The 72,089-nt window shown below is 34.6% G+C and overlaps 6 protein-coding genes across 7 annotated transcripts; 4 read left to right on the top strand and 2 right to left on the bottom strand.

Annotated features, from left to right (window-relative positions):
* Positions 1-17,254: 17,254 nt before the first annotated feature.
* Positions 17,255-18,046, top strand: LOC145591953 (putative mitochondrial protein AtMg00310). Its single transcript, XM_081648431.1, has one exon. It carries the CDS (start codon positions 17,255-17,257, stop codon positions 18,044-18,046), a length of 792 nt encoding a protein of 263 aa, XP_081504557.1.
* Positions 18,043-18,825, top strand: LOC145591952 (uncharacterized). The gene has a single exon (XM_081648429.1). It carries the CDS (start codon positions 18,043-18,045, stop codon positions 18,823-18,825), a length of 783 nt encoding a protein of 260 aa, XP_081504555.1.
* A 5,182-nt stretch (positions 18,826-24,007) lies between these two features.
* Positions 24,008-24,808, bottom strand: LOC145591951 (uncharacterized). The gene has a single exon (XM_081648428.1). The coding sequence runs from the start codon at positions 24,806-24,808 to the stop codon at positions 24,008-24,010; it is 801 nt and encodes a 266-aa protein (XP_081504554.1).
* A 2,196-nt stretch (positions 24,809-27,004) lies between these two features.
* On the bottom strand, positions 27,005-28,126 carry LOC145591949 (uncharacterized). Its single transcript, XM_081648427.1, has 3 exons — positions 27,796-28,126; positions 27,515-27,708; positions 27,005-27,397 (listed from the first exon to the last, which is right to left on the bottom strand). Exons 1-3 carry the CDS (start codon positions 28,124-28,126, stop codon positions 27,005-27,007), a joined length of 918 nt encoding a protein of 305 aa, XP_081504553.1.
* A 2,152-nt stretch (positions 28,127-30,278) lies between these two features.
* LOC145591594 (putative sulfate transporter 4.2) lies at positions 30,279-43,293 on the top strand. 2 transcript variants are annotated; one of them, XM_081648099.1, is made up of 17 exons: positions 30,279-30,902; positions 33,762-33,810; positions 34,710-34,911; positions 35,586-35,754; positions 37,173-37,238; positions 37,336-37,443; positions 38,236-38,343; positions 38,434-38,499; positions 38,748-38,808; positions 38,978-39,105; positions 39,262-39,303; positions 39,691-39,822; positions 40,323-40,374; positions 40,561-40,699; positions 40,829-40,917; positions 41,585-41,661; positions 42,693-43,293. In XM_081648099.1, the coding sequence occupies exons 1-17, from the start codon at positions 30,591-30,593 to the stop codon at positions 43,002-43,004; spliced, it is 2,112 nt and encodes a 703-aa protein (XP_081504225.1). In that variant the 5' UTR covers positions 30,279-30,590; the 3' UTR covers positions 43,005-43,293. The 2 variants fall into 2 exon arrangements, with proteins under 2 accessions (XP_081504225.1, XP_081504226.1); XM_081648100.1 differs by having other exon boundaries at positions 30,281-30,902; positions 39,706-39,822.
* Positions 43,294-47,951: 4,658 nt separating this feature from the next.
* LOC145591948 (uncharacterized) lies at positions 47,952-49,081 on the top strand. Its single transcript, XM_081648426.1, has 2 exons — positions 47,952-48,579; positions 48,642-49,081. The coding sequence occupies exons 1-2, from the start codon at positions 47,952-47,954 to the stop codon at positions 49,079-49,081; spliced, it is 1,068 nt and encodes a 355-aa protein (XP_081504552.1).
* Positions 49,082-72,089: the final 23,008 nt, after the last annotated feature.

Raw genomic sequence — 72,089 nt, 5'->3', positions numbered from 1 at the left:
CGATCTGCTCGCCCAGCAACCCCCTTAGCTCGGCTCCAAGGCCCTCGACATTCCAACAAAAAATAATAATAATAATAATAATAATAATAAAAATAAAAATAAAAATAATAAAATAGCCTAGTCTTAGCTAAGGTCTAAGAGCTAAGCCTGGCAGTAATTGCGGTATTACAAGCCCTCGGTAGGGCAAAGCCCTTGGATCTGGGCATCACTCACCCCCTCGGCCTCTTGGCCTTACAAACCCCTCAGCCACCCATGCCCTCGGCTGAGCATCTCGCACTAGCCAACCTAAAGGGCCGAGCGCCCAGCTTAGTTTCCCTTTTACTCGATCTACGAATCTCTCGGCCTCTCCTCACTTACCCCTTCGGCTTATGCCTAGAGCGTTGATCCTGGCGCAACTCTTCTCACCTCTCAAGACTCTCCACTCAGCTTTCCAACGTCTTCATACTCCCTCGGCTTAGAGGACAAATTTTCCCTTCTGCACACCTCCTACCCCCTTGGCAGTCTGGCGCATGTTGGGTTGTCGGCGCACTCACTCTCTCATTCTCATTGCTCCTCACCTCGCTCCCTCAGCCCAGCCTAGCAATAAAACTCAGTCATGCCTGGCAGATCCCTCAGCACCAGCTTACCCCTTTCGACCTGCACATGGGTCCTCGGTAACCTAACTCTCCCTCCTGCCTCAATCTTATCGGCATATCCGGGCTGCGCACTTAGATGGTGCTCTCCCATCATCCCTCCGCTAGGCCATGTATAAATCTCATATTTAACTAAGTACAATCACTTATCATGCCTAACACACAGATTTTCGGCCATATCCAAGCTAAGTTCAAACACAAAACTCAAAATTCAAATATGCCTACCCGAAATTCAAATTCAAAATTTTGAAATTTGCAAGTACATAAACACATAAACATGCTTTTGGGTCTCCAAAAACAAATCAGAAGTTGTAAATTTTTCACATACCTCTGGAAGATCTTGATGAACTTGGATGAAGCTGAGTGATGTTACTTGAACATTCAAACTCTCAAGAAATTTGGGAGAGGATTGGAGAAAATTTTTAGAATTTCTCTAAGGCAAATGAAAGAATGAAAGACAAATGAAGTGAGGTGGGAACTCTCATATTCAAAACCAAGGAGAAGTAGACACCTCAAAACCCTGGCTCAAATGGGCCAAAGTGATTCTTGAGCCCAGAAATGTCTCTAATGGAAGATTAAGCTTAATTGCAAGCTTAATTAGCATTCAACCGTCATCAGTTCACTCTTAATCCAAAGCTTAGCCGAAAATCAAGACAAGTCATGCCTTAAGCAATATACATGGGGCTCAATCTGAAGAAAATATTCTAAAAGGAGAAAAGCTCTCAGTTGTCTATAAGCCATCATCCATCATCCGGCTTAGCTCTCGGATAAATTCTCAAATACTGCTCAGTCGTGTCAACTAGAAAGTACTTATAATGCATTGCTTGGGCCTGGTTTTCACCCTTGCAAGTCGCTTAGGGCCCTTTTTAGCCCTCAGGTACACCTAAGGCTCGTTTTGTCCCTCGGGTGCGCCTCAAAATCTATTCCGGCTTACATGACAACTTCTCTCGTACTCATTCCGCGTGATATTCGAACTTCATGCGATCTCGTTCCCACATCACGCACGGGCCTAAATGTTTTGGCCAAGTCCATTGTCCTAAGCCCAATGACCTAAAATTATGAAAATAGCCCTCCATGATCCAGACCATCATTAATCATTGCAAAGTACAGATTTACCCTTAATCTGTTCCATTAAGTACAACTTCTGCCACCTGAAAGTACAGCTATAAATAGCTCTCCAATCATTAAAGATAGTAACTTTTTCCTAATTCTCTATCCTTCTCTCTCTACTTTCTCTCTCTAAAGTACACACTCTCTCTCTACTTTCTCTCTGTAGAAAGTGCGTTTGTTGACTTAAGCATCGGAGGGGCTTTCCCGGGTCACACCCTCGAGGTAGCTAACCTTCTCTCTTTTGCAGGCCGAGCTCTCGGACATCAAGGTAGAGCCCTCGGATATACCCTTGCTAGGCAGAGCCGAAGGACATTTGGACATTCATTGGATTTAGTCTCTAAGACATCTTGATATTATTACCCTAATACCCCGAGGAGAATTTTGTTTCCAGAAACACTATTGTATATTATAGCCATGTTAATGTATGAATGATGACATTTTTTAAATGATAAAGAATGTTACTCCGTATATACATACAACCCTGAATACTGTATATTTATAAGAAAATAAAAAATTGAAAGATAAAAAATAACTATGAATTAGGGTGAATTCTATTCACCTGATTTTTACTTATTTGAAATTATCTGATCTTATCTAAACTAATCTGAACTTATTTGAATTTATTAAAAATTATTAAAACTTTTTTGTTTTTGAAACATATTATAAATTATTTTAGTTGTCATTTGAACTTGGCAACCCTTATCAGAACTTATTTTTCCTAAACTAAACTTATTATCTAAACCTATTAAGTCTAAATAAGTGGAAATAAGGTGAAAATAACAAATCCTTAATTGTATAATTTCATACGTGTTTTATCATAAATTCTTGATATTTCTTTTTTTTTTTTTTTAAAAACATAAACAGAAGCATATATTACTTGGGCTAAAGCCCTAAATATATTACAACCTAAAAGCTAGCAACTTGCATAAGTCCAAAATGCAAGCTAAAGACTGATAATTAACATAAGCAGAGAAACAGGAAAGGTTAAAAAGTTCAAGCATTAAGGACTGATAATTAACCTAAAATTCTTGATATTTCTTATTGTACCAATTTAGAGAATGTATTAAGGACTACAAAGAAAACATCCTACCCCTAAAACAATTTCCTATACAATTTTTATACAATACTTGTTACGGATTATGTAATTAAATTTTTTTAAAAGATATGAGGAATGATCATCAATTCGATTCCAAAGTACATACTTGTTTTCTTACTTCATCTATGGTAGATTGGTAGTACTGGTACACAACATCCAGTCCATGAGAATAATATGAGATTACTTGAAATACTTTTTTTTAAGAAAAAAAAAATGTAATTATATTGATTGATTTAATTTTTTACAAAATTTCTATAATTATTTTGTGAAGAAATAGTACAAACTAAATTAGATTCTTGGGTTGCACAATTTAATTAATTTTTATTATTATGCATAAAATAAAGTTATATCATTTGTGTAAAAAAGAGTGGTCAATTTTTTGTTAGAAAAATATTTAGTGTTGGTTAAAAAAATAAAATAAAAGATGATATGACATCACACATAGAAAATGGAGGGAAAATTTTTTATGTTAGAATGACATGTACTCCCTCTGTCTCTTAGTTAGATTCCTACTTCTCTCTATTATGTGATGAATAAATGATAGAAGTAGAAATCTAATTAAGGGATGGAGAGAGTAGGATAATTTGAGAGTTGACGATGTCAGCAATATTTTATTATAGTAATAGTTAATAGATGATAATTAACATGTTCCAATATCATGTGAGCCTGATCTGATATTATACGATTTTCATAAATCCAAAGTCAATCGTTTTGGTGGAATGAAAAATTAAAATTGAAATGAAGACAAGAGGCATGTCCAGATTCAGCCAGCTATGGCCAATACTCAGATTAGGCGGAAATCTATGCATGGCTTATAAGACGTGCACATTTGGGGTGATAATGACATCCAAGATTTCCCTTTTCCCATATTTCCGTCCTAATTCATCTTTGTAAACCCTTACCTGCCTTTCTATTTTCGAAATTATTTATATATGATGACTTTGTAATAAACATTTATCTAAAGTAGTTTTTTGACTCATTCGATTCACGAGTTGTTTTTTAGTTTAGTTATTTTCATACGAGTATATAGGTATGCTTTTCAAAAGTTGAAATTTTGGATGTAATATGCGAAATAATTGTTTCATTGCTAAAACTTACAAGACAAAAAGAGTCAGAATAGAACTGTGAAAGAAGACGAATGAATTTGGTTAGGTATACCGTATATACATGAAGATTGTGGAATAAGAAATGATATATTAGTTTAAGTTATATTATAAGTCTACGAGATGAAAAAACAATTTTTATTATAATTCATATGTTTATGTAATGTGTACTAATTATGACGGAAATGAAACACTTTATTTTCTTAGTTGAATATGTAAGTTATAGAATACATAAAAACTTAAACACAAATATTAAGTGAGGTGACGTATGACATATGGTGTAATGAGTGACTTGTGATGACATGTGTCATGTGAAAAATTTGTGTTTTGTGTTTTTAAATACTAAGCATAGAAGTATAGATATAAACTAAGTATAGAAGTATAGATATAAATTAAGGCTTTGTATGTTTGGTTCTTCTAATTTACTTTGTATATTATTTCGTATTTAAACTTATCTGAAATTACTTTATATTACTCTATCCATCCCATAACATAGTTTATGTTTGTGTTTTTTCACGGTATTTAAGAAAAGGGATTAAAAAATGAATAAAGTACATTAAAAAGGTAAAAAGTACAATTATAGACAAAAGTTAAAGAGAGAAAGTGGAAAAAGTACAAAGATTTAAGGGTAATTTAGGAAGTACAATGAACAAAGTTAGAAAAAAATAAGGGTATAATGGTCTTTACATACTAGCCAAAAATAGAATCAGAAACAACATTTTGGATCTCCAAAATACAGTAAGAAAACAGGAACTATATTATGGGACGGAGGGATACTATACGTTTTCATAATTTATTTGAATTTATATCAGTTTGTTTGAATGTATAAAATAGGTAATACATGATCTGTACACCCGGTTGTACCATGCACACCCGATTATAAAAAGAACATCAAGATATGATGCAATGAACATGTATACATAGTACATCAAGATATATTGCAATGAACATGCTCACATAAAAGAACATCGGTAGTAATAGGAAGAACGCGAACTTCATTCCCTTAATTTTAGAAAAGATACTTAAAGAATAATCTTTACCCCGCATTAATTGTCAAATTTTTTTCAAAAGTTAGTTTTCCAAATATTTTTCTATATCTAAAATTATTTTTTCCAAAATTAATTCAAGATTTCATTTTTAAAATTCAAATTCAAAATGTTATTTTCATTTCAAAATATAAGTTACCAAGATATTTTATTTTAACTATTTTCTCTTTTAAAAAACCTCTACAAAAATCATTCATATTCTTTCAACAAAAAAATATCTTTATATTTACTTATAATATTCGTTTTAAGGATAGTCATATGTATTTCTTGTGATGTTCTTTATATGATTAACAATGTTCTTTATTTGAATACATAATATACTTTATACTCCGTATTTGTTTATAATGTACAATTAATTATTAACGCTATTATTATTCTATATGTTCAGTATTATATAATACAATGATAATTATTATGGAGTATATCTTTTTATAAACTATATTTAAATGTCCATCATGTTCTTTAATCGTAATAATAATGTACTTTTGTTGTCATATAATGTTCATTGCTTATTGTGTAATGTCCTTTGAATTTTATCTTTGAACCATGCTAGTTAAATTTAAGTGATGTTCATTACATAATATTATCTTGTTCTTTATTAATATCATGGATGTTTTTTTTGGATCTAAAAATCAAAAATCAATAGGGAGCTCCTAAAAGAATATGGTCATCAACCTTCATGATCCTGATTTAAAAAAAAAAAAACAATTATTAGATGATAATTAATATAAAAAAAATACATGAATAATAAATAATATTTAAGATGAATATCATAATATTTAAAAATGAAGTTTATAACTAATTTTAATCTGACATGTTTATAACAAAAATCTGCATCACTCAATGCCTCGTTGAACATAAGGATCAAAATCAAATAACATAATGATCGATCCTAAAAAACATACAAAATTAACAACAAGAACAAGAAATCAAATAACATAAGAGTTAAAATAAACAAAAATGAATATAAAAGAACATAATATTCAAGTAAAAAGAACATAATTCGTATTATTATTGAGATCCAAAGAACAATTTTAATTAGCAAAATTCAAAGAACATGAGTTGTAAAGTAAAGAACATATAGTTCATATTCAAAGTACATATTGTCATATCATATTTCATTCAAATCAAAAAAGTTAATATTTTATATTTTTATGTCCATTAATGAATAAATAAATCAACAAACAATTAAAATTTCAATATATTACAAAATGTTTCTTATAAAGTGACTACATCAGTGTTTCGCAACAAAAAGGTGACTACCTCAAAATTACGTTAAAAAGAACATGACTAATACAATCAAGAACATACTATATAAAAAAACACAACATTCATTTCAAAGCCAACAAAAAAAAAAGCAACGAACATAAGGGTCACATAAAAAGAACTTCATCATCAACCTTCAATCCAATGTAAATAAAAATCTAAAACATAAATACTTAAATATAAGGAATTAATACATACAATAAACATAAACATAGTCTGATTCAATTCAGATCTTAAAATAACAACAAAGAAATTAAGTTAACATAATAAGCAAAATTCTGAAATGAAAATCATATAAAATAATTAAATTACCTTTTAGGTTATAATAATGTCCTCAAATTCACCACTATTGTGGATATCATCACTATATTTAGCATCATTAACAAATCTAGTATATGATGGTGAAATCTAGAATAGTATGACATTATTTTGCTCTGTATTTCCTTTTCTATAAAATTCTCCATAAACTTCCCTCTAAATTCAAAAATGAAAAAATAGATAAATTTAATTTTGGAAGTTATGTAATACAGAGAATATCACGCATGAGTCCCATAAATTGTGGAAAAGATTGATTTTTTTTCTTTTTTTGACTTTTTTTTAAAAAATATTTGAAAAGCTAACATCATGCAACACATTGTTTAATTCAGGGTGTACCATGAGCATGGTACACCTTGGTGTACTATGTAATTTTCATAAAATAGGAAGTAAATTTATTTATTTATTTATTTTTATCTAGTAAAGAATTATGTGTTCGGTAGTACTTTTGTGTATCTTTTAGTGGTTTAACCAAGTCAAACTATGTACTACTTGATAAAAAAAAATATGAGTGTTTCATAATATAGTGGTTGGAGTAGTGGTGGATGTACTCCGTAGCTTTTATCAAAAGCTAGCTTTTAATGATAAGATGTAGCTGTTAAAAATTTAATTTATAATTTTAGGAAAATAAATATTAATTTTTATATGTAATACCAAGTCAAAAGCTATTTTATCGAACATGTATTCATACCTTAATTATCTAGTTTCACAGATAATAGCTTATATATTGACCGTTAACAGTTAGATAATTTCATAGCTAACACTTACTTTCACAGTTATAGTTTGCCAAACATGAATTTACAGTTATAGTTTGCCAAACATGAAGGCGTGAGGCCAGGTATTGGTGCATGCACCTTAACACCTAAAGTACCCTTAATTAACTTTTACTTACACTTTAAAAATGGTTAATGTATACGGAGTACAAATTTACTTTGTAATATAAAGCACTCGTGTGCTTGTAGATCTAATACTCATATAAGCCAACTCATAAGAAGTTTTATGTCAAATTACCATATCTAAAACACTCATTATGCTTCCTTTAATTAAAGTTTTATATCTTTTATGAAGCTTAATTTACATTAATATAATAATTCCTTAGCCTTCAAAAAAAAAAAAAAAAAAAAAAAAAAAAAAAAAAAAACCTAGTTTGACTTAATTAAAGTTACTTGAATTATTATTTGTATTCAGATTGCAGCTAATGAATTTTCCCAACCCTAGAAAGTTAGAAAGGAATAGGGTTGACATAAATTATGCATTCCAAACCATATGTACCATTCATTTGAATTTCACTATGGTCCTTTTGCCTGCATTTTCTGATTTTTGTAGTTTCTCACAGGAAGTTTAATTTCAGTTTTTACATACTAATATCAGTCGTTTTATCTGACTTTTATTTTTGAAAGCTTCCAAAATACGTACTCCGTAAACTTGTGGTGCAATATTTTTATACTATACTTCCTCCGTTCTATTAATATTGCAACAAAGATGAAATTATGCATCTTAAACCACATTTTATATCCTAAATATCTATAACTAGATGAAGCCCGTGCAACAAGCCCGTGCGATGCACGGTTTGTTTGATTATTTTTTTTATTTTTTTTTTGTATTTATTAGCTAAAATTTGTTATATATTTAGATAAAATTCCTAATATTAAAAGATAATATTTAATATATAATTATTTTAAACTTAAAATCTCATTTGCCAATTTTACTTACGTGGCATTTGAATTATTTAATTCTAAAAGAAATTAATAGTCTCTTATTTAATTGGTTAATACTAAGATTTATAATCCTACATGGCGCGCTAAGAAAATTAGATCCTACGTGGCTCTCTAAAAACTCGGGAAAAAACTCCCCTTTTTATATATATATATATATATATATATATATATATATATTGTGTAAAAGTAAAAATTATAACAAGTTAATATTGTGAAAGTATTTTATGAGACGAATCCAACAAGTTTCCACATGACTATACTTTGTTCAACGTATGAATCATATTATATGGTCAAACAATAGTGATGAATAATGCAAATAGTCCATTGTTGCAATATTAATAGAATGGAGGAATTTTTTTTTTTTTTTTTTTTTTTTTTTTTTTTTTTGAGGGAAAATGGAGGAATTATTTTGTTATGAACTCTAAAATAATTAAATTCATGACATAATATATTATACTTTTTCATGATTTTTTGTAGTTATTTATTTGAACGACCCCAAATATATATTTTCTCTAATAAACAAAAATTATACTCGTGTTATCTTTTTGTCCAAATACATACGAGTATTATCTCAAAACCTTATAATTAAGGGCCTGTTCTCATACGCTGAACTCAGCTGAACTGAAAATAAACTAAACTGAACTGAACTGAAAATAAACTGAACTGAACTGAACTTATTAATTAGTGATTTTTAACTATGGATTAGTGATTTTTGATTTATTATTATACATATATGCATATACAAATATACATATTAAAATATTTAAGAAAAATATACTATATAATTATAATATTTATGGAAAATATATTAAAAACATGAAACCCCAAAATATTTTAAAAACATATACTATTTAATTAAATAATAAAATATTATTATTACAAAAGAACACAAAATACTTTGTAAAAAATTAACACAATTAAAAAAAATAAAAAAAAAGAAAAAGAAAAAAAAAAGTAAAAGCTGGAATGAAATTATTATTATTATAAGATTAATTTATTATTATTATTATTATTATTATTATTATTATTATTATTACTATTATTAAAAACAAAACCTACAAAGTCAATCAAATTACAAGAAATTAGTGGGGAGCCGAGATACAATCTGGGCCCCCACTCCTCTAACTATAGCGAATCCAATCCTATTGAAGATGTGAGCAGCTGTACGAGCACCAATATCCTGAGTCTTTGCGAACGCCTGAATCCTCTTCAGCAACGCAATAGCATCCTTCTCTAATTCCCCCAAAGAAGAAAAGGAGAAAGGAAGAAACCCATAGCCAATAGCCTTGCAACGCGTGCCATACTTGTCTCGCTTCCGTTGAGCCGCAACCGACAGAACACGACCAGGAACGAAGTCAGACAATCCTGATAGTGTCAATGGAGAAGACCCCGTCAAGTGAACACATACATCAAGGCCTCTGTCCCAGGAATAAATTAACACATCTGCTGGTCGAAGAGCCCCGTCATGTCCTCCCGTTAACCCAACGTTAACCTCCTTTCTCGCAGAAATCCCAGAGCGAAAACAAATATCGACAAGGGTATCACGAACAACATTGTGTCGATGTTTAATACCCACCATTCCAGCACAGGATACTGCATGATCCCCAAAAATATCCCCGTCGAAGACCCTTGAGCAAGCGGAACACGGTGCCGAAACGGAGAATAATGGAACGCCCAATCTATAACAAAGAACAGAACGGTAAGTCTTACCGTTCATAGTCTGACCCAACCCTGATATTGGGACGACTCGTAACCAAGCCGAAGTGTGATCCCTCTGTTGGGACTTCCATAAGGCAACCTGACGCGGAGATAAGGAGAAAGTGGATGTTGTTGAAGCAGTAACCTTCGTAAAATACATATCTGCCAATTTCTTCATGAGTTTGGGGGCAGCGATATCACTAGGGTTACGTATAAGGTCAGTCTCCACGGTTCCATTAAAAAGACATAGAGCATCATCGAAGGCTGGTCCTGAACCTACAATACCAGAATCACGAAGAAGGGTAGCCTGAAGACCAGTAGACTGCAAACGCGACGCAAGGAAAGCATAGTGTCGAACATCACCCGCTGAATAAACACCCAATCCACCATAAGCAAAGGGCAAGGTTGCAAGTTGCCATTGCCAATCACCAAAACCAGGACCCGAAGCAGCCACAATGCGCTCTAAAGATGCCCGAAGAGCCACATCAAAAGAAATTTGGGCCGCTTCAAAAAGACGAGGGGGACAAGTGCGCATAGCAAAGGAGAGTTTGGAAACCCCAGTACACGCACGAAGAAGTAACAACTCACATTGGGGATCATCGAGCTTAGCAACAACATCCAGTAGCACAATAGTCTTCGATACTCTCTTCGAAACAAGCTCACCATAGAAAGCGGAGTCAGCACTGACAGGACCACCAAGCAGCGTAACACCATGCACAGGACGAGCAATATCCGGAGGAAAGACACCTATGAGACGGCTACGAGGGTCCTCCGTGGGCCAGAAAACTTCCGTTTTCTCAACGTTGCCATGAAGGCCGAGACGAGGTCCCTCCGCCAAGATCAAATCCATAACCTTACCTACCCACAAGGTGTCACCAATAATAGTGCCGTCATCCAAATACCAAGCCTGTAAATATAAGTCAAAAGAATCCCTAATTCGGCACACTAACGGTTGGAGAACCAAAGCAAAAAGCAAAGGGCCAAGAGGATCACCCTGTTGAACTCCCTGATAAGACCATACAGTATGCTCCCCATAAAACAGCCTAGCCGGAGTAGAGTAAAAAAATTCAACCCAATGCGAGAGTGCTGGACAATGAAGACGAACCTCACGCAACATAGCCGTTCGGTCAACCAAATTAAAGGCATTCTGGAAATCAACCAACAACATAGAGAGGCCAACATCACCACCACGAGCCTCAACGAAACGATTAACAGCATGGAGAATAGCCTCACCACCAGCCGGCACCCCAACACCAAACTGAAGACCTCCTAGATAGCTTCCCAGACGCGGACCTATCAAAGCAGCCCCAACCTTTGATACCAAACGCCTCCAAACGGTACCCACAGCAATAGGTCGAATACCACCACCAGGCTTAACAAGTGGCGTAAGAGGAGCACTAGCAATGTATTCTCCCAACCCAGCAGGACATTTCCCAGCGAGAAAAAGATTAACCACCCGCGTAACAGAGTCCACCAACTCATCCGAAACAGCAAATGCAGCACCACTCAAACAATCCATAAGGTGTTGAGCACGCAAGCCGTCTCTACCGCATGACGTACCCCGCGAAAAACCCCTAATCTGATCCAAAACAACAGCAGGAGTAGCAATAAGGTGCTGATCAACGGGAATATCCGGTAAGATAGGAGCTGGAAAGGAAGGGTGCTTAGCTTGCAAATCTGCAAGAGTAGCATCATTGTAAGGGGCAAGACCAGAAGACGAAAGAACCCTAACCGCAGCAGTGTAATGACCGTCTGAAATCTTTCTCTTACACTGCTTAATGTTACGCTCGGACAAATCATGGTCCTCATCAGCATCCAACAAAGGTGGAGACACTTTAGCCAACGTGTCTTGCACAAGCTGCATAGAACCACCAGGCTCACACCAAGAACGAATAGCAGAGGTGATACTCTCTTCCTGCCGCTGACGCCTAACACCCGAAGAACACTCTCGACTACTCCTCGGAGAAAAGTTTTTAAGGACACAGAGAGGCAACACAAGCAATTGAACCCAACAAGAGATGTCATCAGGCTTGCCAATCAACTTATCAAGGGCCCCTTTGAAAACCCGAGAAAAACCCAAGCGACACTTAGGTTGGATAGGTTTCACCGAACAAAACCGCTTAGATAGCAAACTATCAAGAAGAGCAACATCAAAAGCAAAATGAGGCTCAAGAGGCACACTAGGAGATGCCACCGAAGGAACCTGCGGTTTAGGAAAACCGTAAAGAACAAACCGAACAACACCATCTCCCAAGTCAGGAGGTGCCACAAAATCATCTGAACCAGAACCATGTCAACACTTCGCACGAAGAGTATGCGTCTTGAAACAATCCCCACAAAGCCAAATGCCCATATGACGAAAGGTCGTCTCAGCCTCCAAGAAAATAGCCAAATCCGAAGTAAGAGAGTGATACGGGTCATATCCCGTGCATTTACACAACAATGACGGTCACGAAGATGAGTGATCAAAGAGGTTTTAGTGAGCCCATTACCCCTACCATCTTGACACCCATTAAGACCCACGAACGGGCAATGAAAGAGAATTATAGGAGGCATAACATCCACCGCAACTTGCCACAAGAGAACAGCAATACAACACAACGCAAACGTCCCAAAACAGCACCCAAAACAGCACCAATTGCATAACAAACCAGCACCCAAAACTGCACCCAAAACAAAACCAATTTCACACTACTGCACCAAAAACAGCACCAAAACCACACCAAAAACCGCACCAAAACAACACCAATTGCACACTATAACAACACCAAAAACAGCACCAAAACTGCACTAATTGCACTCCAAAACTGCAGCAAAAACACCCCAAAACAACCCGCAAAACTGACCCAATAGTAGCCTGAAATTTGCACCAAAAACGACCAAAAAATGCAGCAGAATATCCCCCAGAAACTGCAGCAACGAAGCTCCAAAATCACACTTAAAAACAGGGCAGATCACGCCTGAAAAATGGTTTAAAAAAACAACCAGAATACGCTTGAAAACTTGCCTGAAAAAAGCCCGAAAACAGCCCCAAATACGCATGGAAAACCTGCCTGAACCTACGCCGGAGATGCTGCCTGAAAGCCCACCCACAAGACTGCACAAATGAAGCCCTATTCCACTAGATTATCACCCAAAAACTGCACCCAAAAACTGCACGAAAATAGCGCTCAAAGGACTTGAAATTCGCCTGAGTAGATTGCACACAAACTAAGAACCTTGCCCCTAACCAAAACCCACCCAAGGCAGCCGGAAAGATGCCGGAAAATGACGTGAAAACCGTTGACGTGGAAGCCGTTGACGTTCCCTAATCGCCCTAATCGCCGTTTATTATTATTATTATAGAACTTATTTTGTTATTATTATTATTATTATTATTATTATTATTATTATTGTCGTTGTAATAAGAGCTTAAAAGAATGAAATTTGGCTTTATATCATTAGCAATATCATTAGACATAAATTGAAATGAACTGAACTGAAAATAAACTAGACTGAACTGAAATCAACGTATGAGAACAGGCCCTAAGTATAGTTAGAGTTTAATTTAATTTGACTATTTCTTACGAAGTACGGAGTACCATATTTATTATTACCTGATCTTTAATTTGTGTCTAATGAATCATACATAAATTATACGAGTAACTCATACCATTTTTAAAATAGATAATTTAATTATTTAGACATAGTAAAACATTGTGTTTGAGGGCTATTTTCCATAGAAATACTTAGCAAGTTAGCTACCTAGAATACGGAGTAGCTAATTAGCTTATTTTATATACTACCTTCCTTTCATATTAGAGAAGGTATTGCGTGCATACGGACGCACGAACTATTTGGCGTGGGAGGGTTGGTTGATATATATTACTCGTTGGCTTATATGTTTCATGTGTTGGCTGATATGTTTCATTTATTGGCTGATATGATTTTTTGTGTTGGCTAATATATTCCTTTTGTTGGCTGATATGAGATATAATTAATTTGGCTGATATATATATATATATATATATATATATATATATATATATATATATATATATATATATATATATTGTTGGCTTATATGTTTCATTTTGTTAGCTGATATGTTTATTTTATTAGCTTACCTGTTGCTTTTGTTGGCTGAAACACTTCATTTGTTGGCTCATATACTTCATTTGTTGGCTGATACGCTTCATTTGTTGACTAATATGTTCCTTCTGTTGGCTTATATGTATCTTTTATTAGCTGATATACTCCTCTTGTTGGCTTATATGTATCTTTTGTTGGCTGATATACTCCTCTTGTTGACTTATATGTATCTTTTGTTGGCTGATATACTCCTCTTGTTGGCTTATAAGTATCTTTTGTTGGCTTATATACTACTCTTGTTGGCTTATATGTGTTTTTTGTTGGCTAATAAGTTCCTTTTGTTGGCTGATACGTTTTTATTAATATCTTTAATGCTAACTGATATGAAATATCAATTGGTTTATATACTACTTGTATTACCTTATGTACAAAGTATACAAGTACAAACTATTTTAATGGACAAAATCATATTAGCCAAGAATTTAAAGGTATCAGCCAACTTAGCACAAAATAACAAAATTATATCAACAAAGATTTTCCCCATTTTCCTTTCTTTCTCTCTTCTCCAAACCTTCCTGCTTCCTTCAATGGCAATTCCCCTGCCATCTCCTTTTCATCTTCCCTCTCCTCCACCACACCCACCAACCCACAGCATCACCAACCACAACATCACCAACCTTCGTTCACAGAACCCACCGCAACCACTAACCATAACATCACAAGCCGCCGTCACCGAACCCACCCACCACGACCTCTACCAGAAGCACTGTTCGCACGCCTCCACGAACACCAGCGAACGAATCCTCCACTGGTGACTCCCCCACGACCACCAGCGAACGCCCCCACCACAACCTCCTTCATAGACCAAAAATTTAGTAGTACCGTACCCAAATCGTGAATCACAAATGGAAAATTGCGAATTGTAAAATGTAAATTGTGAATTGGTGATGTGAAATTGCAAATTGGTGAAAGAAAGAAGAGAGAGAAAGATTTAGTTTTCTGATTTCTGAGAGAAAATGTGAAAAGGCGGAAAATATAGAATGACCGCACTGAACGTTGGATGCGGGTGCCCGTACCCAATAGTTTGCGTTCATATTATTTGCAACGATTTGACATCAAATAGAGAAGAAAAATGTCTAATCGTTATAAATAAAATGAAATGGAGGTAGTACAAAGAATTACTACGTGTGTTATAATTCCTCTTGATATTACTTTCAGTTTTCCACGTTATCACTGAAAACTGATTTCATATTGTTGGCGTTGACAAACTGGCATTTACGGAATACATTTTACTACTCCGTATTTGGCTAGTGTAGACAGGAGATGAGATTACAAAAACATTATTTCTAAGAGTTGGATATTTTATTTGACCTTGTTAGTTTAGATCAATCTTTTGCAGAATTTAAAAACAGAACATAAAAGGAACTTAAAGAACATAGCAAGTTTTTAGGAGGAACCCTTCTAGGGCCCAATTGGAAGTAAAACCTCGACCCTTTTTGGGATTTTCACACAAACTCCACTATAATAGGGCAACTCCTAGTTACAACCTATTACATACAGACCTTTCTCGCAAGTTCCTCAGTAGACTACTTGATACCTGATAGGACCCTATCCTACCCAACCTAAGTCCCACTTAGGTTCACTCAATACTCTCGGATTTCCTACACTCAGCTTCACAGTAGAAGCTCACTCACTGTGCACTCAGCTACCACACGCATTTTAGAGACTTTCAAACTCCTAGACTCAAACGAATTTTAGAGAATTCAAACTCCTAAACTCAAATGTTAATTATCAAGAATTCACACACACCCCAAAACCATTTACAACACAAAGACTTACTCTGACATATAAATGGAAAGCTACACATGAAACCCGAAATCAAAATGATAAAGCTTAAACCTTTTGGCAAACTTACTCTTAAGCACTACGTGTTTTTCACGCTTAAAACTCTCACTTTGCATCGAAGTACTTCTTCTTTATTTATACATAGAAGGCCCTCAGCTCACAAATTAGGGTTTTTGGTAAATTGATAAGTTAGACAGAAATTCAGACTTATCATTTCAAAATCGAAATTAAAACAAACTTAATTTCGTTTTTAGGAAAACCTTTTTCAGTCAAATTCATTTTATCAAAAGATAGAGTTTTATATGAAAAAGATAAAACCAAGTAAACTAGATTTTAAAAGATAAAATCAAATAAATACCTTTTCATAAACTCAAGATTATCGTTTACGAATTAATTAGCTTGTCAAGCTTTATATGATTTCTAATAAGTCTCATACATAACAACCAATTATATGTTTACATCAACCTAGAAAAGAAGCGTATCTTTAATACAACCTAAGTTATGAAGTTCATCTTTTTCAATTGATATCTCGAGCTCTGCAGTGGTCCTTGATTGTTGAGGTTGTGTTCCAGCTTTACACTGGAACCAGGTCCTTACAACCCGTTGATATGTTCCTGTCAGGGAACACCTTGTAGTTCCGTCTAGCTATGTTCAGGGAACTTCTTTATGGAACTCTTCTTATGACGTTACTTGTCATCTTGGATCTTCTAAAGTTCCTCTGTTTCAGTCCATACTTCAACTCCCAGAGTTTACTTATTCTGCAAATATCATAACACTAGGAAATCTTTATTAGATAGAAGTTTGCTCAATCATTAACATCATCATCAAAACCTCATACGGGTCAACAGACCTAATGACTATTATTATTATTATTATTATTATTATTATTTGAAAGGTGACTACGAACGAGTAATTTACATATGAGCCGTGGTTATGTTTGACATGTTGTTTGGACATAAAGAAATTGATTGGAGACAAAAGTTGAGCAAGGTTTTGAGAGTAAAATTAATTAGTTAACCAAGAGGAATGCGCAAAGATAGTTGATTTACTCAACTCTTACGAAGCCGCTTCCGGACAAAAAATTAATTATGAAAAATCAGAAGTTTCTTTTAGCAAAGGTGTCTGTATGGCCAAACAAGAAGAATTGATGGCTTTACTTGGGATGAGAAGAGTGGATGATCATAACAAGTACCTCGGCATTCCTACCATCGTTGGGAGATCAAAAAGTTTCATCTTCGCTGCCTTGAAAGATCGTATCTGGAAGAAACTACAAGGTGGGAAGGGAAAGTTGTTGTCGAGAGCAGGGAAAGAGGTGTTGATCAAATAGGTGATTCAAGCTATTCCCACTTACTTGATGGGAGTTTACAAAATTCCATGTGGAGTTCTCAGTGACATTCGATCCCTCACTGCAAAATTCTTTTGGGGTAGCTCGTCGTCCCAAGGAAGAGTTCATTGGCGAAGCAAGGATTCCATGTGTTCTCCTAAATGTCTTGATGGTCTCGGGTTCCGGGATATGGAGGTTTTCAATGTAGCTCCCTTGAGAAAGAAAACGTGGAGGTTAATACAAGAACCAAATTCTCTTCTTGCGAGGGTCATGAAAGGTAAGTACTATCCAAATTATTCATTCCTTGATTCCTCTTTGGGTCTTGTTAGTAGCTACTCTTGGAGAAGTATTTGGAGCTCCAAAGTTTTAATTAAAGAAGGTTTGATTTGGAGGGTTGGTGATGGGACTCGAATCAACATTTGGAATGAGCCTTGGGTTGCTGATGAACATGGTCGTTTTATTACTTCTCCGCGAACCGATCTTGTTACTCAAGTGAGCGATCTTATTAAACCTGACTGCTGTGAGTGGGATGCTGATATCCTAGAGAATGTGTTTGAGGAGGGAGACAAAGGTTGTATCCTTGCTATCCCCTTGAGTACTCGTGGTCCTAGTGATACTCTAACATGGGCGTTCACAAAAGATGGAAATTACTCTGTCAAATCAGCCTATCTTCTTGGCAAATCCTGTAACCTTGAAAATTTTCATAAGGCATGGGTGGAAATTTGGAGGACTGATGATACTACTCCTAAGATCCGACATTTTTTGTGGTGCTTCTACACTAGTACTCTACCAGTTCGTGTCCTTTTGAAGAGGAGCATATGACGGAAGACAAGACTTGCCCCTGGTGTGACCAGCCAGAGACCCTTAACCATGGGCTGTTTGAATGTATTGCTGTAAAAGAGTTATGGCGTGAGAGTAATTATGCTGAGGTGATTGAGAAGCACGAGGAGCTCACTTCTGCTAACCTTATAGTGAGCTGGGGAAAGCACGACTCTAAGAAGCTACAAACTTGCGTAGCTCTTATGTGGCACATTTGGCATAGACGCAATGACAAGGTATTCAATGAAAAAATGGTGCCGCACCAGGTGATCTTGGACAGAGTAAGCAGGTTAGTAGCAGATCATAATTCTTACACAACAAAAATTTATGGCAGCAATCTGAAGATACATAAGAGCAGCCCCAAAAGATGGTTGCCTCCTCCAGGTGCTTTGGTGAAGATTAATTGTGATACTGCAATTCTAGAAGGGGGTTGGATTGGTTTGGGAGCTGTTGCTCGAAACTCGTCTGGTGAAGTTATTTTTGCGGGCTCAAGGAGGATGCGTGGCCAGTGGACTCCTGATATAGCTGAATGTATGGCAGTGTGGTTTGGGATCAGACTTGGCAGTAGATATAAATTAGACGATGTCATTGTTGAATCGGATTACAAAGTTGTGATGGATCGTCTTGACAAGGCTACTACCTATCTCTCTTATTTGGATAATATTTTAGACGATGTCTTAGATCTTAGTGCTCACTTTTCCTTTGTTGCTTGGTCTCATGTTAAAAGGGAAGGCAATTTCGTTGTTCATCATCTTGCTATTGTTCCCTTCGGGATAGAGTAAGTTTGGGTCAATCATTGTCTGTCGGGAGTTTCTCCTTATGTACTTTCGGACTTATTGTCCCTTAATTAATGAAGTGAGCAGGTGTTTTCAAAAAAAACAAAAAATTAATAAGTTATGGCTCGGATAGTGTCTCTAGTCATTAAATTATCAGGTTAATTTGTAAGAAATAAAGGACTTTTTGTATGGTTCATTTTGAAAGAAAGTTTTTTTTTTTTTATTTTTTATTTTTTATTTTTTAAGTAGCAAACAGGACCTTCAATGCGATATAAGACGTGAGAAAGGAGCTTAAACTCCATTTTTCGGAAGTTGACCATCGGGTTACGCACATAATGTTAAAAAACGACCCTCCTTTTCTATAATTTATCAATTTGCGAACCGAAAAAATTGATCAATTAACATTTTAAGGGTCGTTTTCTTAAACGATCATTTCTCATTACAAAATGAACCGAATAAAAGGTGCTTTCTGACAGATGAACATCAATCATTTTTACTACTCCGTAATTTAAACCTGTGTTTTTTTTTTTTTTTCTTATTGATTCGCCAGTATAATTCTAGCTAGTACATACTTCGTATTTATTACTCCGTATTTTCACTGAATACAGAGTACTACTTGTAATCTTTTGTTGAAAACCGAAAAGAACACTAGTATTAGATGTAAAATATGCACTTTTATTTCTTTCCTTGCTCGGACTTTCTTGTTCTCATCTAAAACCTTGTTTATTACGTAAGTAATGATAATAAGCTGGAAGAAATCTACAAACCTGGGACTAATAATTGCATCTTGAAATTATAGGCACGGTGCCATCGTTTTCTCTCATCCAACTAACTATATGACATACGAGGCAATCAAGTCAATTACCTCAACCTGTTTATTAATTAGGGATCAATCCAAATTAGCTCGCTGTTGGTTGTTGCTAAAACATACTTAGACTTGGTCGCACCTACTATATATGAGGAGAGGAGTTCGCAAGTTTCACAAGCTCAAGTAGGTTCCACCTTAATATTGTACGAAAATAATGTAATTAGTACGAGTATATGTAAAAAAAATAACTCATTAATGTATGTATAGCTCTATAAATTGTCTCTTCTTTATTATAATGCAATACTTATGTACATTTTTTTTTTGACAAGAACAGTACTTATGTACATAAAACCCCTTACTTTAACACGTGATTTCTTTTTTTAAAAACATACAATGCATAATGTTTATGAAGCCATAGCTTCAACAACCACGTAAACGGGCAAGCGAGTGACTATGTTTTCACATGAACAAGTTTTCAATGAAAAAGATCAATCAAAAGTGTAAAGTTCGTTTTCTAAAAATTACAACTTGTTTGTATTACCCTTAATGATTGCATTAAAGAAAGACTAAATTGTGACGTGATGAAGATGTAAAATTTACCAAAAAAAAAAAAAAAAACAATAATTATGGTATTTCAAATCATTTCTTAAAATGACCTTCAACCGTCACCATTACAAAGAAAGTAATAGTCTTTTAGACCACCTCAATCACACAAATGTTATTGTGAGAAATTTGGAGAGATGGGTTTAATAAAGTAACTTTAATTTATACTATTCCTTCTTTAGTTCTGTCTCGTAATATAGTTCTTATTTTTCTATTTTATAGAATTAAAATATTGTTCCTTTTTCTGTTTTTGGATAGTATGTAAAGATCGTTATATCCCACTTTTTTAACTTTATTAATTGTACTTTCTATTTTATCCTTGAATTTTGCACATATTTTGTAGTACTCCCTTCGTTTTTTTTTTCTTTTTTTTTTTTATTTGCATCACTTTTATTTTTGGATTTTTTTTTTAAAAGTGCATCACTTCTATATTTGGTAACTTCATACTATGTTTTATCATTTCTCTCTCTTATTTTAAACCTCACTCAACTTATTTTATCATTTATCTTTCTTTCATGGTCCCTACTAAAATAATAAAAATATCTATCATCTCTCACATACTTTCTCTTTCATGGTCTCCATCTTACTTTTACTATAATAATTTATTCACTCACTCACAATATTATATTAATCTCCTAAAATTTTGTGCAATCCAAAATGATGCAAAAAAAAAAAAATGAAGTACTTTTTTTTCCACTTTCTCTCTCTAACTTTTGTTTATGAGTGTACTTTTCACTCTTGTAAATTTACTTTATTCACTTTCTCCTAACATTTTTTAAATATCGTGAAAAAAACACAAATAGGAACTACATTATGGGACGGATCGAAAGGAAGTTATTATTTATAATATAGTTTTGCACCCAACTTCAACAATTTCAACAATATAGGTTTATTATAATATAGTTTTGCACCCAACTTCAACAATTTCTATGTATGGTTGGTTTGTTGCACATAGGTTTATTATTTATTTATTTATTGTTATTATTATTATTATTAATTTCCACATAGGAAGTTACATTACTTAGGGCTTGTTCTCTTCAGCTTAGTTTCAGTTCAATTCAGTTCAGTAAATCAGAACAGACTTTTAACTATATTGCAATTAATATTTTGTGAATTTTACTTCCACTTGTAAAGGGCAATTCAAATAGGTAGGGTATGTTTCGATTGATTGAAAACAACTAATTATAAAGTGAATGATTGGAGCTGAAATGAGTTGAATTGAATTGATTTAAACTAAACTGATTGGAGCTGAGCTGAATTGAACTGAACTAATTTGCATGTCTGGTCATCTATTGTATCATTAATAGAGAAGATTGATACATGTATTTAAAACATTTATGTGATAAGTCAAGTTACAAATGGTTTTGCTTAACCATTGAAAACTCTATAAGTTAAATAAGTTAAAAACTTAAAACCCCTTTTCATAGACGTGTCCGACCATAAAAGCTATACACTGTACTAATCAATTCAATACTTCGTATCTTTTAATATACCACCTTTTTTTTTTAGCTTGGTCTAGTGGTAAGATAGTCACCTTCCAATCTTGAGATTGGGAGTTCAATTTCCACTAGGCACACTTTGAGGGTAGGGATCCCTTACCCTTCCCCCTCACTCTTAAAATGTCTGACCCGCAAATAGCGGACCAAAAAAAATCGTGAGGGTTGAGGTACGGTCAGGGTCTTTCTCCTTTTTCTGTTCTTTAAGGAAAATAAGGGACTGTCAGTTGCTATATTTGGTAAAAAAAAAAAAACTTAGGCTATTTTTTTATTTGTCCCACTTAGGTCTTATTTTCCTCATTTAAAGATTAAAAATTTTGTAATATTCAGCAAAAAATATTTCTTTGTAGTAAAAAAAATAAAAAAAATAAATATTAACTTGTGTCTAGTAAAAATAAATTTTAACCAGCAATATTCAGTAGTAATTTAAGTTTACTTAACACTTCGTACTTCCTCCGTTCCCCTAATATTTCAACATGGGGGTATTGTATGAATTTTAAGATGAGAAGAGAGGTAAAGAGATATAGAAATAGAGACTCATCACTCATGTGATGATGAGAGAGATAGAAAGAAATCACGCACACATAATAGAATATTGCAATATTTGTGACGCTTTCTAGGATAGTAATTATTGCAATATAAGGAATTGAGAAGTATAATTTAATCTCAATATTAATAATTTGTGTTCAACAAAAATAACATAATTTCAGTATATATCAGATGAATAAAATAAAGTCTTAGAATGTTGATTATAATTTTTTTTTTTACTCTTATTAGGCTATGTTTAGTTCACCTCATTTTTGCTTATTTTTTAGTAAAAATGAAAAAAAAATTGAACTTATTTTTTCTAATCTGATCTGTATTGTTGTCTGCTTTGACTAAACTTTGATCGTTGCACAATAATAATCTATAAGTATTAAGTATGTTAAGCGAGGTCTTAGCTTGTTAGATTCATAGTAATGTGTTCTCCCTTCGTTTTTTTAAGTATTACATATTCTTTTTGCAGCCGTTTGTTTTTTAAATTGTTACACTTCCTTTTTTAGGCAACCTACCACATTTAGTTTATTAATTTTCTCTTCTCTCATGGTGCTCACTCAATCCCAATTCTTCATTCCTTACTTTTCAATAAAATATTAACTCCATTATTATTTTTCTTAAATTTTTTTAATAACTCAACTACCTTACTTTTATAGTCAGACCAAACTGGGAAGATTTACAAAAATATTGTTAAATTGAAACTTATTTACCATTTTGCGTCGGTAATAAACTTATTTACCAAATTGCTGTCCACATAGGATCGGGAATACATTTGAGTCTATTTAATTTTAAAAATAACAAACCGCTACTTGAGGTAGCGGTTTTAGTATCTAAACCGCTATTGAAAGTAGCGGTTTTAATAACAAAACCGCACAAATGAGGGGATGATGCCTACAGGTTTAACAACTTTTCGATTATAAGCTTCAGACTAAAACCGCTACCTCAAGTAGCGGTTTATGTCCGCTACTTGAGGTAGCGGTTTTAAGCTGAAAAAAATTAAAAAAATTAACAAAGTTTCCTGACCCTACGTGGACAACAATTTGGTAAATAAGTTTAGTACCGACGCAAAATGGTAAATAAGTTTCAATTTAACCATATTTTGGTAAATCGTTCACCAAACTGATGCTTAAAAATAAACGGAGGGAGTACTTTATATTCAAGTCAATTAATTTACCTAAAATTATGTGTTGGTCAAAGTGTAGCAATTAAAAAAAAAGAGTGAATGTTTTATTATCATTATTTCATACTTTTCATAATTCATTATAAAATTCATTATCTAATCTAATCTGAACTTATTAGCCCTTATTAGAACATATTTTAGTTACATATTAAATTTGGGTAGCCTAATTAATTCTCATCACAACTTATCTGAACTTATTTGAATTTGTTTTTCCTGAACTTATCTTATATGAATTTGTCAGAACTTATTAACCCTTATCAGAACTTATTTTTCCTAAAATAATTGGAAATAAGGTAAAGAGAACATGGCCTAAATATCAAAGGGGCTTCGTATAATCGTATGTATTTAAATAAGGTGAATGAAACATTTCCTTAATATTTGTTGTTTTGTTCAAAAAAAAAAGTTTATGATATACTTTCGCATTTTCTTGTTTTTTTTTTTATTTATTTTTATTTATTTTTTATATTAGGAACGTTTAGACTTTTACACTATTCTAATCTACTTTGACTATCTTTTTTTTTTTTTTTTTTTTTTTTTTTTGGTGACAACCAACCAAAATCAGAATTAAATTAAAACTTTGTCAGCAACAACATACTCCATCACCTCTTGAGGATAATCCTCCATCCAAACCAGATCATCCTCAAAGGTGATGGCTAATTTGGCCATGAAATGGGCCACTTTATTACAGTTTCTACTAACAAAACAAAAGGAGCAAGAATTAAAAAACTGAAGCAGAGCTAAGATGTCGTTCACAATCACTTGTGTAGCTGAATTTTCCTTTGCATATCCTCTGAGAAGATCAATCAAGTTCAAGCAATCTGTTTCCACCTCTAAAGCACGAAACCCCGCCTCATAAGCATACTTAATACCACACAAAACTGTTGCGGCTTCTGCTTGTTTAGGGTCCATCACCAATTTCATGCTTTTCCCGGCTGACATGAGAACATCCCCACAATGGTCTCTCACAACCATGCCCAACCCCACACTCTCCGCACCCAAGGCTGCGTCAGTATTTAGTTTTGTCAAACCAGCAGAGGGAGGATTCCAAACCAGGGGAGTGCTTTCGTTGGTAGTCTGCTGCTGTCCTTCAGAGCGCACCAAAGCAGCTTCATATTCTCCTAAGAACTTAACAACTCTCTCACATGCTTGCAATGGGTCATATCTTTTCTTCTCAAACACCCAACTGTTGTGCATATTCCAACTCTGCCAAATAAACATCATTGCAATCTCCCAAGCACGATCAGAATTGGTGCCCTTGATGAAATTCTCACACCATTCTAGCAGACTTCTATCCCACTCACTTATATCCAATCTCAGAGGAGAGAGGCGCCAGAGTAGCTTGACTTCTCTGTATAATAGAGCCATGTGAAAGATAGATTCCTATCCTTCCCCGCATCTTGAGCAAATCTGATCCACATCCATGCCCCTTCTTCTCAAGATTGCCATGGTGGGAATGCCATTACGAACAGCTCTCCACACCAAATTTTTAACCTTTGGAGGGACATTTGCCTTCCAAATTTTCTTCCAGAGCCAGCTTCTCTCAGGTTCAGTTGAAGCTTCAGCTTCTTCATTTCTGTTTTGAAGTTCGCAATGGTAAGCACTCTTGACTGAAAAATCCCCACTCTTAGTATGTTTCCAGGCTAGCACATCATCTTGTTCACTTACAGCAAATTGTATATTCCCAATAGCTTTGATCTCAATCTCGGACAACACTTCTTGGAGAGCCTCCACATTCCACCCCTCACCATTCAAAATTTTCCAATCACAAGGACAGGAATTAGCAGACTCTACACTAGGTGGACTAGAAATTAACTTCCCCCCGGGTAAGCCAGGGACCCAAGCATCCTTCCAAAATCTGATTTGCCTTCCACTTCCCAAATGTCATTGATTCCAGATTCCACCAATTCCTTAGCAGAAAAAATCGATCTCCATGTGTAACTTGCATTTAGAGGATGCTTCGCACTTCCAGATGTCAGTTCTCGGGAAATATTTCCCTTTAAGAACCTTTGCTGCCATAGAGTCCGGATTATCAAGTAGCCTCCAGAATTGTTTAGCTGGCATTGTCGTATTAAAAGCACTCAGATTTCTCATGCCCACCCCTCCACTATCCTTTGACTTACAAAGTTTACTCCAACTGATCAACGCAAGTTTCCTCTCACTATATTTTTGGCCCCAGCAAAAATTCTTGCAGATCGAATTCATATTATTGAGAACACTTTCAGGGAGCTTAAAACACTGCATTGCATAAGTTGGTATAGCCTGTGCCACAAATTTTAAGAGAATTTCTCTGCCAGCCTTTGACAAATATCTCTCTTTCCACCCCTTTATCTTTTTCCACACACGGTCCTGAATAACCTGGAAAACAACTTTCTTAGACCTACCAATGAAAGTTGGTAATCTAAGATATTTTTCGTGCTCATCAACAACCATGAAATTTAACTTCAAGCGAAGAATATTCTGCATATTTGCACTCACATTCCGGCTGAAAGAGAGCTCCGATTTTTCCAAATTAATTTTTTGGCCCGATGCAATTTCATAAGAGGTAAGAATATCCAAAATAGCATCAGCTTCCTGTTCACAAGCTCTCGTAAATATCAAGCTATCGTCCGCGAAAAATAAGTGAGAAATAAGGGTTACGTTTCTACAGATTATGACTCCATGAATCACCTTGTTTGTTTCTGCATCCCGTAGCAAAGCAGAGAGACCCTCAGCACAGATTAGGAATAAGAAAAGGGATATGGGGTCCCCTTGACGGAGCCCCCTGCTAGGCTTGAAGACAAAAGTTGGAAAGCCATTGAACAAAATAGAATAAGACACAAAGGATGTGCATCTCATAATGATTTCAACAAAACACGAGCTATAGCCTAGTTTTATCATCATACCTTCAACAAAGGTCCATTCAACACGATCATATGCTTTACTCATGTCTAATTTTAGGGCCATAAAGCCCTTGATTCCCTTCTTCTTCGTCCTGAGATAGTGGAACATCTCGTATGCAACTAGTACGTTATCAGTTATTAAACGTCCCGGGACAAAGGCGCTTTGAGACTCACTGATTACATGAGGCAGAGTGAGTTTGAGCCTGTTGGAGATAACCTTGGATATCAATTTATACAAGACGTTGCATAAACTAATTGGTCTGTTATCTCGAGTAGAAATGCACTCTTTCTTCTTCGGTATGAGGACAATATGGGTGTGATTAATGTCCTCCACTGATGCGCCGTTATTAAGAACACTTAGAGTGTATGAGATCACTTCCTCCCCCACCAAGTGCCAGTACTTTTGTAGAAAAGAGCTGGCATCCCATCAGGCCTCGGTTCCTTCGTCGGGTGCATTTGTTTCAACGCCTTTCGAACCTCCTCCCCTATAAAAGTTGCAGTCAGGCTTGCATTCATTTCCTCAGTCACTCGGCATTGTACTTTTTCAAGAACGTACTCCATGTCAGTATTGCCATTAGACTCAAACAAACTTAAAAAAGTCAAGGAAAACCGCTTCCACTTCCTGTTCGTCATCTCTCCAAGTCCCCCCTTCATCATTAACTCCCATAATGGTATTCCTTTGTCATCTCTGATCAGCTTTCATATGGAAAAAAGAGGTATTTTTGTCACCATCTTGTAACCATGTTTTCCTGCTTCTCTGAGCCCAATACTCTTCTTCACGGCGTTCCAATTCATCTATCTCATTGTCAATTACTCGCATCTCACTTATATTCTCTGCTGTTGGGGGCTCTTCCACAAGCAATTTCATTCGATCTCTCCTCAAAGTAATTTCTTGCAAGAAGTCACAGCTACGGGATTTGCTCCAGGAATTAAGATTGTTTACACAAGTTTTAATTTTCCCAAGAACATCAAGGTCCCCACCCGCACCCCACGAGTTAGCAACAATGTTGCCACATTCATCATCCCTCAACCACTCCTTTTCAAAGCGAAAGCCACGCCTTTTGTGCTTCTTCTTCTTACCCACTCAAAGTTGTTTTTGTATAGTAATTTTAATGGGCACATGATCAGATTTTCTCCTAGCTAAATGCTCCACCTTTGAGCAAGGGAATAACTCGAACCATGGATCTGATACCAGCGCACGGTCTAAGCATTCTTGGATATTTTCGTCCGTTTCTCGATTATTTGACCAAGTGAATTTATATCCCTCTGTGTGTAAATCACGAAAATTACACCTATCGACCGCATCCCCAAAGCCATCAATCAAGTTCTGATGAGTAATATTCCCACCCAACTTCTCATCATGACTTAAAATCCCATTATAATCACCTACACACATCCACGGCAAAGAGCACCTCGTTTTCAAATCGATCATCAACCTTCATGTATCCTCCTTTCTTCCTTCTTCTAGGTAACTATAAATCCCCGTCAACCGCCATTGAGAGCTATCACTATTGGTAACAATAAAATCCATGTGATTCAAAGACATAGATTGCATAGTTAGATCAATTTCATCGTTCCAAAATATAGCAAGGCCCCCCTTTCTTTGCCTTCCTTCACCGTCACAGTCAACACCAACAAAATTTTTCAAATTTAGCTTTCGTTTCACATTCTCCCACTCCTTACCTTTCAAATTTATCTCCGAGAGGAAGACAAAGTGGGGATGCTCAATTCGAATTGCGCCTTTAAGTGCATTCTCTGCACGAGGGCTCCCCAACCCCTTGCAGTTCCACGAAAGGCCTATCATTGTTGTTCGTGGGGTTGCTTAACAACCTCCGCTACTTTAGAATCAAGAGCACCATTATTATCAATCTTTAACTTCTTCTCCACGATAGTACTTACATGCTGCATTTCCTCACCATCAAGAGAATTAGCTCTTCTCTTATGTGAGATAACTCCACCACCATAGCTTTCTGACATATCCATAGCAGTGGCCTCACTAGTTAGATGCTTTCTTCGGACAACTTTCTTACTCTTCACCCCTTGTCCCACACCCACAACCTTGTTAGTCATATGACTAACCGAGCCAGAGCATGTGCCATCATCATCAGCTGTAGAGACAACCTCCAGACTAGAGGTTTCTATGAAGGGTACATTCCCCTCTTCATGCACTAGAACCGGTCTCAAAACCATGTCCTTACTTCCTTCAACTGCAACAGCTTTAAGCTTTATAGCCCTTTCTTTCGGGGAGCTCATCACATGATCATTTGGAGAAGAAAATAATAGCTTCCTTGCAGCACTTGGTGGCCCTAGTCGGATTGACTTTGGATCATTATAATCAGTTTTTTGTATTCTTCCCCGGGCTACCATATTGTCCAACCATTTTTTTTCTCGTTCCCTCTCCATAACAGAAGCACTGGAACGTTGAAGGGGAGAGGCTGCTAGGAAAGGCCCGTATTGAAAAACAATAGGAGAATCACCTTCTCTACATCCTTTATCATCACAATCCTTATCATTGTGGCCAATCCTCCCACAATAATAACAGAAATCTCCCAACCTCTCATACTTAAAACCAACCCACTTAGATGTGTAGGTATCAACAGAAACCTTCAGTTCTTGTCGAAGAGGTTTATCGATGTCAACCATCACCTTGACCCTCAAGAACTCCTCCCATCCAAGAGGGTCAAAATCATCAACCTCCAAACACTCACCAATACAGTCACCCACATCACACGCAAATTGTACATTACATCTTCCGAAAGGTACATCAATAAGTCGAATCCAAAAAGGGCATGAGTTAAATTCGACTTCGGAAGGCTGCTCATCAGCCTTTGTCTCCTTTAATTAAAGAATTTGATTATCAAAAGCCCAAGGTCTACCCTCCAACACCTTGTTCTTATCATCAATATTAAAGAATTGAAAGACGAGGAGGTTTGTATCAATCATACTGACTGCCACATTATCATCAATACGCCATATGTTTTTTAGAACTTTTTTCATAGCCTCGAATTCGAATAATTTCTTTGTCAACAATTTCCCCACCAGTGACAGAGCAATTTTTGAATTTGTTCCATCATCATCCGAAATAGCACTCAAACCTCCAAACACCACGTTTTCCTCATCAGTAAGTTTCAACCTTTCCCACTCCATTACCAATTGTTCAGCCATGGTTAATCAGAATCAAGTAGATGAATACGCAGAACAAGTCTCAACAGAAAACAGATCGAAATTGATGAAAGCAAGGCCAGGGATATGAAATCCTAGTAGGGACTTGCGCTCTCGCTCTCTCAAACCCTACGCGAGGGACTTTCGAAACCTGACTTTAAGTAGTCATGCATATCAAAATTACTTTGACTATCTTTAATGATTAGGAGCTAAGGAAAATTATAGTCATACATGATCTTGTTAGATTCGTTTAATCTTGATTGAAATAGTGACAAAATGACTTGAGAAGGGTTACAATTCAAAAAGAAAATACTTCCTTAATTTTTTTTTTTTAAATTGTCATATACAATTTTTTTTTTATTTTTTTTATTTTTTTTTATTTTTTAAATTGTCATATACATTTTTTTTTAACGTTTGCCAACACACTATTTTAATGATTAGTATATCTTATTAAAAAAAAAACAAAATTGATTTTATGAAATATATATTTTGGAACGATTCTAATGACTTTATGTGATTATGTTGTATAACTTGTAAATATAAATAAAAAAAAGCTAGTCAAACTATAATTTGTGAATAATGTTAAGAATAAAAAAGTTTCAACTAAAAATGAAGGAAACACTTCTAATATACATCTCGATGCATAGTTTATTGCTTTTTTTTTTTTTAAACTTTATTTCTTTTGAAAAGAGTTTTTTCCTTTTTTTTTTTAATTTTTTTTTTTTAAAAGAGCTTTATTACTTACTTGAGAATGGAGGAAATGTCCTACTAATACAAGAAAAGAAAAATCGATAAAATCAATAAAAGATCATTTCAAAATCAACAATCAAGTCATAAAAAAATCTAGCATGAAAATTATTCCAAACATTAAACCCAATAATTTCCAATCACCCCCAAATTCAATCCAATAAAAAATAAAATCTACTTGTATAAAATAATAATAAATTCCTGACATCTCATAGCACCTATAAATAACCTCCACTCTCAACCATTCCCTCTTCTCTCTCTTTCCTCAAGAGGGACCCACACAAAAACCCACTTCTCTCCCGCGCCACCCAATCAACCCCCGTGAACGGTGGTCGCGGCTAAAATACGCCGGGGTTAAAATGGACAAATCCTACGCATCACCAAGCTCCAACGACTTACCCGGGTTAACCCGAACATACAGTAACCGACCCGTAAAAGTAATCCCATTACAACACCCAGAAACGACGTCGTCGTCACCTGGATTCTCCCTAACGACGTCGTCTAGCTCGATGATTGCGAAATGGAGGTTGAAGATGAAGGAAATGAGTATTACTGAATGGATCTCGTTGTTTCTTCCTTGTTATCGTTGGATGAGATCGTATAATGTTCATGAATATCTTCAGTCTGATCTTATGGCTGGTATCACCGTTGGTGTTATGGTCGTACCTCAGGTTTTTCTCTCTTCTCCCTTTTTTGTTTTATTTTATTATTATTTGCTATTTTTTTTGTTTAATATTTATTATTTTATTATTATTTGCTATTTTTTTTGTTTAATTTTTTTTTATTTAATTGGAATTCATGGAAGTTTTATTTTATTTTGTTGTCACGTAAATTGATGCAATGTTTTTTAAGCTCAATTATTAAATTTACCATTCATTTTTCTTACAATACTGATTTTTCAGATTCTTATTTTGGAAATACTACGTAGTTCCTCTCTCTTGTATTAATCGCCTCGAGTTTTATAGGGGTTTAATTGACTTTTTAATCGTGTATTTATATTTATTTTAAAAATTTATTTTAGTAACACATACTATAACATCAGACTAAATTGTACCCGTGCTCGGATACTAAGGAAGTTATATAGAGCGATAGAGGTACTCTATGGTCATATTAGCTTATTTTTTTTAAATAAACAAATTTTATTTGAGTATTGAGATTTTGAAAGGTCGATGTGAAAAGTCGGGAAAATTATATTCTTCATGTACAATTTTCGTTTTACATTATTTGCAACAATTTGCCATAGAGCAGAGAGGAAAAATGTGTAGTCGTTGCAAATAATATGCAACGGAGGTAGTATAATTTTTTTTAATAATTTTTTATTATTATTTTGAAAATAAGTTGTTTTCCGCGTAAAAAATTGACTAAAATTGCAAATTGCACAACACTCTATTTCGTTAGCTTTTTAAATTTTTTTTTTTATTTGTGGGGTAGTATTTATGTTTGTTTTTTTCTTTCTTTTCTTTTTTGATTTTTTTTTTTTTTTTTTAAAAAATTTTTTTGGTTGTGGGGTAGTAACTAAGGGCCTGTTCATATTTACTGAACTGAACTGAACTGAAGTGATTGGAGCTGAACTGAACTGAAGTGATTGGAGCTGAACTGAACTAAACTGATTGGAATTGAACTGAACTGAACTGAATTAAGCTGAAATGAATATTTTATGTGAGAGGGAAATTAAGAGCTGAACTGAATTGAACTGATTGGAACTGAACTGAACTGATTGGAGTTGAACTGAACTGAACTGAAATTAAGTAAATATGAACAGGCCCTAAATGTCTAAATAGAGGTATCTGATGCTTAAGCTCAATGTATCTGAAAATGAAGGTTAGATTCATTTTATAAGGATTTACGCCAAAATGCTGACAAAGTGATGACTGTATACTTTTGTTTTACTGCATGGTTAGGTTTTCGTTGTAAATTTTTTATTTTTAAGAAGTAATCATAATTGCTATTTCCCCGGATAAAAAGATTAATTTCTTTAATTGATTTCCATTTTTTTTTTCAATTTCAATTTTACTTGTCTTTGTTTTCGTAAGTAATATGGAGTAGACGAAATTTGATATTGTTGGATTAGTATTAATATTAAAAAATAATACCTACAATAACTTGGCACTTAAAAGGGTGGATTTGACAAATATAATTGGCTTGTACAATTTTTTTAATTTTTAATTTTTATACTTTGGATAGTTACATAATATTATTCTTGTTCGAATTGTGCTGTGGGCATGAGTGGTGGGAGATTGGCCTGTGTAAAAATGGAGATTAGTGGTTGAAATACATTAAAATATTAATGGGGTGGGGCCAATTTTGAGATTTTCTCTTTTTAAAGAACTTGGTCCTGTTTTTGGCCATTGTGCTTAGCTAGTGGTGTATAATTCAAGAAATATCAACTAGATTCCAACTTTAAGACTATGTCAATTATTGTCATTGTCATCAATTGCCACATTTTTTTTGTTGAATAATTTTGTTTGATATTTGTCATGATCTGTAATTGAAACAAACCCATTTTGTGTTTTTGGTCCTTAAAATTTATGGTTAAACTCGCTTTTATGTAGATAGTTTTTCTTTTGGTGTAGAGTGACCCAATGGACAATGATTTAGGCAAGACTTGATACCCCATGACTTTAATAAACTATGTTCGTTGACATCCACTTGTTCTAGGTAGAATGTGGATGGAACTGCATGTCTGCATTTGCTTAAAATTTCTAATGTATCCTAGATCAATCAAAGAAACTAATGTGACAATTACCACTTACAATTGTTGCTGTTTTAGCAATTACCACTTACAGTTTTTTTTTTTTTTTTTTTTTTTTTGAATTTTACCACAAACTATTTTTCATAACATTAAAACTTCCCACCTACTTGACTCTCAACTCAAATGTGACGTCATGTGGGGCCCATTAACCATATTTTCCCGCCATTTCTTTCTTTCTCACTCAATTTCTCATTCCCCTATATTGTACTCCTCTTAAAATCCTAATTTACTAGTAACAATGTGACAATCTATGTTTCTTGGACTTGAGTGCTAGTGTCGAACATGGGTGTGTATCCAATAGTGTTAGAGCTGGCAACATTTATGAAATATTTTCATGATCTTGGTTAGACAAGCAGTACCATTTTAAAGCTTCACAAGCAGATTTTACTTGCTTATTCAAGACTCACTTTTGGCTGATGCTGATTACTAAGGTCCTTAGGAATGGATGTTCTTGTTTTTTTGATCCCTGGTACTACCATCCCAATATGTTATAGTGTAACAGTGTCACAGTTCATTCCCTAACTAGCAATATATGCTGTGGTGTGAAAAACAAATCAGCAATTCTGTTAGATCCTTCCCTTTAGTCACATCCTCTTGCTCAAAAAAGGAATTTTTTCTGAGTTTACATTTTCATGTGGCACATGTTATTCATGGAGCTTATCTTTTCACTTAGAAGTTGAGGTGTATTTATTTACCTGAAGTACTTGGTTAGAAAAAAGTTGATCCTTTTAATCATCAACTCTCTGGACTTGAATTGACTGGTGATTTTATTGATCAGGCAATGTCATATGCGAAGTTAGCTGGGCTTGCACCAATTTATGGACTGTGTAAGTACACTATTATTGTATTTCTGGGATTCTGGTACTATCTACTTTTATGTAGTGTTTCTGCATTTAGCTGTGTCTAATTATGGTATGTTATTGATGTTATTGTATTTTGCATATTCATTGGTGGGTCTATGAGCAGATGTTGAATTTTCTTCTTTCTGGCTATACTAGAAAGATTGACAAATAGTCCGAGATTTTTACTGTCTTTACATTAATCCCAACTTTGATTTTAATTCTTAATCTTTCTTAATTTCGTGGCGGGACTCACAAAAACTATTAATTGTATAAAAAAAAATGCAAGCCTTTAGTTACTTAGGGCTATATGATGAGAAGGCGCCCACAAAGTTGGGATTAATCTTAGTTAACTCCAAAATACATAATAAGATGATCAGGACTTTGTATTATCTATTATAGTTTTGTATGCATAATTTTTTAATGGCTGATTTCAAATACTGGATTGTTATAGCTGTCTGAATTATTGTACTCTTAATTTGTACATAAGATGAATACTGATCCTTATTGGGATTTCAGGCTTCTGGAACAAAGTTGATCCAGCAGATAATACAGCATAGACACATGTTTATAGGAGCTATCTTAACTTGACATTTAGTTCATTTCGTTAGTTAGATGATTCTCCTCTCTCTCTCTCTCTCTCTCTCTCTCTCTCTCTCTCTCTCTCTCTCTGTCTTATTTTTTTATTTTTTATTTTTTATTTTTTAACTGTAACTGTTCTGATGCGAAAATAAGTAGGTTCTCTCACTGCATTTCTACGCACCATCAATTACTAATTGTTTCAGAAGCTTGCTCATGGTCGCTTGATCTAAATTTGATTTACGATGTTTGTGAACTACTGCTCTGTGATGATTATTCTGACTGCGATTCTGGTTTTTTCTGAACAGATTCTGGCTGTCTACCTGTATTTATATATGCCATTTTTGGCTCCTCAAGGCAGCTTGCAGTTGGTCCAGTTGCATTGACATCTCTCTTGGTGTCTAATGTATTAAGTAAGATTGCTAGTCCATCTGATGAACTGTACACAGAACTTGCAATAACATTGGCACTTATGGTTGGCATATTGGAGTGCTTGATGGGCCTTTTGAGGTAATTATTGCTCACATTATTTTATTATTTTGATAATTTCTGAAAGGACTCTATCAAAATTACTACACTCCTCATTCTGAAAATTTGTCAAAAATCGATTTACATGTGTGGCTCCTAGTTTTCTAAAAAGTTGGCTGGTTTTTTCTTTCTTTTCTCTTTACAGATAAAATAGATTACTACTTTATATTTCCATTAATATTATGCAGTTGCAAATATGGACTTACACTCAATATTATGCTAAAAAGTAATGTCTCCTTGGTTAACCTATGAATTGAAACCTTATGTTGCTTGGTCTTAGGTATCTGTGTAGAACAGAGCTATGTGTCCAGGTGTTCCACTTGACCTTATTGTTTTTGGTCCAAAGTAAGGTGTTAGCTGTAGTGTACATACATATATCAAGGTTTTGAGTACCCATCTATCCAATTCTGGAACTATGGGTGAAGAGGCTTAGTAACATAGCCAAAGGCCTTAACGAGAGATGGGATATTTTATTCCAATAATTTCAAACAGGTCTAGTTCATGATTTTCATAAATCACTGTATTAAAAAACAAACTGTTTTTCACTTGTTTTGTAATAGACTAGGCGTGAAATACCATGTACTTGTGCTAACAATTAGGGTAGTGCAAGTTTGTTCAGCTTTTTGAGACACTCAATACTTTTCTTTTCTCCCCAGGCTTGGATGGATTATTCGTTTTATCAGCCATGCTGTGATTTCTGGCTTCACTACTGCATCAGCTATAGTGATTGCCTTGTCTCAAGCAAAATACTTTCTGGGGTATGATATAGTTCGAAGCAGTGAAATTATCCCCCTTGCTGAAAGCATTATATCTGGTATAAGTAAGGTACGCTTTAGATCGCCAGATGATGAGAATTCTGTATGATAGTCTCAAATGCTTTAATTTTTCTATATCCGATTTCTGATAATCCTGAATATATCTTATTGTTATGGATGATTTTTCAATACAACAAAAATGTCAAAGCCAATAGGATGTGTTTGGTTGCATGAACCCAAAATAAATTCTGGTGGTTGTCAATAAATATAATCTTCCTCTATTCATTTCTATTTAATGTTTTAGAACTCCTTTAAACCCAATATTTTCATATCATTCTTAACACCTTCAATCTTAGTCATCTTTTGCCTTCCTCAACTTCTTATAAAATCCCGATTATCCCAAAAATGTTATAACTAAAGTCTTACCTGCCCATGACAAAATAATATATTTTCACTTATCCTCAATATCTGCAGCTCCAACCTTCTTCCAAATATCTTGACATACAAATCTTTGATATCCCCATCTTTCCAATGTGTTCCTTCCTAAATTACTATCTTATGTTATGTTTTGGTAAAAACATGCTCTTATGATCAGTTGTTGGGTTTGTTGCATTCAAGTATGAATTGGTATATGATTACTGTATGCTATTGGTTTAGTTTTCTCCCTGTCCTCTGTGATACAAAATTAAGTAAACAAACTTGTGGATCATTTTAAAGTGGGAGGCTAAGCCCTAAAAATCTAGATTATTAATAATTTTTTCATCCTGTTATGTATAATCTAAGCTTTAAAATTTGCTGAAAGATCTTATGAGAAACCACCTAGGTTAATTAATATTGGTGCATTATATGTGAAAGCTTGTTGCTATGGTATTATGTAGTACCAAGTATTGCTTCTATGAGAACTGAGAGACAACCTTGCAAAATTATGTAAAACTTGGAATATCTCACATATAAAGTAAGATTGCAGGCACTAGGGTGAAAATATGCCTAACTCTAAGGGAAGTCATTCAAAAGAATTATTGTAAAATGTCTTAAGCAGTAGAATCATTCATGGTGAATCAGTGATCATGCATTCAAGCAAATATCATATAATTTCATATGTTAGAAAATCCCTTGGGCTAGAATTTGTGCAGAATTATCTGATATGGTTTTCTTTTCCCTTCTTTTCATATACATCATTATTTGAATACTGTGCTAGGTGATGCTCTAAAATTAGATTTGCCCTGAAATGAAATAATATTAAGTAGACTTCCTTATCTGCAAAAGCAAGAGTACTTCTCCTGATTTCCACAATGCGTCTCTCAATAGTTAGATTTCTTTCCAAACTATTGAGCCAATCTGTATACCTTTCCTTCTGCACCACTTTCTGTGTTTTTCAATACACACTCTTGATTTTTTTTTTTTCAAGTTTTAGCATGCTTCTTTTCTTTCTTTGGCTCTTAAAAAATAAAGTAAATATTTTTAACAGTGTGTGTATTCCTTGTGCAGTTTCAATGGCCACCGTTTGTGTTAGGGTCTTCGATTCTTGCTGTGATGTTGATAATGAAGCACCTGGTAAGGAGCTCAACAAAGAACTCTGGTTTTCCCCTGGATGTTTCATAAACCTAAATCATATAGGAATTGAGTGGTTATTTGATATTTTATTATGCAGGGGAAAACAAGAAAGTACCTGAGATTTCTCAGAGCAGCAGGCCCATTGACAGGGATTGTTTTTGGTACTGCTATTGTAAAAATATTTCAACCATCTGCCATCAGTGTGGTGAGATACCATGAACCTAGCTTTTATTATTTGAAGTTCTGGGTGGCTTTTCATTTTGGGAAAATTTGCTGTTTTGATATTAAACATATAGGTTACTAATGAGATACAGTCCTATTATTCTATATATGTACTGGTCTAAGCCTATAAGTTAATATACCTGGATAAGGGAATGCTTATAAATAATTCCTTTTATGTGAGTCTTTCTTAATTGAATTTCAAGATGCCATGCACCTTCTTGACTGCTTCATCTCACAATTGTTTTTTGGCAAAACTAATGCATTAGGACAATCTAATGTTTCTGAAATGGAATCATCCATCTACTAAGTCTTTACTTCATTCTTTATTGTTCATGTCTCTTGCAAACATCTCAAGCTCTAAAATGAAATTTCCTGTTGAATGAAGCCTACATCGGAAGGGTGGAGCTTAGCTTATAATAAGTGGTTGACAATGAAAGTAATATTTATCAACCTCAATTGAATCAAACAGTCCTTCATAGCTTTGTATCGTATCTAATAAGGCCTTTAGGGTAATAGCTATATGGACGCGGTTAAAAAATAAAACCTGGGTTCTTGCTGCTGAATGCTGAAGTACTTTATTCAAGTAGTTCTAGGCCTAATGCTGACTGAAAGCAGCCACAAATTTGTAGCTGTAAATGCATACCGTTGATGAAGGGCATTGGTAGTCTATATGATGTTTGTGTGGCATAATACTGCAATGCTTATATGTTTAACTTTCAAGTAGTATCTCATGGTTTGCTATTGTTATGCAATTTACTCACTATTGCTGGTATAGGTTGGGGAAATACCTCAAGGGCTTCCAGAGTTTTCAGTTCCTAAAGCCTTTGCTCAGTTCAAGTCCTTGATTCCAACAGCATTTCTTATAACTGGTGTAGCTATATTGGTAAGGACAAAGAAGTTTTCTTCTTTCTAGTGATAGCTTTCTACTGGAGCTCCGTATTTGTATTTAATTGTCTAAATTGTTGGACTTCAGGAATCTGTGGGAATTGCCAAAGCACTGGCAGCAAAGAATGGTTATGATTTAGATTCTAATCAAGAGGTATGGTTTAAGAGCATTAGCTGTGTGTCTTACCTACTGAATAGACATCCGTAGTCTCTTACAGATAACGTAAACCTGTCCTCAAATTTTTAAAAGAAAAAGAGACAAGAAATGAAGGGGGGAAAAAAAAGAGGCAGACCACAATGTGTTCACTATTATTGTTATTCTGTTTTTCTTCCCTTTAACAGAAAATTTGAAAGTAATATATTTGGCAGAATAGTGTTTGCTAACTAAATTCTATTTAACAGCTTTTTGGTCTCGGTGTAGCCAACATTGCTGGATCATTTTTTTCTTCATATCCCAGTACAGGTGAGATTGTTGTTTGTAGATTCTGCATATTTGTTGATCCTTTTCACTTCTTACTGCATGTACTTCCAATTTCAAATGCAAAAGGAGTTTGGAAGTTTCATTTGTTTTTTTTAATAGAACTTCTGATAGTTCTTACTGAATTTAAGCTTTGTTATTTTTGATGGCGCAGGCTCATTTTCTAGATCTGCGGTGAATCATGAAAGTGGAGCAAAAACTGGATTCGCTGGAATACTCACTGGAATCATAATGAGCTGTGCTCTCCTGTTTCTAACTCCATTATTTGAAAGCATACCACAGGTGTGATGCTTGTTCTAAAACTTGTGCATTTCTGTCTTGTAAAAGTTGAAATCTTAATGACGTATGCTAAAAAGTAACTGTAAATACATTTATTTTTTTCCTTGTTTTGGAGCTTGTTAGTCATTGATGCTCACTAGAACTTTAACCATTTTACAGTGTGCACTGGCTGCAATTGTAACCTCTGCTGTGATGGGTCTGGTGAGTATACTAAATTTATGGACCTTATTATGGTTTGATTATGAATATGTAATTTACCCTGAAGTTCTAAATCAATTCAGCACTTGCTTGAATTATTTTAAATGCTGCTGCCTGCTAGTCCACTCGCAACAACTATGCTTGTTTGCAGTCTTACAGCCAACTTACCCTTGATATTCTGTATGATTTAGGTTGTCAGAACAGCAGAAAAGATAGATTGCTTGTAGCAATAGTAGCTGGTTACAAGGACTAAAAAGTTAAATTTGTTTCTCAATGATCTGTGTATTGCTGAAACTCAGAGTGATGCATAAACTACAAAATGAATTACTTGTGTCATTTGAATTCTTTCATGGTGGATCCTCAAGTAGGTTTTCAATAATTTTTTTTAAGTTCTTGTGTTGGCAGGTGGATTATGAGGAGGCTATGCTTCTATGGCGCATAGATAAGAAAGATTTTTGCCTTTGGACGATCACTTTTGGTGCAACACTTTTTCTTGGAATTGAGATTGGAGTCCTAGTTGGGGTGAGTTACTTCACTGTTGCATATATATTAATACTTATACATCCACATACATATGTACTTCTAAAATTGCCCCACTTTGACATGTCTAGAATGATACATAGAAGTAGTAATGTGACTTGTGGCATCCTAAAGTGGAAAGAGACCTTCCTTTAGTTTTCTTCTGGGGCGGGTGGGGGAGGAGTGAGGGAATATTCTAGGTGAAAGTCCAACAAATGTTGCAGATCCATGGGCTTTAGAGGATGGGGTGAATATCTAGCATAAAGTGGCCCTGTGTCAAGATGGCAGGATCACAAAGCTACATGCTAGATTTTGGACAGAATTAGCTCATGGTTTAAATTTTATTCATTGCCTGTATCATTATAGAGTTCATGTTTGTCCTTGTTTATGCTTTTTTTAGGTTGAGATTTTACTATATTATTAAAATCAATTTACTAATATTGACTTTATGCTTGAGTATGATTGATGGGTTTAATATTTAACAACTTTTTTCTCCCTTGTAGGTTGGTGTTTCTCTTGCTTTTGTAATCCATGAATCAGCAAATCCACATATTGGTGAGTGCAAAAACTATAGTTTTCACTAAATCTTACACTTAGGCTGGATCATTTTTTATGCAATAAAACCCTCAAATAGGATACAAAAAGATATTCAGAAGTCTGTTAGCCAGTATGATCTGATTGTAGCCATGAGCCAGTGTGCTGTTCAATTGAAGATTTAATTTTTTTCTTTGAATGCTGCAGCTGTACTTGGTCGTCTTCCCGGTACAACAATTTATAGGAATGTTCAACAATATCCAGAAGCATATACATACCATGGTATAGTGATTGTTCGTGTGGATGCACCAATATACTTTGCAAATACTAGTTACATCAAAGATAGGTAAGTCTGTTGATACAATTCTCAATATGATTAGACATGCTTGGTAGCTGCATTTCTGCTGAAATGAAGTATCTGCAAGCTCTTATAATTATAATTAAATTTCTGAATATCATTTGATTTCACTTGTAGGTTGCGGGAATATGAATCTACTGTTGACAAATCTATAAGACGTGGGCCAGAAGTAGATCGAGTTTATTTTGTAATTCTTGAGTTGTCACGTGAGTATCTGAAATTTCCTTATAGATTGTTTTCCCCTTCCTTTCCTGTTTGAATGAGTCATGACTCATGAGTGTTTGATTGGACTTGATTTTATGGCACAGACTTGATGCAAAATCTTATAACTAAGTGCTATAAGTTAGCAGTTTAAATTATAATGAAGTAGCAACCAAGCTCATGTTAGTCCTATTTAAATCAAAGATGTAACTTCAAATATCAGGGCACGAATTTAACACCTTCGCCCCTTTAAATCTGCCATAGGTAGGACCATAGAAGCCTCATGAGAGGATTGAAGAGGCACTAACTGATGCTATAATAGTGTGGTGGGCTAATAGAACAATAGATTGAGTTTTTCTCTTGAACTGTTAACTTATTCTAATGTCTATTAATTGTAGCGGTATCATGTTTACATCAAATGTGACATTCAGCTTTTCTAAAGAAGCTGACAACTCTCAGAATATTTTCTTCTTAAGAACCAAAGCTTTCCTATTCCTAATCTTAAATTAATTCTTGATTTGTTATACTACCTCCGATTTTTTTTAGTTGCAACTTTAGGGTATTATTTGAGAGATATAAAATATTTCATAGTTGCAACTAAAAAAAATCGGAGGTAGTATTATGAATCTCAACACATATTGACAATTGACATCTGTACGTTTTTCTTTGCAGCTGTGACATATGTTGATTCAAGTGCTGTCCAGGCTCTAAAAGACTTGTATCATGAATACAAATCTCGGGGCATCCAGGTTTATGCTTATTCCTTGAATTTATTTATTTTTGAAATTTTTTTAATTTTTAATTTTTGGGAAATTCTATGTTATAACCCTGAAGACTTCAAAATTCTACAATGTGTCCATGGTTTTTGAAAAGTCTACACTATAACCCCGAGGTTTACTTAATGAATCTATTGTGCCCTTACCGTTAAGTTTCCGTTAATATGTTCCGTTATCTTTAAAAAAAGGAACAAAAAAAAAATATAATAAGTCAAAATCGCCAACCTCAGCCACCCACAGCAATCGACGGCCAGCCTTACCCCTGTCTCCTCGAGCACCGGCCGCCGCCCACCGCCCAGACCCCCTTCCCCTACCCCGATTTTGGCGATGCCCCGACCACCCTCCCCATTCCCCGTAAAACCTCGTGTAACCCTCCCCCTCCCCTTGAAAAAACCTTAAATAGCCTCCTCAATCACCGGAAAACATCGAGCCGCACCTATCCTCACCGCCACCCATAGCCTTCCGCTCTTATTCCTTTTCTCTTTCTCTCTCAGCCTTAGCCTTTTGCTGTCGAAAATCGAAGGTTAGGGTTAAGGTTTGGAATTTGGGGGTTGAGATTTGGGAGAATTTGCTGCATTTCGTGGTTTTCAAACGAAGGGAAAAGGGGAGGTGGTCGAGGCACGACATCAGGGGAGGGGAAGGAGTCTGAGCGGCGACCGGCGCTCCTAGGGGAAGGGGGTTGGCTGGCGGTGGTAGCGGGCTGGCCATGGGTGGTTTTGGTGTTTTTTTTTATTTTTTATTATTACTTTATTTTTTTATTTATTTTTTTAAATTTTGTAAGCCAATCATACGTTGCTTCGTTAAAAATAATGGAACATACTAACGGAAATTTGGTGTCAAGGGTACAACAAAGTTACTAAGTGGACCTTAGGGTTATGGTGTAGACTTTTCAAAAACTATGGACACAGCGTAGAATTTCGAAATCTTCAGGGTTATAATGTAGAATTTCCCTTAATTTTTTAATGGAGGATTAACAATTTTCGCTTCTCTCTGTTAATTTTCAGATTGTAATTTCCAATCCTAATCAAGAAGTTCTGATGACTTTCACGAGAGCTGGCCTTGTTGAACTGATTGGGAAGGAATGGTACTTTGTGAGAGTGCATGATGCTGCTCAGGTTTGTTTTCAGCAAGTACAGGAAAATGAAACACCAAGGACACCAGATTCCCTCAAAGACAGCAAGCGAAGTCTCTTCCAAAGACTTGGCCAAAAGGAAAATTTGCCAACACTTGATTTGGAATCCAATGATCAAACGTCGATTGTTTCAAGCAGTTCTGATCAACAATTACAAGAACCGCTTTTGCCCAAAAGGTCTTAGTGTCACATTCCCTGCTTCAATATCTAAAACCATTAATGCCATTCTTTGGAGTTCTTTTGTATATAAATCTCATTTTTTGCTGATATACCACAGGACGTGGTTTGTATTTCTGTAATTAGCCCTTTGTTGTAAGTGTTGTGATTGAGGTGATTTTTTTGTAAGATGTATTGCAATTGGATGTATAGACTGTAATATATGGTGTATACTGTATAATATCGTATATTCACCATTGCAGCCCTTTTGGGATAGTCAATAAATTATAGTAACAAGTTTGTTGTGTTCATCGCAATTATGTTCCTGTTGCTGAGTATTTATTTTGCAGTGCAAGTTTTTGGAAATAACTCAAATAAGTGAACAATCGTTAATGTGATCCATTCTCATGATCAAGATCACTTTGATTGTATGAATCTATAAACAACAATCTGAAAACAAAAGGTGGAACTAACAAAACAATGACAGACAAAAGTAGAAAGCGTAATCAATAAAAAAGATTAATGGCTCGTTTTGTAAGTAATTTTACCACCCCAAATTATATTGCAGTCTACAAGAATTTTTATCACCGTCCCTTACCATTAGGGCAATAGAGGTCGTATTGCAGTGTATGGTGTTAATTAGCATTTTAATGTCAAAAATAGGGTACTTAAGAGATGAGACAACTCGCGAGCTACTCGAACTCGACTCGGTCAAAACTCGACTCGAGTTAGCTCAACTCGAGATCGAGATTGACTCAAAATGTTAATGAGTCGAGTCGAGTAGTTCAATAATCGACTCGAAAACTTGTGAGAAACTCGAATTCTTCTATACATTATTATATATAATAAAAATAAAAATATTTTGGTTCAAAAACTTTATTTTGTAATAATAATTAATAAATATATAACATTTACGTATTCATACCATCACATGTATATTTCTTATAATACAAAATTGAAGAGAAGGAACAAACATTACATTATATAGAGGGTTCTACTAAGACCAAATCAATTAACAAGCTACTCGAAATCGACTCGGTCAAACCTCGACTCGATAAAGCTCGACTCGATATATAAACGAGTCGAGTCGAGATACCCCAAACTCAAACTCAACTCGCATCATAAGCACCCCTAGTCAAAAACTTTAGTATACATCCGATGTATAGTAATATCGGGTAACTGTTATTGAATTTAGGATAACTTTTACACTTTTTTGGGTAACTTTTATCAATAAAGCATAAATAACTTTTATTTATATTAGGGTAACTTATATACTGGATAACTTTCATTCATTAAAGGGTAACTTTTGATTATTTTAAGGTAACTTTGTAGCGAATATATAATATTTTATTGTATATCCGATTTTTTAAAATGTTTGTGTTATAATTTAAAGTACGAATTTGGAGATGATATTATCCTAATTATAGATATTAGGATGTTAGTCATGTTAGGTTGCTTTTCAGACCAACATTCATATCCAAAGATACAAATTTAAGAAGTCCATCAAAATCTTTTCACAGCTTAGTAGTGCTACTGATCATTCTATCATGCCAGTTGTTATTGTTAATTGCATTATAGCCATTATTCAACTATTTACACAGCCAAAGTGGAAGAGAGAAATGCAATAGAGGAAACTACATACTACGTACTTGAATTCTTGTGAAAGCATGTGTTTAATTAATAAACTCTCTGTTATCATTGTATTGCTAATTGATCATACGCAATTTACACGAGTATTTGACGGTGACTCTTTTATTTTGACAACTATTTTTGAGCTTAAATTTTGGTAGAATAACTAATTAGATGGGCCAGGAGGCCTAGGGTATATGGGTAGGGCTGGCAATCGGATCAGGTCGGGTCGGGTTCGTGTTCGGGTCAGTTGATTTCGGGTCAGCTACCCCCTGACCAGAACCTGATCCATTTAACATTTCGGGTTGAAAACCTCAACCTGAACCTGGTTTTTTCGGGTTCGGGTCAACCCGAAAATGACCTGATTTGACCCAAAATTTTTTTAAGAACTTAAAAAAGGTTGATTTTATTTGGGTTGGGTCACCCAGCCAATCTGATTTTTATTCATTCAAAAGGTTTTTTTTTTTTTTTTTTTTTTTTTGCAGTTCATTCAATTGCATTTTAAATTCTCAAGCAAAACAGCGATTCAAACCCAAACAAAATTGTCTAACAAAACTACTTAATAGATTACAAACCAAGTAGTCTACTTAACAAATTACAAATTGAATTTCAAAAGCTATAGCGATTTAAATAAAATCTTCAATTCTCTTGATTATGCCCACCCTCCATAGTGGAATGAATCTTCTCCTCTCTGAAAGAAAGATGGATTTGAGTGGCCGCAACTCGCTGCCATTAAAAATAACACAAACAATAATTAAGAACAAAATTTCAGTTTGTAAAACCGTATAAACACAACAACTATTAATATTAATTAGCATGATAAATTCGTATAAAAACATGCAAAACAACAATTAACAACAGAAATCATAACAAATCAACAACAATTTAACAGAAAATAACAACTATTATTAGCATATAAAACTATACTTTAGCATGACCAAACCGTATTTCTCATAAAACAAATACATATAAAACAAAAAATACCTTGGAATGATGAAGTAGATGTTGAGAAGAAGGTGAAGTGTTTAGCAGGAAACATAGATTGATGAAAATCCAAGGATTAGAGAGGAATTTAGGGGTTGAAAAAGATTAGAGAGGAGTTTAGGGATTAAAGAGAGAGAAATTTTAAGAGGGGGGAAATTTTAAAAGAGAGAAATGGTGAGAAGCGACTGAGTGAAGGAAAAAAGAAAGGAGGAGTTTAGGGTTTTTGGTTTTATTAGGATGGCTCATTTTGATTTGGGCTGGGCTAAAGGTTTTCTTTGGGGTTTTTTTTTTTTTTGGTTATTTTTTTTAATAATGATCTGTTTTCGGGTTATATGGGTCAATTTCGGGTTAGGATTTCCAACCTTAACCTAACCCATTTAAATTTCAGGTCGGGTTCGTGTCGACCCATTTAAGTTTTCGGGTCGAAAACCTCAACCCTAACCCGCTATTTTCAGGTCGGGTTCGGGTCGTGTTTTCGGGTCGGGTCAGCTTTTGCCAGCCCTATATATGGGTATCACATAGAAGGATTGACCCTCTTAGTATGTTAAATTATAGGATTATTTCCTCTGTTTTTTTTTTTTTTTTAAATTTTTTTTTTATTTATTTTTTTATTTATTGAAATGTTTAACAATAGATGAACCACTTCTACTTTTAAGTAATGTAGAAATTATTATCTTTGTTCTCAACTAAGCAGGGGCCTACTTTCCCATTTTACTTTACAATCTAATAAAAGCTTATCACATGGGTAAATTTGTAGTGTTTAATTTACTTCGTTCTTCGTAAGTTTTTCCTTTTGTGGTTTGTTTATGTGGTTTTTGTTTTTGAAATAATGTGTAATTGTGTATGTGGTTTGATATCCCCCCTCTTTTTTTTCCCTTATAGCTCTTATAGGTTGTAATGTGTAATTGTGTGTGCAGTTTGATGTCCCCCCCCCCCCCCCCCCCCCTTTTTTTTCCTCTTATAGCTCTTATAGGTTGTAATTTGTGTCTTTGTTTACTAAACTTCTTTTAAATACCCTAAAAAAAAGTGATAACCTAACCAAAATCAATCCATTGTGAGGTGTAATTCCCAAATAAATCCTATTTAATTCTATAAGATTGTTGTATTCTTATCTTATTAAAGCCTACATGTGCACATATTACACAAAGAAGTCAAGCCAATGGTCAACAAGAAAAAACTGACACTAATAATATTGCCACAATGTGCATTATAATGTGCCAAAGTGCCAATACAAAGCACAAAGCATGCATGCATATGGTTGCTAGCTTGTTGTATAAGTGCCAAGACAAACATCAAACAAATTCGAATATTATTGTTGTTTTTGAGCCTCCTGAATGCACCAGCTGAGCTCTACCCCACGCGTTGTCAATTCATTTTTTGTCTGATTTTGCATGCTTTTTTTTTGTTTTTCTTCATTTTATTATTGAGCTTCTTGCATACCATAATGCAAATTATTGGCACTACTAATTTTAAATTAAAATTAAATGATATGATCATCACTTGACATGGATCACTAAAACCTCTTGTTCTCCAATTGAGAGTCTCATCTACCTTTAAATTTATACCAACTTTTTGAAAAAGTGAATTATTATGGAGTAAAATAAGATAGTGTTGTTTGATTAATTAAAAGTGAATAAATGAAACATGATCAGTTAGTGAATTTGATTGAATAAAGACGAATAAAAAAGATAGTAGAAGAAAATTTGAAGTTTAATGTATCAGAAGAATTGAAAAAAGTAGATCGATATACACGTCAAATATACCTTTAATTTATATATACACAAGAGTTTTTTTGGGTGTAAATATGTATGTAATAAGACTTTATTTAGATACAAATAGTTTATTTATTAGTTTTCATGCATACAAAAAATCTTATTATGATATTAAGTAGGGTTTTTTGTCAGAAACTACCCATTAAAAGCCATTTTTTGTGAGAAACTACCTAATAAAAAAAATGTTGTAAGAAACTACCTATTAAAATAAAAATGTTGTAAAAGACTACCCTTTCACCGGTTTTTAACCTTTGAATAATTTTCCGGTGCTGACCACCTACTTGCCAATCACGTGAACTTTTAAAACCTTTAATTTTCCATGCTCCACCAACAATGCCACCTATCATGTGATCGGTCGAGTATGGTCAACGTCGGAGAAATTAGTCAAAGACGAAAATTCGATGAATAATAGCTTTTTTTACAATGTTATTTGCTTTAATAGGTAGTTTCTTACAACACTTTTTATTTAATAGGTAATTTCTAACAACATTTTTTTTATTAGGTAGCTTCTCACAAAAAATTGCTTTTAAAAGATAGTTTATGACAAAAAGCTATTTTATTAATCCCCAACAAATATTATAGTTAATAACATGATATATTGTGGGGGTGTTTCAACTTTATTCGCAAACAAACATAGAATGCTTGTTGTAAATACTCCTAAGGCCTATGAGAGAGTAGGAAATCCGTCGCTGGGAAGGTCAAGTCTGCAAAGAGTAACCAATTCTTTCAAAAAAGGTTTTGCTTGGAAGGTGGGAAACGGAGAAAGTATTAAGGCAATCAGGATGCCTTGGGTAAATGGAGAGATACCAGTGGCAAATTCGAGTCAAACGCTAGGTGCTTCTTTGAGCTGGAAGGTGAGTGATTTTATTGATAAAGAGTCAGCTACTTGGAAGGTGGGGAGAATTAGGGAATGTTTTGATTGGGATAGTGCAAGATCAATTCTGGCAATGGAGCTTCCCGTATCTAAGGAGGATGATTTCCTCTACTGGAAATATCATCCATCAGGTAGGTTCACTGTTAAAACAGGTTATTACTTTCTCACAAAGGAAAATGAAGAAGGGCCGAGTGCATATTCACATGAGGAGAATAGATTTATAAAGCTCATTTGGAGGATGAATATTCAACCCAAATGGAAAATATTTTTGTGGAAGCTATTTCATGACGGAATCGCGGTCAAGGGCAATTTAGTGAAGAGAGGGATACATGTTGAGGCAACATGTGAGTTTTGTAGAATGGATGAGGAAGATAGCCAACATCTTTTTTTAGGCTATGTGATCTAGCAAGGGATGTCTGGGAGAATGGCTCCTTGGCAATTTGCTCTGACACTTCTGGGTTCAACTCTTTGAGATTATGGATCCAGCACTATATCCTGCTGTTTTATAGCGAGGATGGTAGGTATGGTACCCGCAACATTAAGTTTATTTCTACTTTATGGGGTTTATGGAAGACTAGGAATGCTCGGTGTTTCAAGGGTACGAATGGGGGAACAAGCCTTGTGACGGAATTTTACAACTTGGCAATGCAAGACCACGATATTTTCTGCCAAAACAGTGAGAGCAGTAATAATGGTAATGTCTTTGAAAGACCTGGGGATGACCCCTACATTCCCCCGGGATTCAATGCGGTGCAATTGGGTAAAGAGAGGCATGGGTACGACAAGTTTATTGTAAGTGTAGATGGCTCGTGGGATAAGACTACAACAAGGGCGGGGATTGGTTAGACAGTCATAGGGTGCAATCATCTTAAAAGTCCAAAGGGACCAAGTGCAAAGGGCAGATGTTATTGCCAAAAAATGCCGCACTAGTGGTTCGGACATAGTGTAATTTCTTGTTGTATTTTGCTCGTCAAAAAAAAAAAAAAATACTCCTAAGGCTATAGTCTTTAATTAATATATTTCTCTGTTTTATGTTAAAAAAAAAAAACATAGAATACTTTGTACATATAATCATAACTATGTCTTCTTATAATTTATAATCACTGTCATATTCATCCTTGATTCCTTGCTATGATCAGAAAACTATCCTTTTCTTGTCTTATCAGGCTAAGATATTTATCCTAAGAAAATATCTTCTCTAATTGTAAGATTAATATGATATATACAATTATACAAATAGAAGAATGTGATAATATACATGCAAGTTAAAAAACATATTCTTATTTTTATCTTCTACATAGTACCTCTATATGTTTTTTGTTGTTTTTGTTGAAATTCTTGTAGTCTTGTACTTTGATTATTCGCGGTGTGTGGCCGGAAGCTAAGGGAGATCAATGGATCGTAAACTGATTTGATTGCAATTTGCAAGGCGAGCAAGAAGAGAAGGCTAGTTTGTTAGAGATAAGATCTCTTATCATCATCAAATTCTCCCATGATCATCATCTTTATAGAAGTGGTTGTAGACAAAAGTTTGTACGACAACAATATAATGTGTAATTCTGGATAGCGTTTCTGATCTTATTTGTATTTGTGTGGCAAATAAATGAAATAATAACTTCTATTTTGTAATCATCATCACTTTCTTAATTTTACAGGGAAAATAACTCAACTGAGATACAAAAAGAATATATAAAATAGATTGATTATTATGCTTCATGATTAATGGTATAAAATTAGAAAAAAAAAAAAAAAAAATCCATGTAGCATGCGAATGTGCTAGCTTCAATTCTGGAAATAGTGTACAGATAAAAGATCAAAGAATTATTAGATGGTGTCTTGATTTTTTGGATGGTTCCTATGTAATGACAAGGGAGGTCTAGACACTGTATATGTTAGTTGTTCGAATTGTGTTCAATTTGCGTCATATTTGAATGATGAGTCATTTTGTTTAACTTTTGCTAATTACTTTATTTTTTCTCTTTTAAGATTCTTCCAAAATTTGTGTTTCATAGGTTGAAAATAGCTAAATTTTTTCTGGATATATGGCTCTTTCCGACCCTTACCCTATAGTCATTGGTAGATTTATGTTCATGGGTATGGGGTCAATTGACGACCCCACTTGGGTTTCATTTTTTTTTTTTAATATAACTTTAGGTTTAATTATTTATTTATTTTTTTAAAAAAAAATCATATTGTAATTTTTAAACACGACCGTTTAAACCTTTTACAAATTGATTGTTCTTATAATAAACAAATTTTGTGCTTAGGCAATGCTCGAATTGTTGATAAAATTTGAGAATAAACTTTTTAGCTTGAACATTAAATACGGTACTATAATCCCTTTTGATAATGCAGAATATTTAAACATACGATATTATATCACTTATTTATACAATAGTGTACTTATTGTAGTTTTGTTTGTAAATAGAAATCTATGTTATTATTAACCTAAAATTATTGTTATTGAATTAAAATTATTTCTTGAGCTGAAAGTATTTTTATTAAACTAAAATTAGATTAAAACTTATTTTTATTTATTTTCTATTTTTTAAAATAAATTTAAATATATTATAAACGAATCTTATGATGGAAATAGAACCGAGTGATTGGATATTTATTAAAAGTTATGAATAATTTTGTATATATGAAATACTAGAAGTGTATCGTTAATAAAACTATATACAAAATTTTTATCTTAAAAAATATATCCAAAATTCTCTTCGGGCTTGTTTATTTCAGCTTAATTTCAATTCAGTTCAGTTAAGCTCCAATCAGTTCAGTTCAGTTCAGCTCCAATCAGTTCAGTCCAGTTCAGTCCAGTTCAGCTCCTAATTTCCTTCTCTCATAAAATATTCATTTCAGCTCTATTTAATTCAGTTCAGTTCAGTTTAGTTCAGCTTCAATCAGTTCAGCTCAGTTCAGTAAATGTGAACAGGCCGAAACTTTATCATTATATGATTCACAACAATACCTATTTGTTGCCTACGTGGCGTGACACTTGGTGAAAATTTGAAATGCCAAGTTTTGTTGTCTTGTGGCTTGGCTGCGAGATCCGACTTTATTTATTAGTAATTAGTAACTAGTTTTGTACTGGGCGGTGCCTAAATTGATAAAATTAAGATAATATTTGTACTTGAATGTTAAATACGGCCAAATAATTTATTCTCATAATGTAGGATATTTAGACATACGATATCATTGGCTTATATTTATATAATAGTGTACTTTTTGTAGGGTGGTTTTAATTTTTTTATTATTTTATTATTTTTTTTTTAAAATAGATATTTATGTGATTATTAACTTGAAATTATATTTATTGAACTTAAATTATTTTCACCAAACTAAAATTACTTTTTACTAATTAAAACTTTTACTTATTGATTCTCTAATATTTTCTTAAATAAGTTAAATAACAATGCATTTTGTATGCGGCTAGCCACACCATTTGACCGAACAAAGTAATACTTATAAAACTGACCGAGCAACCCTTGTAATACTTACTGAGTAACCTCTAACTTTGACTAAGTAACCCCTATTTATAACATTGATTGAGTAACCACTATAACATTGGCCAAGTAACCCTTATAGCACTAACGAAGTAACTTTTGTAATAGTTGTTGACACGGTTGGCCAGTTACGTATAAAAGTTTGTGATTAAATATATTTGATGATGGAAATAGAACAGAGTAATAGGATATTTATTAAAAGTTATGATTAATTTTGTATATATGAAATATTAGAATTCTATCGATAATAAAACTCTATACAACAATTTTATTTTAAATATCTATCAAAAAATCGCTTACTTAGTATCATATGTATTACAATAATTGTAATACCCCGTATTTTTGAGATGTATTTTCTAATTAATTAATTAATATTTTCTAAAAAGGGTATTTTAGTAATATATTTTACTATTTGAATTTTGCAGCCAAAATGATATTTGAATTTTGGTGCCAAAAGCATTTTAAAACTTATTAATTATTATTTTTGGATTTTGGATAAGATTTATTATCCATTTATTTTATTTTAAAATCGGATTATATATATATATTTCAGATATTTTAATTACGAAAAATTAAATTTTATTATTTAATTAAAACGGCCGAATTTCCTCATTAAATGGCTAGGAATTTTTGGATTTTCTTAGTGAAGAAAATTTGATTTTCTCAGCTAAATTTTATTTAGTGAATAATTGGTATTTTTTCTTATTAGTTATTTTATACAAAATATATTATTTACATTATCATTTTTAATTCTTAATATCTAACAAAATAATTCCTAAAGTCTAAACAAGAGGGCCAAAAATTAAAGCTTGGGAACTCTCAAAAATTTTGGCCATCTTGGGTGATTTTGGGCAATTGACTTTTGTAGTTTTATATTTTAATTATCTTCCTTAATTCTTAATTATTTCCCTAATTCTTATTTCCCATCTCATAAAGATTTTATCATCTTATTTATTTACCTTAAAACCATTCTTGATTATTCCCCAAGTAAAGTCATTTACCATATTATTTTTTATGACAACATTCTTGCCATATTTCTTAATTACTTAATCACCATAAAACTAAACTGTCTTTAATTCTTTAGCTCTCATCTCTAAGTAATTCCTTAAACCTAAATTGCAATAATTCTTCGTACATTTTCTTACCTTAATTCTTGCATGAGCTAGCTTATAAATACCCCTTGAATTATAGCTAAAAACTCACACCAAAAGCTCTCTTTTTCTCTATAATCTCTCTTTAGTTATCTTCTCTCTTCTCTCTTACACTCTTGTGCCAACCACCACCACAAACTGCCTTGTGATGATAATAGTGGTGAAATTTTCCCTCTATTGAGACAGAAGAGACTGATGAGGGTACTAATCATGATACGTGTGTTGTTGAAGCACCTAAGCTGGGTATGATCTTTAAGAGTTGGCAAGAGGTTGAAGCATATTACAAAGAATATGCGGAGCAACAAGGTTTTGGTGTTAGTAGGGTATAGGGTGTGCTTTCCAAGAAAGAGAGGAAAGAACGCATTTCTACAACTTGGAGGTGTGAGTGTTATGGGAGACTCGATATGAGGGCGCAGAGGGAAGCCAAAAAAAAGGCAAAGGAGATGGGTATGAGTGGTTCTGGAGGTGTAGTAGGCGGTGTGGTGGTAGAAGATGAATTGAGTCATAGTAAAAGACGTTCGAAGAAGTGTGAATGTAAAGCTAAGGTTTATGCAAGTGTTGATCGTGCTGGGCAATGGGTAATAAAGGGTGTAGATTTAGAACATTCAGGCCACACACCAAAGCCAGGGGATGCGAAGCTTGTGAAGGAGTATCGGATGAAGGTCTTGACCCCTAGAGTGAAAAGGACATTGTTCAATTTTTATGATGAAGGAGTTTCTGTTTCCCAAATTCATGGCTGCCTTGGGACGGAGGTTTATGGGTCTAATGGGTTATCATACACTCTTAAAGATCTAGAACACGAGGTGTATAAGAGCAAAAGGTTAAAAATGATAGGTGGTGATTCAAGTGCAATGATGTCATATTTTCAACAAATGCAAGCGGGGAGTCAAAAATTTTTCCATTCACAACGCTTGGATGAGGATGGAAGGTTAAAAGATGTGATTTGGGTGGATGCTCGTAGTCGGGCAACGTACGAAGAGTTTGGCGATGTCGTATGCTTTGATGCAAACTATTTGATAAATGAGTATGATCTCCCGTTTCTCATTTTTGTGGGTGTTAATCACCATGGACAGTCAATCCTGCTAGGTTGTGCTTTGGTAACCAATGAGGACTGTGACACATATCCTTGGGTGTTTAAGTAGTGGCTGGAGTGTATGAATGATGTAGCTCCTAAAGCAATCCTCACAGATCAAGCTGCTTCCATGCGTAGGCCATTAGAGGAGGTGATGCCCAATACACAACATCGATGGTGCATTTGGCACATAATGAGAAAGATTCCAGAAAAACTTGGTAAATGCGACAGGTACGGAAAAACAACTTAAGTTACAGGTACCAAGAATTTAAGAGTAAGTTGAAGGCAACTGTGTATGAGAGCTTTACAATACAAGAGTTCGAGACTTGGTGGTGTGCCCTTGTTGACATGTATAAGCTGGGAAAAAATGATTGGCTTATAAGCCTGTATAAGGAATGACATATGTGGGTTCCGGCCTTCATGAAAGAATACTTTTGGGCCGGTATGAAGACAACCCAACGCGTTGAGAGTATTAATGGTTTTTTTGATGGATTTGTCAATCGACATACAAAATTGTATGAATTTTCGCAGAAGTATTCAAAAGCTATGGAGAAGCGTGTTCGCGATAAAGTAGAAGATGATGCGAAATGTTCAATGTACATTAGAAGAATTGTGACTGGTTTCGCGGTGGAAAAGCTATTCTAAAAACTGTATACCGACACTAAGTTCCAAGAGGTGCAAACAGAGTGTTCTCGTATCATGTACTGTTATCCTCGGGAAAAGAACAAAGTATCAGATAATCTAATGCAGTACGTGTTAGAAGACCGTGTTTGGGTAGTTCCTGAAGGCAAAAGTGAAGAATTTTTGAGTAATAGGTGCAGGTTGTATTCTGCTACATACAACTTAGAAACAAAAGTTGTATATTGTCATTGCTCAAAATTTGAAACATCTGGAATTATGTGTAAGCACACGATAAGGATTCTTGACTTGAATCATGTTGTGGACATCCCTGAAAGATACATCTTGAATCGGTGGCGTAAGGACATCATGAGGAAGCATACACGTGTTAAGGTTTTTTATCATGATCCCAGCAAGACGGTCGAGGTGAAAAGGCATAACAACCTCATGGGAGTGTTTGAGCCAATATGTGAAGAGGCTGCGATGGTTGATGACCCGACAGTTGAGTTAGTGTTAAACAGACTAGAGAGCCTAAAAACCGTAGTTCACAAGTGTAGTAAGCGGAAGCTGGACCAAACTGTTCCCCGTAGTAATCCAGAGGATGGTGCGGAAACAATTGACCTGAGTTCTGATTTTCCCCAAACAGACAGCGGTTTTAATGCGGTCAGTAGTGGACCTGTAGTTAAAGACCCACTCACTAAGAAGAGGGGTCGTGGAAGGCCAAAGGGATCGAGGAATAAAGGACTCGCAGAAGTTGGGTTTAAGAAGCAAACTTCAAAGAATCGAACTGCACCCTTGAGAAATCAACAAGAGCCCACGGAAACAACTCAGTTGGGTCCACGGAAACAACCTGTGGAAGAGCCAGTCCCCACAAAGAGGGGTCGTGGCAGGCCAAAGAAATCGAGGACAAAAACATTGGATGAATTTGTGAACAATAGTCAAACATCCAAGAAGCGAACTGCCCCTTTGAGACATCAACGAAAGTCTACTGAAATAATTAATTTTATCTCGGACATTATCTTCAACAACTCATCTTTGGAAGAGGCATTCCCCACGAAGAGGGGTCGTGGAAGGCCAAAGGGATCGAGGAACAAATAAAGGGATGATGCTGTGAACAATAAGGAAACTGTCAAGATGGTTTTAAATAAGGTGGTGTATATGTATTTGGTCATTGTTCTTGATCCATGTCATTGCCCTACTTATTTTTTTTAATACGTGTTTTATATATTATGTTGTGACTTTAACAATAATTATCACTACACAAGGCAATAATAGTGTACACAGTACAAGCCGAGCTAGAGGGACTAGACAGACGCGATCGAAGAAGCACCGAAGGATGATGCGTGTAAGTTAAAGTGCATGGTTAACTCGTGCTAAATAATGTTTATCTATGCCAATTATCATATATAGCTATCGTAATGTTTATTTTTATGCAGGGAAGCCGCAAAGCTCCACTATGGTTTGAGTCAACAACACTGGAACATATCATTGCAGATGAAAGCGTTCGTGAATCACTTGAGTTCTCATACTCATTATAATTGTTATTGTAGTATATATGAAGTTATTATTTATCGTTTAAACGTTTTCAGTGGGACTCTTTGAATCTTCTTGTACAGTATCCATCGCATTTGAAGTTGTTAAGTTGCTAGTGATGAAAATGTTATGGACTGTTTATGTTTTGGACTTTTAATGTGCTCGATATCTTTACTAAGTTCTAAGGCTCGACTGGGCCAGCCAATTATAAACTTCAAAAGGGCTTTGGCCATTAAAATCTATCTTTACTAAGTGATGAAATGTGCTACTAGACCAGCCAATTACAAAATTGATAGACTGGTAGGCCATCTATAAATATTACTAAAGTAACAACCGCTGACGTCATCATTGCTTACGTGTCACTCTCTTATTTAATTTTTTCCGGCCAAAATGCACGGATGATGTCATATATTTATTTTTTTCCCTTTTTGAGCTACCCTATTTACCATTGTTTTGAAAATTAAATTCAAATTGATTTTTAAATTTTAAGTTTTCTACGCATATTATGCTATTTTATTATGTACAAGTAGTTGTTAAAAATTGTTAATAATATAGTTTAAATGATTCTAAAAAAAAGGAAAAAAATGGATTTTTGGAAATTGTATTTTCATATTTAATTAGAAAGTACTACAGAGAAAGTAGTTGTTTTCTCCCAACTTATGCTAAAGAGTCTATAATTCATTTCTTATTTTAAAACCGTGCATCGCAAGGGGCTAATCTAGTAAAAGAATATATTCATGCCAAGCCCAATACACACATTCGAATGCCCCTGCCCATTAGACATTGTCTTATGTCAAAGCCCAATTACATAACATCATAAGGCCTAGCCCAATAAATAATTAAGGACTTTTCATATTAAACATTTGTGACACCTTAGAAGTTCATGAACCTATACTCCAATCTAGGAACGAGATCAAACCTGAATCCATAGCCCATACTGATTAATTCAAACATAAAAGCAGAATGAGCATTGTTTTTGGAGGTTTTTTTTCTTTTTTGTTTTTTTTTTTTTTTGCTAGTAAGCATTAAAGATAACTATTATGCATGTAACATGGACTCGGGGGAGACGAGCACACTTACTCACCACATCAGGCAGACGTTGGTGGCGGACCGGCGTTCAGGTCAACATCTTCATTCGTACAACCCGTTATGGCTTCCGCTTTCTCCTTAACTACCCTCTCCGTAAACCGTGGGTTGGCCTTCCACAAAGAACCAAGAGTTTTGGCTTTCTTCATGGTAATTTTCATTCCGTAACATCTTATCTTCTCCCTCTTCGACTTCGGTGTAGAAGGCGACAAGTTCCAGTCCACAACACCTCTCTTATTTGTGGGAGACATGTACGGCATCAGCAACCTAAGATTGGTCACGGATAAATCTGATTCTTAATCTTGTACAGTTTCATCCGACCTTTCTCCCAACATCCTTACCCGTTCTTCGAGCATTTGATCAAAATCAAGTGATGTTGGCTTTGACCCCTGTAAGGACCAAAGGCACAACTAGGCAGAAATGGATCCAAATCCACTAGGCTAATTGGTACCATCAATCGGTCTCTTGGGCTATTGAAACTATTGGACTTCACGTAAATTATGCGTTCTTTAGCCACACGACTCCCATTCCCTTCCTCCATGGAGATGAAAATTCAAAGTTGATTATAAAATTTATTTGGATTGTACGAGTTGAAAAGAGAAATATTTGTGTTAGAAAAAACCACCCCTCTAGTGCCTTTTTTATAACACAAAGGTACAGGTTGGTAGGGGAATTTATTGAAATATGAATTGCACCACCCCTAAGTACACAAAGGACCCAATTACAGCTTGGTAAGCTAGACTTCATTAGTTGCATGACATATTGCACACAACACATAAGTCCTTACCTGGGGTGCAACAAAATATCAAATTCGAAACGGCTTATTTCCCTTATTAATAAAATTATAGTGCATTTTTAGTTTTAATTTTGTATTTTAATAAATCTCTTATTTGCAGTTGTAGACACCTAATTGTGTCTCCACAAAAACCAAACCCAGTGATGAGTACCTTTCACGTCACTTGATTATCGAACAAAGTGAAAGTGTGAAAAGTGTTGTGATGCGGTTGGTTTAATAAAAATATTCTCTTCTTTCTGTTTTCGAAAATGAACTTTATTTATGGAAAATTTCCAGTCCAATTTAGTTTGGTCCATGATAAGGGTCCATTAATTGTGTAGTTGGGTTGAGCTCAAAAAGATCTTTCCAACGATATATTATAAGCTCGATTCCGATGATTAATGAAGAAGTTATGGCCAAAATACTAATTGGGCCTGAAATGGTTTTATGGCTCAATGATCTAGTGAAGGGCCCATTAATTAATATTCCTAAATTTATTAGGATTGATTTTAATCTTCTAGAATAATATAGAAGGTTGTTTTGACTTCTAATGAGATGAGGAATAATAATTATATCTTTTATGAAGATAAGAATTCTATTTGGATTAAAACAAGTGTTTTAAAAAGATTAAATCTGATTTTCAAAGATAAGTACTGACAATTAGATTAAGGATTCCGTACAAGTTTTCTAGAAAACGCGTGAATCAACGCGGAACGACAAAGCTGGTGCTAAACGACAAGCCTCTCGCATAGCGACAGGTATGTCGCATTGCGTTGGACTCCGTCGTTCTGCGACCGAGGCAGTTTTACTCCTAATGGGATTCGGTCTTTTTCTGATCGTTTCTGGGCTATTTTCTCTATAAATAGGGTCATATTTCCCCGTTTTCAATCACCAACAATCATTTAATTCTATTCTTTTCTCTCTTTAAGCTAGAAGCTTATTCTTTCTAAGCCTCCCCTTTTCAAATAAAAATAACACATTCACGAGCTCTAGATACACCTAGCCAAGCTCGAAGTTGCCTTCGTCCTAGACGTGAAAGGTTGATAATTTTTGAGGGTTTGGTCCCAAATCCCTATTTCAATTATTTAAATTAATTGTTTGATTTAATATTTTCCTTGAAGTTACTAACGTGTGTATTGTTTTATTAGAAAGAGGTACGAGGTAACAAAGTAAGTTGTTTTAATCGCTCTATATCTTTAGAAATCATGTTCTTTATATTATATTAATTCCTAGTATCATGTTAGGATGTTTTTATTGCTTTCTAGTATCATGTTTAGGTTGCTTCCTATTTCTTATATCATGTTAGTATCATGTTAGGGATGAAGCTTTGATCTTTATTGTTTAGTGACATGCTAGGATTTGTTATTAATTTTGTTAGTATCATGCCTAGGATCTTGCTAATAATATTATTATGCTTTATTTAGATTAATATTATGATGATGATTTGTTATATTAATATTATTGTTGCTTGATATTATTATTGTTATTGCTTGATCACGCCCTCTCTTGCAGGTTTAAAGGGAATTTGTACTTGTAATCACGCTTAATAAGATAATTAATAATCTTGTTTAGGCTAATGTGATTTTTATTCAAGTGATCATCAATAATAGTTTTGTTTGTGCATTAATATTCAACCAACATAGATTAAACAGGTTTAGGATTAATGTATTGATTGTCTGTTAGTCAGAAAGCACACATGAATATGAGAAGAATAAAGTAAATGTCTATTTTTAGGGCAGGTTCAATCTCTTTTAGGTTGGATTTGTACCTTCATCCTCGAATATCCAGTCATGGTTCCAGACCACTATGGAGTTAGCGATCTCATGGATCGTGAAGGGGTGTAACCTTCACCCTGTGAACGGTTTACAAGTTCATAAAACTTGTTGGCTACTCTTTTACTCTAGCTTCCTTCCCTTTGGACGCCACCATACTTAAGTGTATGATCACAGTGGGGCTCAAGTATGGGATGCTTGAAATATTCCCTACAACAATGTAAAGCTACAGATTTTTTTTTCAAAACGTAGAAAACGGATCAAATCTACAGTCGTGGGATAGTGTTGCGGCACAAATCTGTAAAACAAACTATTAATAATTAAACAACACTACACGATACATACTTTATTTAATCATTAACACACACAACACATAAGTAGACATACGACGGGCCTAATACTTAATACTACAATAGCTTAACACAATACTAAACATTCCACCTAGCCGATACATATAAGTTGAGCTTTATAAGGTTTAAAATAAGTAGTCTTAAAAATCAGCCCCATAAGCGACCTTTTAGACTAAGCTACAAACATGCACTAGTTATTAATAGTTATAGTTCTTGACATATTGCACCATCACCAACATAAAGTTCATTAAACTTAATTGTGCTTCCCATTTAGATCGACAGAACACCTCCACGAACACACGCTCCCTACGGAAACCTCCATTCGTTGGGTAATATGTAAAGACGATCCCCATTTTTAATACCCAGCTCACGAACGGTATACAATTTTGTCACCACCGAGTTTTTATATATTCCAATCATATGCTCTGCATCAATGTTCTGGACGGAACCCCAATATGCATACACCTCATCAAGAGTTGCATTAGGCAATGCATTCAACTTTTCCTCAAGCGATGGGTTACCCATGTCTTGCACTATGAACCTTTTAAATCTCATGTCCACGTTACGGTCTGCTTCCTATGTTGAAAAATCAATTACAACATTAAGTATAATGATTGATTTCCTCATTCGTGGAAAATTGTGGTATATGAGGAAGTCATAGTAGTCGTATACAATAGAGAACAATCGTAACACCAGAAATAGACTACTAAACTTTAAAAAACACAAAAAAAAAACGAAACAATTATTTATCTTGCCAAAGTTACTTTTAAAATTTAATTTGTCTATTTATTTTTATAGACAATTCCCACATATATTGTACATATTAACTGCTCATGTTGCCTTACTTTACGTAAGTATGGAATTTTAAATATTACCTTAGGTTCGACAAAAAGAACGTCCCCGTTTTGGAGTCCGGCGAAGGACACGGTTTGGAATGGAGAGACAATGTCATTGAACTTCTTAATCACGATGGCCTCCATGTTGAGATCCACACGACTAGCGTAATCCTCATAAACACGGTACATGTTTTCATTTTTAACAAGATTGTAAATAACTCCAGGGTCATTGAGATCAAGAGACCTTACCCTGATAGTGCACATTGTAGTTTAGAGGGAGGCCATAGCTAACCTGTGTAGCTTGCATAGCATAGTAAAACAGAATGGCTCCTTGGAGAGGAACCGCAGCAGGTTGAAGTGCCTCCATGATTGGATTACCAAGCGTCTCAACTAGGCCTCCCTCAACACTCGTCGCGTCACTATCTGCCGGTGGTTTGTTCAGATCAGGACTACAAACTGCACCTACCCCTGGGGCTTCGACAGGGACTAGAATGAGGTTCATGACGTTGCTATTGTCAGCTTCTATTGATGCTGCATGGGCGAGCATAGCTAAAGCACGTAAGCTACGCTTTGGGGAAGGGCCATCAAGTTTTGGAGGGTAAGCTGAACGCCTCCTTCTCCCCTTAGTCGGGGGCTTCAGGGGTAGACCATTGTAGCTAACAACAGGGTATTGGTTCTTTTTTGGAGGCATCCTAGAGAAATTTTATGAGATAAGAGAAGGTTTGTTTGATTTTTGTTGTGAAGAAATGAGCAAAGTGAAGTGGCTTTATATAGTATTGAAACCCTAGGTTTAGTTGACTGGATAAAACTCGTGTGTGTCTTAAGCGCTCGTTCTAAATTTTTCCTGGGTATCCCTTGTTATATTGTAGTGTAATTCTAAGCACATCTACGGTTTTACCCCAATGATGTTCTTACTAGTACCCGAGTATGTTGATCCTTTTCCGGTAAATAAGAACTTTTGATGCTCATTAGTGTTAATGTTGGCTAATTAATAATATAAAAATAGGTCATTTGTGTTAATTTTTTGTTAAAATTTTGCAATCATCACACACGATATTTACTACGAAGCCTAGTGCTAGATGCGAGACTAGTTGTTTTGTACAACATAGTACCCTATTCGTAACCAAACCTTAGTGTACATTTGATTTAATAAAGAAAGTTTTTTTAACGATTAGCTGATACAAATACGTTCTTTATGTTACTACAGGTACCCGATATGGCGTTTCAAGTGGAATCCAATATATCTTTTTCACTATATAATAAACCTAGATGGCAAATATATTTTCATGTACTACCCATGCATTTTAACCAAACATATAAATCAATTACTCGATATGGGGGTTTTTAGGGTAACCTCGTTGGTTGTTGTTCGTATCAAGTTGTTGGGATTGAAATCCATTTTCCGAGCACGTTTTAATTCCACTCAAGTATATTTTTTTTCCACTCAAGTAACAACTTCTTTATGGAGGTGAAACATATGCATGGGTTAAACTTCATAACTTAATCCTTAATATAAGAGGGTAAAAAGGTAATTAGAAGTTTAGTGCAGTGTTATCCTATGATAATCTAGAGCCATAGCTGGTACACGTCCCGACTTGCGATACACTGTTCATAGCCGTTTGTTTAATTACTTTTTTTAGAGTCCAACCTAATTGTGTACTACAGCTTACTGACGTTCGCAAGCTTGTAATTGTGAAGCCATTACTAGTAGAAAAAAGCAAAAAGGCACCCCTCAATGGCCACCGGTTTTTAAAAACCGGTGGGGAAAAAAAGGGGGAAAATGGGCGGGATTGTGGGGATATAATATTGCCACCGGTTCAAACCGAACCGGTGGGGAAAATATTATTCCCACCGGTTTTGAACCGGTGGGTTTGTTATAAAAAATAAAACCACCCCCTTATAATCCCCTTACCCTAACTCACTCCTCTCTTTCTCTCTCCTCTCCTCGTTTCTCTCTCCTGCTCTCCCCGTCTTCTTCTGTTCTCCCCTCTCTTTCTCTCTCCTCTCTCTCCTCTCCTCCTTCTCTTTCTCATCTCCTTCGATCTCCCTCTCCCTCTTCTCCTTGTCGTCTCCTTCTCCTTCTCTTTCATTCGAAGACCACCACCGCCACAATAACATGCATGAGCAACACCGAATTTTCCACCACCACCAAGACCACCACCGCAACAATAGCACCACGAACACATTCATGAGAAACACCGAATTTAATCGAGGTTAGGGTTTAATTCGAGTTTAATCCAAAATTATTCGAGGGTAGGGTTTAATTTCTGGGTTTAATTCAATTTTTCTAGATTTAATTTTGGGTTTAATTAATCGATTTTTCTGGGTTTAATTGATCGATTTTTGGATTTTTCTGGGTTTAATTAATTAATTTTTCTGGGTTTAATTAATCGATTTTGGTATTTTCTGAGTTTTTTTAATCGATTTTTATTTGATTTTAATTGGTTTTAATTACTGGTTTTTTTTTTCTTTCTTTTTTTCTCCTAAGTTCTTGAAAATCAATTTCTGGTTTGTTTTTTTTTTGGGTTTTTTTTGTGGGGTTTTTTTTAACTGATTTTGTTCGATTTAAGGGTACATGCAGATTGTTTTTTTTTTTCGCAGCTTATTTATTTTAATCGATTTATTTTTTTGTTTTAATTGGTGCAGGTATTTTGATTTAGGTCTTAAATCGAAGAATCAAGATGCAAGAATATTGATTTAGATGTTGTATGGGGTTTTTTTCATTTTGATGTTGTAATTTTTTTTTATTTATATTGTAATTTTTTTTTTGATTTATATGTTGTAATTGTTCGATTTTATTGATTTATATTGTAAATTTTTTTTGATTATATATTGTAAATTTTTTTTGGTTATATATATAAATTGTAAATTTTCAATTATATTGATTTATATTGTTTGATTTATATTTTGATGTTGTAATTTTTTGTTTTTTTTTATTTAATTGTTCTATTTTATTTCTTTTTGAAAAAGACAAAACAAAAAAAAAACTATATGTCATTGCCACCGGTTAACCGGTGGAATTTATATTTAATACACAAAAAAAAAGCGGGAAATGTTTTTTCCACCGGTTTTGAACCGGTGGCTTTTTGATGGATTATTCCCACCCTTCAAATGCCCACCGGTTCAAAACCGGCAAATGGGGGGTTTGAACTGGTGGGGATATCTATTTTTCACCTAGTGCATATGTTATACATTTGTGATTTATTTTTTGATTAGTGATGCTCAACGCAAAAAAGTAAACATAATTTAATAAACTATTTTCTAAAAGCTCATTAAGTAATAAAATTGTAATACGATTGAGTTTAAAATCTGGGATACTATTTTGAAAAAACATAATTGGGTTACAGCTGAAGTTCCATTGCTAAATTATAATGTATATGTTTTGAATATGTTTATTAATTAATGAAAATTTATTAAAGTAATCTCAACTTAATTCATAATTTTTTTCCCATTGTGTTTTCTCAATAAGAACTACCCACTCTTACAAAAATAAAAGTTAGAAGACTTTAAATGTTTTAATTGAAGCTGAAGGAGCCTATGGTTGAAGTGATTGGTATCAACCTCTATTAAATGTAAATTCATTTCTTCAAGATATTTCTGTTTACTAGCCGTCAGACGACATGGCTTAATTCAACACATTTTCGAGGTCAAAAATTTATTAAGGCAAATAAACTTTAAGTCCAGCCACTTTCGTACCATCAGTGGTTAAAAAAATATTCAAGGTTAACTAGTGTTAGTGTAAATTTGCATATGATGATGTTGGTAATTTGGTTACAGGGTCCAACTTATCTAATAAATAGATTTGGAATTTGATTATAACATTTAAACAGAAGTAATACCATGGATCTTTTGTCAAATTGGGTTATTTTTCAAATGTATTTAACAAAATGAATATTTCTAAATTTTCATTCCAAAACTAGATATTTTTTTTTAACTTATTATAGTCCTTTGAAGTCTTTGATCCAGTTTGGTTTACTTTATGTGAACTTCTTTTTTTAACTCCATGCAAAAATGTTCTTTATATATTTTAATTATTTGTTTTTCTTTTCGAACCCATAATGCCATCGTTTAAAATATCCCATTAATTTGTAAAACAACGTAAAAAACATAACATATTGGCCACAATACATAAAGTAAACATGAACTTTTGTTTTTGACAGTACGGTAACACCTAATGTTATTGGTTACAACAACACAATACTAACTAATTTTTTTATTGCTTTAATTTTTTAACTTAAAAAAGTTCTTTGTCAAATTAGATGTATGAGTTAGTACTTTTGTTAAATTAGCCGTTCCAGAAATAGATCCTAATACTATACTGTACCTAAATATTAATTATTAATTCATTATAGTACTAACTCATACAGTATTATCTTATTAGCCCTACAGTTTATTAACAAAAATGGTAGGTTTTTCTAAGCTATGCCTCTCAAGTTCGTTGATATAAACATAAACGCTAAGCCTATACTGCACGTTAACTGCAGTGCCTCGTACATTTTCCCTCGACGAGTCCTTATCTAGAAGATTTACTAAGGCCTACCCATGGTTCCCTACTAAAGGGGGAGATAATTCCACTGTACGCTAAAATCCTGCCCATACTGAAGTAGCAATTGTCAAGGAATTAAGGGATCCAAACTTTATATAAGTGAAGTTGTTGGGAACTATAATTTTCCTTTTTTATCTTTTAGGGGCATATTAAATTTCAATAAGGCCACGTGTAACGATTCGGTTTGTCATTTAAGAAAGTTGGATTGTATGAACATTGTGATTGGGATAGTGCATTCAATAGCTTATACAAATACGGTTGGAAGTTAGGGGTGAATGAGGAAGAGGAGAAAAGGCAGGTGCTTCACTACGAAACAGATGCTACTCTAACTACGGGTGTTCTTTTACTTTTCGGTTTGGAAGAACTTTAAATCCGATCCAAAACGAAATGTAATTTGGTTTTCAATTTTGCAATTTGTTCAGATCCAAATTTAACTCCCTTTCAAACTAAATCCGATCGATCCTAATCCGAAATTTGTGATTAAAAGTAAAATAAATAGGTCAAACATCAAGTCATTAGTCTACTTTATTTTATGTAGTATTAAGAGTTTGATTAGAACTTCAAATACCAAAGAAATCCATATTTATACAAACTTAAATTTTCCAATTCGATTTTCAGTTTAGATTGGATAAGATTGGGTAAAATCCTATCCAATCCTTAAATCCGTTTTATCAAATTATATTTCAATCCGATTTGATTTTGGTTATAATCCGAATTATGAACACCCTTACCGTTAACCTTTAAAATTATACTCCATACATTAGAGGGACCATTGTGTAAGTTTTATATCCCGTTTAAACTTTCGGGGTTAATTTTAATAAAACGATTTGTTCTTGGAATAATGCATTAATTTGTTACAGTCTCTTCTAATGCGCAAGTTAAATTTAAATGATACTCTTTCACGTTGTGCTTGTATCAAGTATTTTACATTGTGCGTATAAATTTGCTTGATCAGCCAATACATTTAACTCCAATTCCAGTTACACAAATTATGGCAGTGGAATTGAATTTGTAACAATATGCTTAACCCATCATGGAATAATTGAAAAGGGATAAGTAACCCTCTGACTCATATTTGTCATGGGTCTTATTCGACCCGTTTTGTACTAGAATACGAATTACGAGAGTGGCAACCCTACTTATTTGTATTAGAGGGAATAACATTATAAAAGGGGTCATTCTGCCCCGTACTACCAAAGCTTATCAAACAAGCTTCATTATACTACTGCTACGTGTAATAATCTCGTATCTCCTCTGGATGTATGAATAGTGTACAATAAATATTTCATTTCTGTAGCAAACAAATGAAAGTTTCCACATTTACCCCCAATCTAAGTGAATGTAAGGTGACTTACCCTATATGAGTCAAACAGTCCAAAAATTCCACGTAGCCACTACACAACTCTAAACCTGTTTTCATCCTAAGAACCCTAAGTATGTCTTCCTCTTCATGGTCATGTGGAAGCAACGCAAAACAAGTTCAATGTCACCATGCTATCCCAGCCAAACAATCTATTGCTCGAAAGGGGGTTAACATTGGACGAACTTTTTTTTGTTGTCCATACTGGCAGGTTCATGAATTTTGTAAATTAAAATATTTTGTTATTAGTAATTAACATAATTTCTTATTTATTTATGATTCATACGTTTTTAATTTAAAATGTTGTTGGTATAATGTCATTAACAGGATAGAAACAAGGACTGCGAATTCTTCAAGTGGGATGACAATGATAGGGAGGCTACAATCGATCACAAACTAGCTGAATTGGAAAGGAAAGTAGATAAAGCTTACACGAAGACACAACACTTGGTGACAATTGCAAACAATCAAATCGAATGTTGTGGACTTGTGTTCGATTGCTGATAAAATAATGATGGACTACATACGACTCATAAGGCAAATGACCTTCCTAACCATGGCTATATTAAGAACACTAATTGTATCTTGGTTTTTAAGTGTTTACAGTACCTAAATCAAGCTTTATATAAGCAATTTGTACTTTGCGTGCTTCAAATGTTCTGATTCTCAATGGAAAGTGCTACAATAATTTATGTTTTGATCAATTGGTCCAGCTTTATTTTTTTTTAAAAAAAAAACAACACTTACCTTCAATTTATATTAACTATTACAGCATGATTAGTTCCAAATAAAGACAATAGTAACTAGATTATTACAACCTAAAAAGACATTACCTTAACTAGGCCTTACTAGTTTATAATATTAAAAGCTTAAACAACATTAACTTTAAAATGACCTAGTTACTCTTGATCACGACATCAGTTCCACCGTATTGACCAACCTCAAAACAAGCAACACCTCGCCCTTGGATGCCCCTACACGCACATTCAAAAGAAAAGGCACGTAATTAGTTCTTATTAACAACTTTAAACACACCATACAATTCCAATTGTTTTAAATGTACAAATTAAATTTAAACCTTGAAATACACATCCGCTTTCACAGCTTCCATATACAACGACTTGTGATCGCACTCTACCAGATCCCCCATCCAGAGATACGTTACACCAGCGCACAAACCATTTTCCGGTGGTGAGTGCCAGAAACTATAATTACCGGTAGATCTTTCACAACCTTGTAGAGGTTAGCATATCCGTGCCTTGTCTCCAACAACACAACAATAATAGGCTTATGCATGTCATACTATCTTCTAAAATACTCAACTAAGGAGAGTCTCCTTATGCCCCTTACATTCCACACACAAACCAGAGAATTTGGAGGCAGGGGAATGAATGACCTATGTGTGACCTTTTTAGACAACTCCCCGTTACATGGACTCAGATCAACCTTATGATAACTAGTGGAATTGCTTACATGATTCTGAAAACCTACCCACATGTGAAGCATATGTGGAAAAGGGGGAACTTTAAAGACCTGGAAAGTATCTGTGTACACACCGACACACAAACAAATTGAGACGTAGTCTAAATCCCAAATAGGTCCATCAATGTTAATAACAGGTTTAGGATCTAGTACATGCAACCCTGGTTTCAAATTATTAGGGTCGAAATAGGATGGAGGCGAAGGCCCTAAACACCATTTCACAAATGCATCAAATGCAGGTGTAATGGGGTATGCATCTAAGATACTTGGTATATGCGTGGGACGTGGTTCATCTTCTGTACCAGCCTCACGCATAACCAGTGTGTTGTAAAAATAGTAATCTGGGTGCTTTGGGTCAAGTACTAGTGAACAAATGGTCTCAGGTGCCACGATGGCTAAAATTTCACCTTCATCTGACATAAACATGAACTCGTATTGTGTGAAATCCATTTCCGGAACAATTCCGGAAGGGGGATCAAAGTACAATAGAGCGGGGGTGTGGCACTTCATAATAGCTCCTCTTGGCATGATGATTTAAGTCAGTGAAGGAGGCTATGGGGAAAAACAGAGAGGGCTCGCAAGTGGCAATGTGACTTATTAGGAAAATCCTTGCCTTATTTATAGACGAAACTCAAACCTATTTAAAGGATATGTAATAGATTTAGGACACGTGGCTTGAAAGTAAGATAGGGTTAGGATTTTGTTAAGGTGTAGATTAGAATCTAAGGTTCTGATTTATTACAGTTTTACGCTTAATACGGACAAATAAATTAGACAAGTAAGTGAATAAAATTCATAAATATACAGATTTTAAGTGATTTATGATTAACCAAGCTTATAGAATTACATTCAATTAATGAACTTAAGGTTCGGCAAAATCATAACAAAACTAAATGGCCTTGAATTTACAAAACAAAGACACAAAATCATTACTCAAAAGAAGGTAAATCAACATATAGGTTATTCACCTCAAACACCGTTGGACGATATTGAACATACCACAATACTAATACAAAGGTATTTCGTTCTAATTAGGGACAAATCACATTGAAATTTATAGAATTACATCAAATCATTGTCAAACAAACTACAATAAAATGAAAGGAAAATAAATCATTAATTCAAAAGAAAGTTAACATATTGGAAGTAAGGAGTGCCAATTGGATATGTTGTGAAAACAATCAACCACACCTTGTTGCATAAGTTTGAATTCTACCTTTCTTTTGAATTAATGATATTGAACCAAAGTCAAATGCTGACAAACAGAAATACCAAATACTCGCAGCATTTAAGGCCTGTTCTCTTCTCCTTGATTTCAATTCATTCCATTTCAGTTCAATTCCGTTCAATTCAACTCAACTCATGCAGTTCAATTAAGTTCTTCTCCACCCACTTCACCTCCACTAAGTTAGGTTCAGTAAAGTTCAGTTCCACTAAGGCCTATCCTGATTGATTGGACTGAGCTGAAATGGAAGGAACTAAGTTGAACTGAACTGAACTTATTGGAGCTGAACTGAACTGAACTGAACTTATTGGAACTGAGCTGAACTGAACTGAACTGAATTGAACTGAATATTTTATGATTGAAGGAAAAAATGAACTAAAGTAGAACTAAACTGAACTGAACTGCAAATAAGATGAAGATATAACATCCTATTACTCAGCTCCACTAGGTTCAGTTGAGTTCAGCTCCACTCAGTTCTCTCAGTTCAGTTTAGTTTAGTTAAGTTTAGTTCAGTTCAGTTAACCATAACACATTACAACAACCCTAATTACATTAAGGAATTAAACATTTCTCTATGACGTTGATAAATACGTAACAATATAAATATTTTTTTCTTTTTATAAGCTCTTTAATGTACTAAGAGTTTTTTGTTTTTACTTTTTGCTAAGCATTTAATCAGATCAATTAAATTGATAATCATTCCCAAACATTAACTAGTTTTCCCCACCCTTACTTTTAACTTCACCAATCAATATTCATATAAAAAGTTTGATTGTATCTAAGAACAAAGCTTTACATTGTTTAGAGGCCCAACCCTGTATCTGACTAATATTAACACATGTTTGGCCCAACAAATCGAGCCTCGTTTAATATATCCGAAATAAACTTGATTACATCTTCAGCCCAACACTGTCTCTCGGGCCTCGTTACAAGGGCCCAACAGTTCATTCTGTAATTTTTTTTTAATTTTTTTCAGGGTGCACAAAGTTCATCAATTCCTATGAACTATGATCATTGTGTCAAGAACAACGTCTCCTCTATAAGTGTGCTCATAAAACATGGACTCAAATCAAATCACTGCCCTTATTATACAAACACCTTGTTAATACATATGATATTCAAACAAATCAAAATTGTAACACTCAAACCACCTCAACATTATTAGTACAGCCGAGAAATCTCCAAATTCATATCATCTAGCAATATGCCATCAAGATCTCTGTAAAAAAATACACATCCTTTGTTAAACTTTGACTTCATCATCCTTTCCACGCATACCATAACATCTCCTCTTCCCTCCACCCATAACTAGATTATTGCTTCTTCGACGATCACGTACCAAGACACGCAAGGTTGATATATCCTACACAGCCACAACAAAAAAACTTCAGTCCCCATATTTTGTTGCAATCTAATCCGAACAATTTCAACAACCTGAAGCAGTCCACAATAGGCATAGATTTGGGATGTAAAAAAAGTTCTCCACACTCACATTATGGACAATTTTTGCTTGGGGTGGTTCAATATCCCTAGCAACCTTACAATGTTTCTCTCCATATGAGACATCTAAAAATTGCAATCACTACTTTAGCCTTCTTATAAGGTAACTCCAGGTATAAAAAAAATTGTGACCAATTAAAAATATGTGTAGGCAGCATTGGAGAATTCAATAAACTCACTCCCAGGCGCCCGTAGTCTCCGTCTCGTGTGCGATCAGATTTCGATGCCATTCCTATTTACTTCATGGTCCAAACCTTCACGCAAGGAAAAACATCCCACTCCACAGGCTACCTATCCAGCCGATCAAGGTAGAAAATCTAGAACATCACATCAAACCATAATTCCAGTAAGCTATATATTTAACATATACAAAACAAATTAATAAATGTACAGATTTTCTACAACCCCTTAGTCCCTTAGTGTAGCAAATATGGCACGACCACCACTTCCAACAACATATCCATTCGCATAAAACTGCCTTGCAAAGCTTGAAACGCTATTCATTAATTTGCTCAACACCAACTCACACCAGTCATACTCCACACAATCCATGGCACAACTTACAGTAGGTAATAAATCTGAAGCTAGTCGTGGGGATTGGGTTGGACACAATACCATATGCAATGCGACAATTAAAAATAAAGTCTTGAACTCCTGCTCGTCAGCATCCCCAAATTGCCCCTCCAACCGCTCCATCATTTTGGAAGTAACCGGAATGCCTACGGATGTGTATATAGATCCGCAACCTCGACTAGATTTTGTCTTCCACGAACTCCCATATTTCAATAAGACATTTTGTACCTTTCCACGTACCTCCATATTCATCAATTTTGAGCTAGGTACTGCTTTACAACCGTTAGGAATGCCTAAAATCCAAGTAACTTGGTTCTTTAAAAAGGGAAATACATGCCCATCAGGTGCTATAAAACTTCTGTTCAGGGGATCAATTCTAGTCATTACCCAGTACGCTAACTTTCTGGGTAAGTGCATTCCCGACACAAAATGTAGTAGTCCCCCAAAACCCATCTCTGTAACCCATCGT

This window comes from Chenopodium album, chromosome 18, assembly GCF_948465745.1.
Source record: "Chenopodium album chromosome 18, dcCheAlbu1.1, whole genome shotgun sequence".
NCBI lineage: Eukaryota > Viridiplantae > Streptophyta > Magnoliopsida > Caryophyllales > Amaranthaceae > Chenopodium > Chenopodium album.
This window is presented reverse-complemented; position numbering and strand designations above follow the sequence as displayed.

Bases quoted from the DNA above. Each gene is read 5' to 3' on its own strand.
- LOC145591953 (XM_081648431.1), top strand. From the start codon at position 17,255: ATGGGAGTTTACAAAATTCCATGTGGAGTTCTCAGTGACATTCGATCC.
- LOC145591952 (XM_081648429.1), top strand. From the start codon at position 18,043: ATGACGGAAGACAAGACTTGCCCCTGGTGTGACCAGCCAGAGACCCTT.
- LOC145591951 (XM_081648428.1), bottom strand. From the start codon at position 24,808: ATGGCTCTATTATACAGAGAAGTCAAGCTACTCTGGCGCCTCTCTCCT.
- LOC145591949 (XM_081648427.1), bottom strand. From the start codon at position 28,126: ATGATAGGCCTTTCGTGGAACTGCAAGGGGTTGGGGAGCCCTCGTGCA. The intron at 27,709-27,795 runs GTTACCTAGAAG...GGATGTGTGTAG, and splicing joins GCGGTTGACGGGGATTTATA to GTGATTATAATGGGATTTTA. The intron at 27,398-27,514 runs GTATCAGATCCA...TGAGTGGGTAAG, and splicing joins AATGCTTAGACCGTGCGCTG to AAGAAGAAGCACAAAAGGCG.
- LOC145591594 (XM_081648099.1), top strand. From the start codon at position 30,591: ATGGACAAATCCTACGCATCACCAAGCTCCAACGACTTACCCGGGTTA. The intron at 38,344-38,433 runs GTAAGGACAAAG...GTTGGACTTCAG, and splicing joins TAACTGGTGTAGCTATATTG to GAATCTGTGGGAATTGCCAA. The intron at 38,809-38,977 runs GTGAGATTGTTG...TTGATGGCGCAG, and splicing joins TTCTTCATATCCCAGTACAG to GCTCATTTTCTAGATCTGCG.
- LOC145591948 (XM_081648426.1), top strand. From the start codon at position 47,952: ATGATATATTGTGGGGGTGTTTCAACTTTATTCGCAAACAAACATAGA. The intron at 48,580-48,641 runs GTGAGTTTTGTA...TATGTGATCTAG, and splicing joins GATACATGTTGAGGCAACAT to CAAGGGATGTCTGGGAGAAT.